The sequence below is a fragment of the Ipomoea triloba genome, chromosome 8, assembly GCF_003576645.1.
Source record: "Ipomoea triloba cultivar NCNSP0323 chromosome 8, ASM357664v1".
NCBI classification, from domain to species: domain Eukaryota; kingdom Viridiplantae; phylum Streptophyta; class Magnoliopsida; order Solanales; family Convolvulaceae; genus Ipomoea; species Ipomoea triloba.
The window spans coordinates 898,043-953,025 of NC_044923.1; the positions used below are offsets into that span (position 1 = coordinate 898,043).

At 36.7% G+C, this 54,983-nt stretch overlaps 5 protein-coding genes across 10 annotated transcripts; 1 reads left to right on the forward strand and 4 right to left on the reverse strand.

The window, feature by feature from the left end:
• The first annotated feature begins 586 nt into the window (after nucleotides 1-586).
• Nucleotides 587-4,886, forward strand: LOC116027284 (O-fucosyltransferase 29-like). The gene is made up of 9 exons (XM_031268809.1): nucleotides 587-1,154; nucleotides 1,953-2,043; nucleotides 2,424-2,500; nucleotides 2,647-2,735; nucleotides 2,820-3,009; nucleotides 3,078-3,259; nucleotides 3,535-3,637; nucleotides 3,733-4,061; nucleotides 4,158-4,886. The coding sequence occupies exons 1-9, from the start codon at nucleotides 918-920 to the stop codon at nucleotides 4,549-4,551; spliced, it is 1,692 nt and encodes a 563-aa protein (XP_031124669.1). The 5' UTR covers nucleotides 587-917; the 3' UTR covers nucleotides 4,552-4,886.
• An 864-nt stretch (nucleotides 4,887-5,750) lies between these two features.
• On the reverse strand, nucleotides 5,751-18,248 carry LOC116027232. Of its 6 annotated transcripts, XM_031268734.1 has the most exons (16): nucleotides 17,906-18,248; nucleotides 15,294-15,350; nucleotides 13,360-15,191; nucleotides 12,927-13,271; nucleotides 12,290-12,387; nucleotides 11,742-12,121; nucleotides 11,266-11,318; nucleotides 11,075-11,185; nucleotides 9,110-11,001; nucleotides 8,800-8,908; nucleotides 8,073-8,256; nucleotides 7,783-7,850; nucleotides 7,600-7,709; nucleotides 6,668-7,513; nucleotides 6,348-6,444; nucleotides 5,751-6,144 (listed from the first exon to the last, which is right to left on the reverse strand). In XM_031268734.1, coding segments are annotated over exons 2-16 (6,147 nt in total). In that variant the 5' UTR covers nucleotides 15,296-15,350; nucleotides 17,906-18,248; the 3' UTR covers nucleotides 5,751-6,124. The 6 variants fall into 6 exon arrangements, with proteins under 6 accessions (XP_031124594.1, XP_031124589.1, XP_031124591.1 ...); XM_031268729.1 differs by having other exon boundaries at nucleotides 11,742-12,387; nucleotides 17,933-18,248; XM_031268731.1 differs by having other exon boundaries at nucleotides 11,081-11,185; nucleotides 11,742-12,387.
• Nucleotides 18,249-23,364: 5,116 nt separating this feature from the next.
• Nucleotides 23,365-26,757, reverse strand: LOC116027118 (phosphatidylserine decarboxylase proenzyme 1, mitochondrial). The gene is made up of 12 exons (XM_031268549.1): nucleotides 26,592-26,757; nucleotides 26,286-26,374; nucleotides 26,054-26,107; nucleotides 25,877-25,942; nucleotides 25,738-25,798; nucleotides 25,505-25,614; nucleotides 25,145-25,398; nucleotides 24,822-24,928; nucleotides 24,608-24,675; nucleotides 24,248-24,325; nucleotides 24,008-24,130; nucleotides 23,365-23,740 (listed from the first exon to the last, which is right to left on the reverse strand). The coding sequence occupies exons 1-12, from the start codon at nucleotides 26,755-26,757 to the stop codon at nucleotides 23,600-23,602; spliced, it is 1,317 nt and encodes a 438-aa protein (XP_031124409.1). The 3' UTR covers nucleotides 23,365-23,599.
• Nucleotides 26,758-27,333: 576 nt separating this feature from the next.
• On the reverse strand, nucleotides 27,334-31,244 carry LOC116027517. The gene is made up of 5 exons (XM_031269220.1): nucleotides 30,825-31,244; nucleotides 29,342-30,540; nucleotides 28,484-28,630; nucleotides 28,279-28,395; nucleotides 27,334-28,186 (listed from the first exon to the last, which is right to left on the reverse strand). Exons 1-5 carry the CDS (start codon nucleotides 31,117-31,119, stop codon nucleotides 27,572-27,574), a joined length of 2,373 nt encoding a protein of 790 aa, XP_031125080.1. The 5' UTR covers nucleotides 31,120-31,244; the 3' UTR covers nucleotides 27,334-27,571.
• An 18,208-nt stretch (nucleotides 31,245-49,452) lies between these two features.
• On the reverse strand, nucleotides 49,453-50,527 carry LOC116027777 (ethylene-responsive transcription factor ERF038-like). Its single transcript, XM_031269523.1, has one exon. The coding sequence runs from the start codon at nucleotides 50,416-50,418 to the stop codon at nucleotides 49,726-49,728; it is 693 nt and encodes a 230-aa protein (XP_031125383.1). The 5' UTR covers nucleotides 50,419-50,527; the 3' UTR covers nucleotides 49,453-49,725.
• Nucleotides 50,528-54,983: the final 4,456 nt, after the last annotated feature.

Sequence of the window (54,983 nt, forward strand, 5' to 3'; positions counted from 1 at the left end):
TATTCAAAAAATATAAATAAATTTTTGATATTAAAAGGGTATACGTTCGATTTTAATCTACACTCTCTTGGCCTGGTTTGCAAGTTAGTATATTGTATATGAAGTGAGGAATATAAATTGATTGAGAGACTATTTGGACAACTCACAATTTAGCTCATCTAGCTATTATTGAGCAAGAGTTCTGGAAGCTTCCTGATTTTGTTGGGTTAGACCACAAAATGTCATGAGCAGACTCTAACTGTAGAAGACACTTAAAGTAATAAAGTCTGTACTATGTTCACACTTATCCCCGTTTACACAGGACTGACCCAATTAAGAGGAAAAATGGTGATCAGATTGATTTTTCAATATAAGAGGGTGTTAAAATTCCTGACCTCGCTTAAAAAATAAGAATGTATGACCGCTCAGGCCAAACAAGCTGGTTTCTAGAAGTTTACTGAGTAGTGTAAGATGGAAACTAAAGAGAGTAAAGGATTCCTAAAAACTATGCCTGTAAATTCCCATTGTAACCTTCAAAGTTCAGTGTATTTGCTTGAAGGTGACCAATAATACATAGCTACTGTAATGGTGTTGTCAGTTCACAGACTCCCTCACCGCAGGTTGCAATTTTCCAGAATTCTATCATCATCCATCACTGAAAATCTGCAATATCAAAAAATATTAATTAAAAAAGAAAACCCAACATTTAACAACCATGTTCACCTGAAATCTTGGCTTTTCTCTCTCTCTCTCTCTAAAAGAAAAAAAAAAATTCTCATTTTCACATATACCCATTCAGACTGTGAAAAAGCTCGCGCCTTTAAACTTCAATTCTCTCGTCTGGGTTCTTTTCAAACCTGCATTGCGTAGAGAAGTGAGGGGTGTGAGGTTTAATGGCGATATGAAAGCAGTGGGGACAGAGGGATTGAGAAGAAGAGATGGGCGTGGCTAAAGCTTGGAGGTATAGCGGCGGCGCGTTTGCTAACGTGGCGGTGGTGCAGCAGCGGCAGAAGCATTTCGTGGTGGTGGCGACGAAGAAGCCGATCTCGTGGATGGCTGTGTGTGGGTTGATACTGTTCGTGTTGGGTTTGATTTCGCTCTTTACTGGCCACCTGGTGTCTAACCTGGAATGGTACTCCCACAAGTTCATCAAACGCCCATGGTACTCCAAGCTGGTAATCTGCTCATCTTCCTCCATTATTTGTTCAATATCTGAGGATTTAGAAACCCCAAGGCCGGGAGGACGTAAATCGGTAATTTAGCTGAACAACAAAGCAAAACTTTTGCTTATTGCGCACAAGGAGCCCCTCACTTTGAAAGGTTGCTCTCACACTTTGGATGATAAGACTCGATCATGATCTCTCTTCTCAAATTTCACCCATATAACCAACTGAGCTGCTTATGATGCCGGTTAATTTGCTTTTTTTTTTTTTAGTGACTAGGGGAACCCGCCTTACCCCAACATAAATAGTTGTAGCCAATAGATTCAAACCAAGAAGGTCAGGTCCGGTAAATTAGTCTAGTCTAGGTTATCCTCTCAAAGTGATAGGCCGTTTCCGTTAGGAGTTGAACTTGTAGGCTTATAGTTAAAAGTCGATAGTTTGACCAACTTAGTTGGGTTGTCCCTGTAGTGTTCTTCTTTTTAAGTGAAGAAGTGTTGAATTTTACATGTCTTAAACGAAAATGCCAAAAAAAATTTGCCCCAGATGCTGCTGTGTCAAATTCTGTTTTAGTCTGTAAATAAGTAAAAATCTTGTCTTTATAAGTAGAAGTGGAAATTTGAGCTGAAATGTTGTGGTTATGATAATGTGGCTTGTGTCAATTTACTTTTACTACAAAGTTTATGCATAATCTTCTCTTGAATGGGGCTTATATAGTCTCTGCCTTGGGAGCTCAGTTTTATATATACCAACCTGGGAACATGTTGTTTGTCCTCAAACTGTAAACCGTCTTCTTCTGTTGATATCATGTAGGATAGGAGGACCACTGCATCAATTGATATTTGGAAATCGAAATACTCAAATTGCTACTATGGATGCAGTGAAAGAAGCCGTGACTTTGCTTGTAAGTTAGCCATATTTGCAATTTTGCCTTGTGTGATGACTCGATCATTGTTTTTCCTTTGTTTTTTTTTGGCACCATTTGTCCATTTCCATCTCTGTCTAGCTAAAAACTTTGTTTTTGGGGACTTCAAGAGCATATTTCACTAGATAATGCAAGGTCATAGTGTTGTGTATGACTCGTATATGCATATAAATATGCTTGTAACCCTGGTGGTCTACCATTACAATTAATTAAAGAACAGTTTTGCTCCCGTATTTTATGCTATTGTCTTTTATTCTTGTTCTTGTTTATCTCAATACATAATAGTTTGCCACTATTAGTTTACATTTTGGCCAGAAAAAATAAAGAAATCTTTTTTTTTCTAACATTGTTTACTGTAGCTGCTGTTAGTGAGCAATCATCAAATGGCTATTTACTAATTGCAACTAGTGGAGGTCTCAACCAACAAAGGACCGGAGTAAGTATAGTTTTGCTTCTTTTTTTTTTCCTTAATATCATACAGTTAATAGAATAATCGTGTACTATTACACTTAAAATACTTCGTTGCTGTTTTGCCTGCCTCGCTTGGTAACTTGAAATTTGTATGCATTTGCTACGTTTCAGATAACTGATGCAGTTGTGGTTGCTCGGATTCTGAATGCCACATTAGTTGTGCCCGAGTTGGATCACCATTCGTTCTGGAAGGACGATAGGTTGGTCCGGATTTTGTTGTTTACTTGGCAGCCCATAAAGCAAGTTTCAACCATTTCCTTATTTCTCGTCTTTCTGAAATGCAGTGATTTTCTCGACATATTTGATGTGAACTGGTTCATCCAGTATCTGGCAAAGGATGTCACGATTGTCAAAAGAGTCCCCGAGAAGGTCATGACATCGATGGAGAAACCGCCATACACAATGCGTGTTCCGAGGAAGTCAGAACCGGATTACTATTTGGACCAAGTACTGCCAGTACTCCAGCGAAGACGTGTAAGTAGGCGAGCTCGTTTCTGCTATTAGTCCTTTCCGATGCTCAAGAAAAATCTAAAAATTTGCAGGTTGTTCAGTTAACAAAGTTTGACTATCGGCTTGCAAATGATCTAGATGAAGACCTACAGAAGTTGCGTTGCAGAGTGAACTACCACGCTTTAAGATTCACGAAACCCATAAGGAGTATGGGCCAGAAACTCGTGATGCGTATGCGCAAGATGACTACACGTTTCATTGCAGTTCATTTGAGGTTTGCTCCTCACTGTTTTGAACTGTGTAAATACTTGCTAGCAATAAGTATCAGTTAGAAACTGTTACAATGCAGTATCTGTTTATAACTATTATTATTATTTTTGACTATTATTTGTTGCTGATAAAGCGAAGAATTTGGAACGATTCCATCACATTATGGAGTGTTAGATTACAATAAGGCTAGTTTTTAGAGTAGAATAGTTGGCACATATTATCTTTACGATGATCGAGTGATAGCCATGGACTTTGAACCTTGTATGTATTGTACCCCAGGTTTGAACCAGATATGCTGGCGTTTTCGGGATGCTACTATGGTGGGGGAGATAAAGAGAGATATGAACTGGGGGAGATAAGAAAACGATGGGAGACTCTACCTGTAAGATTATAGGCCTCGGTTAATCTTGGTTTAGTTCACTTGCCATATCCCTGTACTAAGTGATTTGGGAAATTTGTCCACTTTGTGATATGCAGGAGTTAAGCCCGGAAGAAGAGAGAGTGCGGGGGAAATGCCCTCTTACTCCCCACGAAGTTGGTTTGATGCTTCAAGCGCTTGGCTTCAAAAACGACACCTTTCTTTACGTTGCATCGGGGGAGATATATGGTGGAGACAAGACTTTGCAGCCCCTAAGAGACCTCTTTCCGAACTTTTATACCAAGGAGACGCTGGTTGGGGAAGATCTGAAACCTTTTCTCGCGTTTTCTTCTCGATTGGCTGCTATTGACTACATTGTGTGTGAGGAAAGCGATGTTTTTGTTACCAACAACAATGGAAACATGGCAAAGATCCTTGCTGGTAGAAGGTAACAAATTGCTTTTCTGTTTCCATGAATTTGATGATCTTGATCTGGTGTACTTAAATCTCTTGATCTTATTTTATTCCTCTCATTGTGCCAAAGGAGGTACATGGGGCACAAGAGGACAATCCGACCAAACGCCAAAAAGCTCAGCGCTCTATTCATGGCACGGGAGAAGATAGGGTGGCATGCATTCACCCGAAAGGTTAAATCGTGCCAGAGAGGCTTCCTGGGAGAGCCCGAAGAGACAAAACCCGGGCGTGCCGAGTTCCACGAGTACCCTGCATCCTGCATCTGCCGTAAACCATTTAGATACTCCAGCGTCGTAAAAAACCTCAACAGAAACCGCAACTCAGAAGGCGTTTCGTCCCTCCTGGTGGCAAAATCCAGGTACAGATACCAGCGTAGCGACAAACTCTCGCGGAAACTTGGTAATGTAACATCATCATCATCCTTACTAGTAGAGATTGAGCATGAAGATTCCCTGTCTGACTAAAGTGAGTGTAGAAAGGGATTGTTAGTTTCAGGGTATTTGTGTGTATTGTGTAATGTAATGGTGCTGAGAGTGCCAATTTTGGTTAGCAGGTGAGATTAGAGAGTAAGTGATAGCAGTTGGTTGTGTGATAGAGAATTTAGATGAATGCTGAATCTGTATATAGCTAAGCTTGTCACTTCCAGATAACTAGTTAATATTGTCCACACATCTATCTAAGATAGATTATGTACCACATGGATTTTATCTCAGTGTACTTTCATGTAATGGCTGCGAATTTTCTTGTAAATCAAAAACTCCGAGGGTATTGTTGTATAGTAGTTTGCAGGTTTTCTAAACTTACACACCTTAAGTTTTAAACTACGCAAATTAATCTTACGCAAAAAGACCATAATGCCATCATATATATATTTTTTAAATTGTCGTCATTCGCTATGATTTTTCTAATATATACCAATGTTGTAAAAATCTCGCCTAGGCACCGATTAATTGCCGCCTAGGCGTTCGGCGTTGACTAGCCGCCTAGCGTATTGCCATAATCGGTGGTCTAAGCAACTGGCCAGCTAAGCGGCCGACTAGGCGTTATTTCACTAAAAACGACATTGTTTTGAACAGAATAATCTTAAATTGTTCAAACTCTAGATGTTTTTTAAGTTAATATTTACTCCCTCCGTCCTTAATTGTTTGCATGGTTTTTAATACAACATAACAAATGATATTAACTTTTCAATTTTGCCCTTCAAAAGTAGGTGTTCTTTGTACAAAGTACAATTATATTTGCCTCATTAATGATCTAAAAAGTTAGAAAAGTCAAAAGGGTAATTTGAGAAATGTAAAATGATAGTTATGTTCAATTTTAGAAAGAGGACACTATTTTGGGACAAACTAAAAAGGAAAGTAAGACACATAAAATGGGACGGAGGGAGTAATATTTTAGTGTTAACCATTAAAGTATTAAATAGTTTATAATTATCAAGTCTTAAAAGTTAAAAAAGGTATATACAAACATTTAAAAAATAATAAGTAAAATAAAAAATGCAAGGGCATTTACGCGCCAATTAATCTCCGCCTAGGCACGCTTCCCGAGTGCCCGAGGAATGCCTAGTGATTTTTCAACCATGATACAAGCCTAAAAGAAGTGAGATATACAATAACACCTATATGAACACAAAAAACAAGAACTGAATAATGCACAGGTAGGGTAGGGTGCAAAATATGCAATAGTCAAATCGACATGTGAAATCAATCAGCTTCCAAAAGTAATAATAATGGATCACTTCAAAAAGCATTCCAGAAATTTTTGATCCAACTACATGAATTCCATATACAAACTATTGAGTAAGAACTAAGAAGCGCTGCCTCTGCTGCAACATCATCATGATTCTGTAAGGAACTAAATCATTATGGTAATCTACCACCCTAATTCTAACAGCTAATGCACCAAGAAGTGAAATTTCCCATTGCCATTTTCACCTCTTTAATATAAAAAATATACAACATTTACGCCGTCTTCATTGTTGTAGGCATTGGAGAATCTCTCTGGATTGCACCGCATTTATTCCAAAAGGGCCTATTATTAACCATGGCTGCTATTACCTGTTACAAATAACATTCTCAAATTAACTTGGGATTCAATCTTATTTTCACTACATTTAGATCTGAAAAAGTAAATGACAACCCATTTTAGGAGGGAAGGGATGGGATGTGGTATGAACCCAAGAAAAATGCTTTTTAATTTTTTTTTTTAATTTTTTGTTTACATTGCGTTGATAAAACACGAAGTTGCATCGAAGATTTACCTTTAGATGTGCCTCTATTGTGGCTTTTGTGACTTCTGTCATGTGAAACAGTTGGGAACTTTGAGATAATAAGTGAGCTCTGCAAGCCTTCCAATAACTGCAATCCACAAAAGTCATGTCATGAAGTCACGACAAGTCATGTCATAAGATTTACTATCCTGACTAATAGTGAAAATACATAATATTCTCCAACAAGCAATCAAGCACAAAAAGATATATAGCATGAAACAACTAATCAAATAAAGAAGAGCCTGTTTAAAAAAAAAAAAAAAAAAAAAAAAAAAAAAAGAACAAGAAGAAGAAGAGCCCAGGCTACTCACCCTTGATGTTGGCTGAATCCTACGATTTGACCTGCGCGGCTCACTGATTTCAGAATTTGACTTGTCATTCACCTCATCTTTTATTGACTTTCCGCTGGTAGCAGCACGGTTTATCTTGTTCAGCTGTTCAGATTTGTTCTTCAACTTTGAAGCCTTCTTAGTAGGTTCAGCAGGAAGAGCCTCTGAAGAAAAATGTATGGAATCTTCAGCTACACCATCAGCATTCGGACCAAACTTGACTGAATCTGATTGCCCTGATTCACTCTTTTCATGGGTGATAACGTCCTTTGCCACATGGTCAGTTGAGGTAGTAGCATCACCGGAAGTAGTCGAAGTTGATTTCAAAAAGTTATCTTTCAATATCTTACTTGAAGTGGGTGGTTTTCTAGATTTAAGAACTTTGGATCTTGAATCAGCCATAAGCTTCTCCTTTGGATCAGTTCTAGAAGTATTTTTACATCCCCCAACTCCTGATCCTGTTGGCATCCCATATTTTGCAAACTTGGCCGACTCATTTGCTGAACTGGTCTTAATGCCCCTGTTTGAATCATAATGCTTGCTTACTTCCATAAACTTCCTCTTCTTTCCAGGTTTAGGCACGCCAAAAACAACTTTTGGCCCTTCTTTTTGTAAACCAGATCTCATAGTTCTGAGTGTGTTGGGCTTATTCTCATCCATCTTGCTACCAACATTAAATATTTTTTCATCAGCAGCTAAAGGGAGCAACTTGGTTTCTTCATTTGTCCCTGATTCTGGCATATTGATATTTGTCTTGACCTTGGCCTTTTCCCTGGCCTCACTAGCAGGATTTCCTAACTTCATTCTCTTCTCCTTTGGAGTATCACCCTGCAAAGCATATCAACCAAGTAAAATAAACTGCAAAAGCCATTTTTGTTGCTAGAATATGTTACAATGCCCATCTGTATGCCAACCTGAAAAGAAGATTGCTCTTTTGAAGGGAACCACTCAATCCACTCTCCATCCCTCCAAACAAGTCTAGGACGGAGATGCCACACTCTCACAACTGCATTATCTCCTCGAGCTGCAAATAGGTCCCCATTTTTTGAGCAATCATTATTCGTTTATCAAGGAAAATGGAAAATATAATAACATACCTGGAAAATTGACAGTAAATGTAGTTTCATCCTTTTTGTTCTTTTCAATAATGACACCTTCCCTCCAGCTTAAAACATATATAGAAAGATTATAGGGTTATGTTTTGAAATTGAGCTCAAATTTGACAAAAACAAATATTAATCATAGGTATAATATATTTTTGAAGTCAAAAGTGACATAAAAAACGACAAGTCAGAATGGCTAGAGCCTGTGTTTAGGACAAGATGAAACAAAGAATAAATTTCAAAGCATTGAAAGTTGAATGAAGCATAAAGGTAAATATAATTACCAATCATGGATCCATGCATCTACTTGATCACCAACAGACCAAGAGTATTCCTTAACTGCTTCTCGTCTTCTCTTTCTGGCTCCGTCAGAAGAGATCAGAAGGGTCATAGGATGTGCAGCACGTATTCTAGGCACCCCATCACCATCTATACCTAAAGGTATCCACTCCTTTAGCTGTGCTGAACCTGGAAGGACAAGAACTGATAAAGTAACAATATCTAAAAGGGGCATCAATGCCAAAGTGTAAAGAAATCATTCAAGCTCAAAAATAGAGCTCATCCAAACTAAGAGCTGAAGAGTATAAAGGAAATGCATTAAAAAACTGCCAAGTGCATTCAAAAGGCTAGTTACAAGCATCGGTGTTTGAATTATATACCACAGGTATATTGCTGTGCATTATGCACAGGTAGTGAGTTCATATAGTGGGAACAGCTTCTTCAACATTTTCATAGTTTTAGAATCATTACATAACCTAAACCTAAATGTAATTCAATTCCAAACTAATTGATGATACACTATGAAATAGAATGAAAAGTCCATGACATGTCCCCAAAGATGTAAACATAATCAGAAAGCATACAATATGCAGTCCTGTTAGAAACCAACAATTAATCACATCTAATCCTTGTTCAAGAATTAAGAAAATTTTTGCCAGTTAGCTGCTGTAAAGCTTTAGTGCTATGCATCTTCAGCTTAGTGCAATATCATGCATAGACAATGCTCCTTACCTTTGTCAGATTGGAGTGTTGTGTAACAGACAAAAGCATTCCCATCCTTTAAACTTAATACTTTGGCCAAGAACCATGCATCATTAAAATCACCACTATCCCTAAAAACCTACAATCAGAGAAAGAAAAGAATTACAGAAGAAACAAATATTATACACCATCAGCACACTATTGCTAAGAAGTTTTAATAAATTATTATGGACATGTGGAATGAAGTAGAATCAAATCAAAGTTCATGTGGGAGTAGTTCAATGACAATAGGGAAGCATGATGTCAACTTGTAATTTATGATCAGTCTTAATGAACACACCTCAACATGACAACCCTCTTTTATATTGTTTTCTTCTGTTGAACTTGCATTGTTTCCATTCACCTCCTGAAAGGAAGTTGACCTTGAATCCATTTCGGGGTTGGTAGAAACGTCAGGGGTCTTGGTCAATTCTGATGTATTAGGACTAGGACCCTTGCTCCCTCTCTTATCCTTTTCAGCACATGCAATGGATGATGAGATGCCTTCTTCTTCTCTGACACTTCCTTCGATTGTATTAACAGATATCCCTTCTGGAAGAGGTGATGGACCCATTGTCAAGGCATGTAATGCCTTTTTAGATGGATCCTCAGATTTCTCCAGACAAACATCAGAAGCATTTTCAACACTGTTGAAATCAGATCTCCCCACATTCACATCATTTGATTTCACACCCAGCTCACAATGTGCTTCGGAAACTTTCCAGTAGCCGTCAGGTCCTGCTTCAACCAATTCACTCAAAGTCAAAGGATCCCCCATTGTAACAACTTTTCCAGCATGTGATACTGCTTCAGAAGCTAATTCTGCAGCCTTCACTATTGCAACTAAATTTTCAGCATGCCTTGCAGCAGCAGAAGCAGCCTCGACTCTTCTTCTAGCTGCCTCCCTGGCAGCAAAAATAATGGAACCAGAACCATTGGGCTCATCCCCACCCTTCAAAATGGATGCAGGAGTTGCACTTCCCAAGTTTCTTACAAATTCGGGAAGAGAATCAGTCCTGCTTTCCAAGGGAGCATTTGTGCTTGATACCAATGCCTCGTCAGCCATCTGTCTTGCCTGTGAAGCAGCACTTGATGCAATTTTGGCAGCTGCAGCTGCTGCTTTAGCAACTGAAGCAGCTGCTGCTATAGTAGCAGCAGCAGACGCCAGCTTAGTCTCAATGTCAGACATCAAGCCAGAGTTCTTTTGTTTATCCAACTGACTCCATACACCTTGGCAGTGACCAAGTGCAGCAGCTGCATGTTTAGCAGCCTCCTCCGCTTGTATCTTAGCCTCCTCAATTTTGTTCATATCGAGTGAAGTTAATTTCCTCTTCTCCAAATTGTCATCCACTCTTTTACAGTGATCAACAGGTATGGACAAAGCAACTGTGTTGGACTTGCATTTGGACACAATGTTAGGAGTGATGACAGCAACTGATGTAGATAAATGGCTGCTAACAATAGGAGTAGACAATGTTTCTGTCTGGCTTCTGGCTACCATTGAGACATGTCCAATATCCTCAGATGAAGGAGCTTTTTTTGACAAATGGCAATTGTTAGTAGGGGCAGACACTGGTTCAGCTGGAGCAGTTGGCAGGGAGATCTGTCCAGGACCCTCAGTACTGGATGTCTTTTTTCTCTTTCTAGTTTTTGTTAAAGAAGTAAATTCGGTTGGTGCTGTGCCCTTTTCACCATCAATAAGAGAAGTCTCTGCAAGAACACCAGAAAGCATACGAGGGGCCACAGGACTTGGTGGTGCATACTTTGCTCCAGTAGAAACAACACCAGTTGGTTCTTTAACAGGGGTCAAATTCACGGGCTCTGTAATAGGAAAAACTGGAATACGAGTGCTAATGTCAAAAGCAGAAGTTTGTGGATTAACCCAGGATGCAGTTAAAGGAGTCTGTGATAGCCAGGAAGTAGTCTGTCCAATGAAATTCCGCATGGGTGGAGTCTGGTAAGGATGCAAAGTGGAAACTGCTTGATACCCCATAACTGCTCCCTTTGCTGTACTGCTCGGTGGCAGACCATCACAAGATGGAGTAGCCATATTCCAAAGAGGAGATGAAAGAGGCATCATAGGAGTAATGACAGGTATAGAAGTACCCTTGCTACTTGGTCGAGCAGCTGATGAGGAAATAACTTTGCTTTGATGCAAATCCGGTTTGCTTGGTTGATCTGGTGTCTTTAAACCTACATTTCTCAATTTTAGAATATACTGGCAAAAGATTTAAAGCAAAGGCATTTCTGAAAAAGCATTGGCTACCTGAACCTGATTGTATTCCAGGCACTTCAGCACTGATAATGAGAGATTTCTGCCCATGAAGCCTTTCTACACAAGAACGCCATGCGGGCTCCCAAATGCTCCTCACTCCATCTGTAAGAAATGCATCAGACATTGACCACATTTCAAATTTATCTCAATAAATAAACTGAGAAGACAACCAATAGACTAACCAGAGGTCCCAAAGGCTGAAATCATACAAGCCTCATCAGGTGCTGCACCTTGACTGCAATAACCACCATTCAAACACTTCATTATTATAATAAACAAAACACCAAATGACAGACATGTGACAAATGCAGGTATACAATCATTAATCATCCCCAAAAAATCAGTCACATCATATTTCAAGGTTCCTATGGTCTCTACCATCAAAGAGTCAAAAGATAAATTCATCAAATTGCATATCACCTTCTGAAATGAAGAAAGTGATATATTAAGAAATCACCAATGAACATTTTTGAGCCATCTATTGCATGCAGAGCAATCAAAGTGAAAGTAAGACGTAGGCAGAAGGGTTTCCCACACAATAGGTTTAGGAGAAACATGCCAAACAATAGAAAGATGGGTTCAAGCGCTATTTGCATAAACATCTTTTGCATATTATCTGATATTATGTTATCACCAAATGCTACAATTAAGAACTCACATCAAAGATCCATAAACAAAGATCTGTGCTCGTAATTGCACTTGTTGTAAATCAGTAAAAGGCTGTTGAAATGATGCCGGAGGAGTGGAAGAGTTCAGATCCAGAAGATTGGATGTTGAATTAGAAACTATGTTCCCCATCTTTGTACCACTACGCTGGACATTTCCAACATCAAATTGCACCAATTGACCAGCACCAGAAGGGCCCAAATGCATACATGAATTGTCCACCCTGTCAGAGACTTTGACAGGAGTTCCCTTCACTTTCCCCTTCCTACTATTCTCTCTTCCTGACTTACCAGAGCGACGCCTTGTTTTATTCTCAGACCCACCTTTTGTGCTGCAAGGTGGTGTTGCCTTGTCAATTGGCTGAGGATTTTCCTGTACAACCTTAGTGTCAGTTGTGCTACAAGGAAATAATTGCATGTCAATGTGCGTCTCTTTCGTAGATAAATCTACAGCAGAATTCACGCACATTGACTGCACTTTACCACCGCCATCTGTATTCTGAGGAGGTGGAAGACTCTGAACTGCACCCTTATTGCCAACCTCATTCTTTTTACTCTCAGTTTGCAGACACTGAGTGGCTGTCCCATCAACAGCAGAACTCAAGTCAGGTGCACCTTGTTCCTCAGAATTTTCTTCCTCTGCAGGATGCAACTTAATTAATTCAGAAGAAAACAACAAACCATACACAACCCAAGTGAGACAAAAACAATACTAAACAGCAATAGGTACAAATTGAACCCAGTAATCAAGCACAATTAAAGGATTTAAAGGCACAAATAAAGCCTCAGTGAGTCAGCATACAGGCAATCTTTTAGTGCATAGAGTAAGAACCAAACAGGTGCAGAAAAAGAAAAATAAATGAATTACCTTTCTACCAGTCTAATATCGATCCTTTGTGAAGCCAATAACTTTATGTGTTCAAGACTTTTCAAGTTTTTTTATGAGTAATAGTGATGTTTATATAGTGTGTACCACTTAGGAGTCATCACTTCAGTTGTTTTCATACAATTAGAAATTGAATCAGCCATAAATCATTCAAGGAAGAAAGAAGAATCACTTTCAATCCACAGATTAAAAATAATTAAGCTGAGTTATTTACTTATTTATGATCACTAACTACCATTGCAAGAAGTATTGATAAAAAATAATGATAAACGAGGAAATAAGTCTCACACACCTCCAGCTTTTGATGATTTTTTCCCCTCATTATCTGTTTGCTTGCCAATGGTTACTTTTTCATCATTAGTGCCTTCTTCTGCTACAGAGTCATGCTGCTGACCTCCTATTTCTCTAACCAAAGAGCAGTCTTCATGAATTTCACCAGCAACATTGGCTTGGTCAGAAGCCTCCATCATAGTAATGGAATGATCAGTCAATGGTGTTGCCACAAATGTGTCTTTTTCAACATCAGAAACAGGACCTAGCTGGCTTTCCATCTGTGTATCACTTCTTTCAGAAAGTGGGACACTGTTCACTGTGTCATGTGAGGAGCGGTTTGCATCTTCGACCTCAGTATCAGAAGCTGCAGAGCAATAACCATAAAAACTGGTCAGAGATAAATAAATCTAGTAAAACATTTAATTCTCATTCCTAAAGCAGAAAAGGAGTACCTTGTTTATTCACCATTGAAATGGCAAACTCTGACCCATGAACACTCTCAGCATGTTCTCTACACTGTTCAACAAGAGAAGATCCAGCTCTCATGTGGTTATCAAGTGATTTATTAGTTTCCACATCACTAGCAACAACAGATGACACCGTTTCCCCCCTCTCAACAGAAGAAGCATTTTGACTGTTGTTGCAGGTATTAATAGGCTGCTTTGAGGACACATCTTCTCTGCATGGCTTCTCAGGTTCATCTAGGACATGGGATGAGACATGGTTTCCATCGCCCAAAACCACTTCACATTCCCTCAACTCATCATTCCCACCTGCCAAATCCTCACCTACAGGTGTCTCCTCATGAATTTCAGAAGAAGCAGATGCATCTCTTGGATTGCTAAGATCATCTCCTTGATCAAGACAGCTTTCATTAATAGCATCAGAATCCAAATTGCTTTTCTCAGTATTATGTTCTTGTTCAGTAAAACTACTTTGTTCATATGGTGTTTGTGTAGAAAAACCCTCCACCAGCTCAAGATTGGAGCCTTGATCATCAGTCTCTCTTACCTCTTTGCCATGTCCCTCTGATGCACAAGTGCTCTTAAAGGAAACAGATTGCTCCTCATGCTGCATACTATCACCTTCAGGTTGATGTTCACTTTCCATCACTTTGGAAGACACAACAACATGTGACTTGCTAACATGAGGAGATCCAGTAGATGGTGCATTTTTCTTGCATCCTTCAGCAGTGAGAAAGTTACACTCCTCATTTCCCAACAAAGTAGAAGATTCCTCCAAATTATTAAATGTATTTCTAACTCCAAGTTCTTTAACATCTTCTGCCTCTGAAGTAACATTACATATAGAATCCTTACTAACAAGATTATCACTTTCAAAACCAATCCCACTTAACTTTTTATCATCCATACTAATGTCTTTGTTCACTGTGATGTTGTCCTCCCCACCTTTACCAAAATCATCGGGTAAACCACTTGTAGTTTGATGAATATCATTTATTTTATCATGGACATCTGGATTCCCCAGAATTATAGTATCATTGTATGAAGAGCAATCTTTAATTTGAACTTGAATCCCAGAAACACATGGATCTCCTCCATTTTGGTTAACCAAAGTTTCATTGTGGGAAGCATTCACTTCTGCTTGATTTAAATCACTATTTTCCATTTCAGTCTGTAGGCTTTTATCAGTAGTTGTTTCAGCACTTGCACTGTTAGCAACATTTCCAGAAGATGTTCCTGTCACTTGTAATGTACATTTAAGACGGTCTATCTCTCCTTCTGTTGTCTCACTAGACCTAGAAAACTTCCCCAAAAACTGATCAGCTTGTACACCTATGATGGGATCTTCAACACCGTCCATCTTATCATCCTCCTGTAGCCTAGGTTCGGTTTCATGGGTCACATTACCCAACATATTGCCACCATCTGACTCCTGAACAATAACTTCTTCAGGAAGATTATGCTCTTGACCAACCGATTTTAACAGCATTTCAACAGATTCTGAAGAAGTTGCCTCAGACCAGACATTGTTGCGCCCAGGGATGGAGCAAGACTCGGTAGCACTTGAACTGAACTCTATTCCACTACTTCCCCGAGAAAAATCCTCAATCCACTGATTGTCTTCCTGACAAGGAATTCCAAGAAAAACTTCGTTTTCAACTAAACTGTCAAACCTTAAATGCCCCTGTAGACTGTCATCAAAATCAAATCTGGGAAGAGCAAAAGGGCGCAAAACAGAAGAGACTTTTGAGCTATCTTCACCAGCTAGGTGAAGATTCTTGCTTTGGTAATCATTGTCATTATAGTCCATCTGTTTACCCCTGCAAAATGAAAAGTATTATAAACATGTGTGTGTAACTGTGTATGTATGTATATATGTATGTATAACTGTATAAGAGGAAAATAGTGGCAAGAGTATTTACATGCGTTACATGGACTCTACCTTGAATCCTATGAATTAGGTTTTCTCATGAAACAATCTGCATGTAAAATATGTGGATATGAATGCACAAAATTTTATTTCTAAAACATATTATCCAATACCAGCAAATAGAGTTGCAATTCAGATCCAGGCTCAAATGTTCACGTTTCAGTTTAAAATTTTATTATGTAATAATTTGCACTAGAGTCCAAATGTTTGAGTCAAAATGCATTCTTTCTAGTCAATATGAATATTGAAGGTTTTTTTAATGGAAGAACAGCAAGAGGCTAAAAGATTGCATCGCTGGCATAAGGTATTGTATTAACACAAGTTATTGAGTTTAGGGAGACGAGACAGGGTTTATAAATCACTTTGAGAAAGACAGGTGTATGGTATTAACACAAGCTACTATCCAATTAAGTGATCAATGCCAGCATGTAACATTTCAGGTTTCCGCATTTAAGCTCTCATTTTCTAATAAAGAACTAGAGAATATTTCAAGTCATTGTTCAACTTTATCTGTAGCTAAACTGACACGAGTTCCATCGCAGTTCAAACTTAAATCTAGATTCAAGCAACTTAGTGGACATCAAATGATTTATTGTGCCTCTGAAATGGATGCAAGCATGCAACTTTTTTCAATTGAGAAGTATATTATCACTCTGAAATCAAAATAAGATTAATCAATAGAATCCTGTGCGATGCTCTAAAATGAATGCAATTGCCAATAAAAGAAAATTGAAAAGGAACTGAAGGCCATCAACTGCATCTTAGGCTCTCTTTGGAAACCCGGAAAATTACTTCTGGAAAATGACTTATTTTCCAGAAAATGAGTAGGAAAATGAATAAAGCCACAGATGCATGATGAATAAAATATTAGCAGATTTTCCCACACTCAATGACAATTCAATTGTTCACTACATTTCCAAAGTTCATAGAACTCTCATTTTATCATTTTCCTGTGCTTTAACTATTTCACAAGACATAAAATTCATCTCCCATGTTTCTTCAAGGATCAGCATTTCTTTATTCAATTTTATTTCTTGTCAATATTAATACACCTACCTCCAGTTTCTTTAGCTATTTCTCAGTTTCCATTCCACACCAATCAAACAAAGAATTCAACTCAAGCTTTTTAAACCATTATCTTCTACATTAAACCATAAGAATTCAAAAACAATTCGCAAACAAAATTGGGAAAAAATTCACAAACAAAAATCAATAATATTGCAAAAAGTTGTAGAAACCACTTGGCCAGATTGGTTTCACTTTGGAAACCAGTCTGGCCGACTGGTTTCCGAAGTGAAACCAGTCGACCAGGCTGGTTTCCAATGCGGAAACCAGTCGGCCAGCCTGGTTTTCCATAAGTTTCCGACCAGAAAACCATTTTAGATGTTAGATCTGGAGAAAAAATAGCCATAAAAAAATAATTTATGACTGAAAATAGAAAAAGGAAGAAGCATATGAAGAAGAAGATGTAGTTGGTGAGGTGAAAGGAGCAGGGGAGGAAGAGGAAGGCGTGACTGCGTGAGGAGGAAGAGGCAGGGCTGAGGCATGAAGACTGAAGAGGGCGGGTCACTATTTTCCTTTGACTAAAACATCATTTTCCATTGACCTCATTTTCCTCCCTCTTGCCAAACATTGAAAACTCGGAAAACATTTTCCAGAATTCATTTTCCGAGTTTCCAAATAGAGCCTTAGATCGCATGTCAAAGGAAACACCAAATGAAATCATACCAAGCAGCTAAAACAATAATCTACTGATCACATTAGTAATTGCATGCATAGCGCCAAGTAAAATTTAATGCACTAATAGTTCTGTTCTATATAATTTACAGTGTTAGGCAGCAGCCTAGGCGCCCGAAGGCCAAGCCGATTTCAGCCCTAGGCGGCTTTTAGTCGGCTGACCGACTAACGGGCTGAGTTGGCACTAAACTCGGGGACTCGGGGTGGTTTTTTTTGCCTGCTCGGCTACTCCTCTGCTATATTTCTCCAACCATGTACTCAACTAACCATCTAACATATGTAGTTGACTAGTTTGGAGAATTATAAAAGTCTAACAACTCCTAGACCTAAGTGGGAAATTTGGTGAAGATATACTCGGATTACTCGGCCGCCTAGGCAGCGGTGGCTGTGCCTAGGCGCTCGGCACCCGAATAGCACATAGTGCCTTCTTCAACATTGATAATTTATAAAGTGCCATTCAACTTACCCTAGGTATCACATCTCTGGAACCACCAAAACTCACAAGCAAAACCATAATCCACCAAAAACAAAGAAAAGAATAATATAAACATAATCTAACAAAGCCCTAACTCTTCAAAAGACTTCACACCCTGGCCAATATAACCTAAAAAATGGATATTTCTCCAAAGCCATCATCATTAAGCATGAAATCTACAAAAACAGTGACAGTTCGAATCCTATTCCCTTCATTTCTACCACGAAACCTAACAAGCAGAGCATTTATCAAAGCGAAACCATCATTTCAGCATACCATATGCATCAACCCTATGAATGCTTCGAGATATGACTAAAATTCAGAGTCATTAACATCCAAGACACTGAATTTAAGCATCAGCTCAATCGAAAAAAGGAGGAAATGAACAGTACCAGAAGAAGTAAGTCTAGAGACGCTACCTCCCTCCATTCGAAGACGAAATCCCGACAGTTGATCAACTCACCCCGACGGTACGGCAACTTGATGCTTCATAACAGCACCAACTAGGGTTTTTACGAAATGGTTGGCAAACCCTAGCTCAACTCGCACCTCGACAATTTAAGCTGCTTCGTTTCAACGAATCTCCGGAGGCTTAAGCACCAAAGCGAAGGAGATAAACAGAGCGAAACTGAGTGCAGGCCGGGCTATAGATACAGGTGTCCTGTGCATATATAGAGAGAGAAAGCCAGCGACTGGGTATGGGAGGAGTGCAAGTTCTGTATCAGTAGCGTACTTGGGCTGTGTTTGGAGAGAGAAAGTCCTATGACTTTCATAAACCCAAAATGAATATAATTTTTTTAATAATAAACATTTTTTTTTGAATATTTCCTCTTCTACTAGATCTACAAGTTATTGCACGTGATTACAATTTATTCAATACACATCGTCAAATAATGACTACAAATTTTCGTTATCACAAAAAGATTTACTCTTTGCATTATATATATCTATCTATACATTATGCACCCAGAGTGCACATATAATGCACAACACCGACACATATGTTGCATACTCAGTTACTCACATTGATAGTTTTTTTTTAAGTTTTTACATATTTTGGTCCCTTGACTATTATATTTTCTCAAATTTACATTTTGACTTTTAATTTCACCTAATGTGGTCTATTGACTTTCAAAAACTCCCCTATTTTGGTCATTTGTTAGGGTGGTCGTGAAGCCATCGTTAAAAGTGAGGGTATTGTCGTCCTTTCACTTGTTTGGGGCCTTTTAATTTCCCCGCAAAGCACAAGCTCAACAGCTCCACTGACCAACTGCCCGGGATTAGCAATGTGCTCGAACAATTGTTGTCCGGTTACCGCCCGCACGGCGGCCGGAGGTGCACCGAAGGGCCCAGTCGAAGAAGGTAGCGAGTTGGATGAAGAGGAGCGATAGTAATGATGAATGGAAAGCGGCGAATGAGAAAGCAAAGGTGGAGAATAAGATCTTGGCCCTCCAAAGGATAGTCCCAGCGCGGGGAGTCTCTAGGAGTTAACAAATTGTTTGAAGAGACGACCGGTTACATGCTGGCATTGCAGTTCTAAGTGAAGGCGTTGAGATCAGTTACGAGCTTCGTTGAAGGGTTGGAAAAGGAAAAGAGAAAAGTCGGTGGCTGAAAATTTTAAATATCAAAATTTCTGGATTTCTTTTTGAATGATCTACGATCCCACGTATGGAATCGGTCCATCCAATAATTTTCTTTCGATTTTTGATATATCGTGTTTTTTTCTTCTTCTTCTTCATTAATTACATACCATTTTTTTTAAAAAAAAATTGAATTTATATTTTCTTGTTTATTCATTAGTGAATGTGAATACAGAGTTCATCGAAGATGAGAATATTTTCTTGTTAGACCAAGTGTCTTAGGCCTTCTGGGATGGGATGTACAGCAAAGCTTGTATGGACACTGGTGAAAGGTGAAAGGACAACAATACCTTCACTTTTAACGCTGGTTTCACGACCAACCTAACGGAGGACCAAAATATGGGAACTTTTGAAAGTCAAGGGACCACATTAGGTGAAATTAAAAGTCAAAATGTAAAATTGAGAAAATGCAATAGTCAAGGGACCAAAATGGGCAAAAACTTCTTTCTCTTTTTTTTTGTTTTTGTTTTTTAAATGAATATAGATTAAAGTAGTACACTTTAGATACGCCTATTGAGCACGTGCAACGTGCCACGCCTATCAAGGACATCTGTACAATACATTCACATTACTAACTTAAAACAAATGCTCGTTACTTTTTATGCAAATAAAATAGATTTTTATTGTTTAATATAGTAATTATATTGACGCATATTGACTAACATGTTTCACACGTGTAATGTAAAGTATACGTCAGCAGATTTAGCGAGGGGTTAAAACTATCGCTCTATGACAAAATTAAAATATTAATAATAGTCACGTCAACATAAAATTGAATGTTTTAGAATTGTAAATTACATTGTTATCGTATATTAACTAATATGTTATGTCAACGTAGACTTTAGTATATTTTGTTACTGAGGGGTTAAAACTATCACGTATGAAAATTTTAAAATATGAATAATATTCACGTCAACATAAAATGGAATGGTTTAGAAATGTAAATTACAATTTTGTCGTATATTGACTAACATGTTCCATACATGAACATATAATGTAAAAGTAGACTTTAGCATATTTTGTTAGCGAGTGGTCAAAATTATCGTTGTATGGAAAAAAATTAAAATATTAATAATATTCATGTCAACATAAAATTGAATGTTTTAGAATTGTAAATTACAATTTGGTCGTATATTTACTAACATATTCCACCTTTACCAAATTTTGTTAGCGATGGGTTAAAACTATTAGTGAATGAAAACAATTAAAATGTTAATAATATTCACGTCAACATAAAGTTAAATGGGTTATGATAGGGAATATTTCCTGACTACGTATCTCCACCGACCACACACGTGCTCGATACTTGCATGCGCCGATCAGGTGAACCTTTTCTAAGATAAACCAACCAAAAAATCGACCCTCCCAGTCAGTTGAGGCGTGGCGGCCGGTTTGAACCGAGCCTTCAGTCGGTTTCGACCTTCTCGAACATATTCCCTTAAATTGATAAAGCTGCCCAACGTGACAACCCGTTAGAAATCTTGTGGCACGTGGCCAGCATGACGCCATTCTCAAAGCACCCTCCATGCATGTGCAACACGTGTGCACCATGCCGCCCCTTGGCATGTATCTCATTCCTCCCTTTATAAATACCGCATTTATGATAGTGGAGGGGATTTTTAGATCTTTGTACCTACCACATACTAGCTCGGGATTGCCCGGTCATTAAGCAATATCTCGAGCTCATACACTCGAACCAACGAGTCGAGTAGATAGGGATCACATTATGATCCAACCTAAGCACTTGTACATATTTGTAGGAGTCAGCGTATTTACTACATCATTTTAGAATTGTAAATTTATATATTGACTAATATTTTCCACACATGTAACATAAAAATAGACTTTAGCAGATTTTGTTAGTGAGGGGTCAAAACTATCACTATATGAAAAAATGTAAATTATTAATAATTAAATGGGTTGAAATCGTTATTTTGTATGAATTTAAATACATGAAATACTTGCAAATTTATATATTTTTCTACAAATGTAAGTTGAACCAAACAAACCCCAAGCTTTTGATGAAAGTCAAGCCCAAATGTAAAACCAAAGCATGGCCCAATAAGGCCCGGATCGTGCTGCGGGCCTGCGGTTTTCATTTTACTTTATGAAAAATAAATTGTATTTATTATCGAAACGAAAATAAAATCGTTGTTCCTTCTTCTCCGGTCAATCTCCGTAGAATCTGTAGTTCCGATTCGGTAGCTGATCTCAGTGTTAGCTGCTGCAAATGCCACTACCTGTAAGTATACGATAACACAACTTCTGGATCAGAATTCTAGGGCTATGTATGTATATATGTATGTATCGTGAAGTTTTTGCTGTAATTTAGTTGATATGTAGGCGTGATTTGATGAAATGTGTGTGGCGATGAATTCCAGATGGTGACAGTGTTGGAGGTGGAGCCCCCGAGCCCGTTGAGGTACGTGATTGGAGCCGCCATCATGATGGCCGGCGTCGTTTTGCCTCTCGGCTACATGATGTTCCGCAACAAGCGTGTGCCTTCCTCTTCTTACTCCAAACAGACGTAGGTGTGCCTTTCTCATATTTTTACTTTCGATTTGTCGTCGTTGTAGCCAGATTTCGATGCTGAATGAGATCACAGGCTTAGAAAATAATTTGGAAATGTGAAATGTCACTGAGCTTATTTAGTAATTTTGATCCAGATAAGGTATCAGGTATGTGCCAATTTAGATTATTTAGTTTGTTTATGGTGATAAGATTGCTGAATGTGGATCAGATCAAGTTTGTATGGTTCTTTTTTTGGGTGATGAGGAAAACCTGTCGCCATTGCCCGGTGGTGTGCACGGGTAAACTCATCCTTGTTATTACCCTAGCCAACAAAGGACCACAAGGAGGTAAACCAACTTAGATTGCTTATAGCTAACCAGCATAAACTAAGAAGGCCAATAGGTTGCTCCAGTTGGGAGTTTAATTTTTAGCCTTGTGGTTACCAAGTGGGCCGACAAAGGACCACAAGGAAATAAACCAACTTAGGTTGCTCATAGCTAACCAGCTTAAACTAAGAAGGCCAATAGGTTGCTCCAGTTGGGAGTTGAACTTTTAGCCTTGTGGTTACCAAGTGAACAACCTGACCAACTTGGCTGGAGATTTCCATTTTGACCTATTACCAAGTTTGTATGATGGTTTTTGTGTAGAGTATGGTGTGTGAATTTTTATACACCCAGGTGCCTAAAGTCTGATTACATGTTCCTGATGTGGCTTTGGTGTTGCAGGAACAAGGTTTTGATATAGAGGTGTGCAAGAGGAAACTCAGGAAAGTGTCAAAAGCTTCTTTTTATGCTTTGAGGGGGCGGTAGCAAAGAGGTGGGAGGAGAGCTCTGCTGCATATTCTTGTAAATGCATTAAAATCCATACTGTAGTGTGTTCAATTGATTAGACATTTCAATGGATATGGGTGTTGATTCCTAGAGTTTTAGTTTGGTTCTGTTTTCATGACTGGGGTCACACGATGGCTCTTACTGCTACTGATCAAAATAAAAAGGAAAGAAATTATTGATGTTTAACCGTGAATTATTACCTTGTCTGTCTCTGCTCATATTTGCAATTCCTTGATGATGGAAACAGCTTCTGTTTCATGAACTTGTTCTTTTCCTTGGCAATGTACATGTATGTGTTTGCAGGTTTCCTTGCATCAATGATATTTCTGAATCTTAAACAACTCTGATGTGGGTTCTATTCATGTAGAATTTATCTATAGATAGATTATTGTTTTTGTTTCCTTTGGAAATGGAAGGTTTATTTTTTAGGGAAAAAAAGTTAATTTTGAACACCTTCACCCCCGCACTGTTTAACAGTTCCCTGTGATCTTGAATGGATTGTATGAAGTCCAAAAACTTTACTAATAGGACTCTATAATATCGTGTATGAAAGTTCCTGCATCTTATTGGCTCTGCTTAATGAATATTATTGCAGTCTTGCTCTTTCTTGTCATTTTCTTCTAACATTAGGGTGATCTGCACTTCTCGATTGTGAGAAGTTGCTCTATGTGAAGTGCATTGTTTTCGTTTTTAGGAGTTCTATTGCTGGGGCCTTGAATTGGTTCTTTTAACTTACACATTTATCTTTTCTGGGTTCATTCTGATCTGATTGAAGTTTCTTAGGCCCAAACTTAAATTTTTGTACAAAGGGCTGTTGGGGCCTTGCCAAGTTGCCATTCAATTTCCTTGCTATTGCATTCTTGGCTATGATTTGGCATATATAAATTTACTTCTTGCATTATAGCCAAAAGAGTACATTGGGTTTAAAGAACATGTTGGAAGATGACAAGCAGCTACAATACATGAAAGACTTAAACCCGCCAATTAACTGATCTATGTCGTTTTGCTGCCATGTATCTTTGCAAAAACTCAGTTCGTTAAACAACCTGACATAAAACTAATGGTTCCCACAAGAATTGGCAGTTGCTTATTCTGATATTGGCTGCTAAGAGTCGTGCCACCTTCCAAGTGCTTCTCCCATTCGTATTCTTTCCCCTTTTTTGATGCAAAACCTGAAGTCAGATGGTGATGATATAGGCGCTTGGAACACCAGAACCACTGTCGAGCCCATATTAAAGGCAGCTAGCTGCAAGGTTGTCAAGGGCAAATGTGAGTTTGAAGAGATCACTACTGAAACATAGAAGGATAAATCTCGACCCTATTTCCAACAGCCTAGAATGTTTCAAACTTCTTAGCTAGTGTGATTGTTTGTATGATGAATTGTCTGTCCACACACTGATTTTCAAGAAATATGGTGTACTAATTTATAACGCGATGTTCTTCCAGTGCTACTTTACCAAGTTCAGTATGAAGTTATATGCTTTGAAAGTGGCTTAATTTTACAAGGTTGTACCTCATCTCCTTTCTTCATCCTGATACCAGTGCCATCAGGTTCATACACCCTTTCTTCAGGAGGCTCTAAATGCAGTATGTTCTTCTGGGGCTTATTTGTCCGGAGTGTTGGTTCAATGAAAAGCTGTAACAGAATTGTAACGAAGAAAAAAGTTTATTATGAGTTCAAAACATAGCCAACATATTGCCATGTAGAAGATTGATTAAACACACACTGAAAACAGGTTTAAGGCTTCCTAACCTCAATTGAACCGATATTTGTAGCACCAATTGCCGCCATTGCCATAAAACCTTCTTGCCATCGACCTTCTAACACCACCTGATCATTTGATTGGGAAAACAAGAGAAGAGAGAATATTATACTAGAAGAGTATGAATGCAGTAATTAGCTAGCATATTGCACTAAAGCCTACCCTTTATTCATTAATATATCAAGTAGATAAAAAACCTACCCTTTATTCATTAATATATCAAGTAGAATATAAATAAATAAATAAATAGATGAATATGTATGTGTATAAAATTAAGAAAAACATCAGAAGAGGAATAGAAGACTCAAAGTATGAACCAAGTGCATCAAGGAGAAGGGGAGAAGGGATACCCTTTCATTTTCAACATAAAGATTTCTGATAGTTCTTGTAGCGCGTTCATTCAGGGGAAAGAGACGACCTACAAAGCAAACGAGAAAGACTAAAGACATTGCAAAGACAAAATCTAAAGCCAGCATATCAGATCTTATCCTCAAGGGCAACATATCAAATACTTCATAGAGGCTTCAAGGAACCTTTTCCTCCATGTTTTTTTCCTGTACATACCTGAGAAATGTCGACGAAGGAGTACATTCCAATCAACTGGTGAGTGTATGCGATGATAATCACCAGGCTTCAAGTAAATTACACAGTAAAAGAGACCCTTCATTGGGCTGCATGACAAATTTGAAAAAAAATCAAAGTTAGCACGCTGCATTGTGCTGGCAAGAAATGAACCCCTACGGTTGGTTTTCTCATTCGGAATGAGAAAAGAATAGCAATTATTGATAAAACCACAAAATTTAGACTACTATATAACATATTCACATGTCAGCAACTGCTAAGCAGACAGTGTCTCAGGGAATACCAACACATTTGAATGTGGTTACCATGCTGGTGCAGGATCTCTGACTTTCGGAGAAGCCAGTGAAACTCTCCACCATGACTTTTTATTTGCATCCATGTCAGAGCTTTCTTTCTCATTGTTTTTTTGTTCAGTATCATCTTCAGCAGTCATGGAAAGGAAGGAGGTTGCACCAAGAAGTTTAGGAACGGAGTAAGAAAACCCTTTAACTTGCTCAATCATACCCCCTGCTTCTTTCAACTCCCCAAATCTTAGAATGGTACCATCTACTGGGCTAACCTATAATGACATAATACAGAGTAAATATTAAGGAGATCTTAGGAATCATTACAGTTGGTGGACAGAAATTGAACAACTAAAACCCAAAAAACTGGTTACCAGTTACCAGACAACACGGGTCCGAATCAACAGGCCGGGAACCCTCTTTCAAAGTGCGGACAAAGAAATCCCTCAAAGATACGTATTCTTCTAAAGGTAAAGCTGCTTCTTCTAAGTCTGAAATCAACCAACAAGTATTGCCTTACACAGCTTATCTTAGTGAAACAATCAATTGACAGCAACAACTCAGAACCGTATAAATAACTCAATAAGCACTTAGGAGTTGGGTATACAGCATACTTGAGTGAAAAGCCCGAGCCCACGCTCTGTATACATATGGACGCAGCCAAATTGGAAATTCCTGTTTGAAGATTGTTTAGAAACCAAGTGAGTAATGTATGCCAACTTTTTATGCTCACTCAAATATACAATTACTCACCACACCGGTCAAGAAACCCCAGAACCTGGAAATGGAGCGCAACGGTAGCATTCCCATAAATGATGCCTGCCACTAAGAGACTCAGTATTCCATAGAAACCAAGAACAGGAAAACAAAGAATGAACTCTCTAATTGAAACAAACAGTTCAAAAATGTTCAAAGTTATGTGTAGTTTACTTTCACATCAGAGTGGAATTCCATCTCAATTCCTTTCTCTCTAGCTCCTTCAATCTGCAATCCAGATATGGGAGATTCAACAGGCAATCAAAACACCATAATTTTGCCAGATTTGAAATAAAATTCATGCAGTAGTATTAACCAGAGACCTAATAAGTATACAATTTTATAAATATGATGTGAAATTGTGAATAGTTTCACTAGCTCCATGGGGCAAAAAACAAAGAGAAACCTTGTTATCATCATAGAGACGGCGAGCATGAAGAGCGCCTAGCATTACTATGGTTGCCACGGTCGCACCAGGCAAAAAGAAACTTTTACCTGCACACGGATTGAGTTCAAAATCAGCTCTTACGCCGGGAATAGAAAGTAAATTCTCGTAAAATTTCACATCTATGCATTTTTTTGGTCATTTCTGAAAGTTTTGTAATTAAGAAGCTATCAAATTCAAGACAGGCAGCAATATTCTGATAGGATTTCATTTCGCTATCAATGTTTCTCAACAGCAAAGCTTAAGCAATCGAATGGACGGTTGTACCGTGAGAGCTGCTTCCGCTACTCCCGCCATTGGAGGAAGCTCGAGCTTCGGAGGATTGAATCTTCCGAAGGAAGCTTGTGAAGTGGAGACGATGTTGTTGGGAGAAATGACTGAAGGGCGTGCTGCGAGTGAAGAGAGGAACCCTGTGAGTGGCCCTAAACTTCATCTTCTTCTTACGTACTGCAAATTATGTGTTTATGTGTTTATTTGTGAAATTTGTTTATGTTACCATTCAAAGGCGCGATATTATATTCAAAGATAGATATAGGGTTTAGCATTGGTTGGAAGAGAATCGGGCTTTCCCGACGAACACAAAACTTTGACCCATTTTTATACATTTTCTCACCACATGAGCTCCATGGGTCATAGCAAGTGAGCTCAAGTGGCAAGGAGTTCGATTTCCCAGCTCCTATGCCTCCCATAGCAAGTGAGCTCAAGTGGCAAGGAGTTCGATTTCCCAGCTCCTATGCCTCCCGAAGCGAGCAAGGATTAATCTGGTGAACTCGAACGGTAACATAAAAAATGTTAGTTGCAAATTAAAATTCAATTGAATTAGTTTTATTTTATTGCTAATCATGTTAGTAAATTTACATACTGAATTTTCACAATTTATTCAATTTACATACTGAATGTTCATAATTTAAAAAATTATGAATATTCATTATGTAAATGGATACAGGTTCACCTTGTAAGGTGGTCCAGGTCTATAATATAACCATTGGCTTATTTTAGGCACAAGTAATTGAGTTAGCTTCACCATCAAACATGTTGCCTCTATAACTCTATTGATGATAAAAAACAAACGGTCCATTACAAAATTCCCTTGGCTGCTTAGCTTAACACACTCAACTCACAATTCAAAGAAAACTGCCACAAAATAAAATGACATGGAGAAAGCTAGCAGGGCGGTGAAGAAGGTAAGGGGTCTGTACAAGCTGCACAAGATCTTTACAAAACCTTTCTTCAGTCAGTCGTGGTTCTCAGGCTTGTATATGTACTCTGGTTGATGCTGCAAAGGCCCTTTTCAGTGCACAAAGCCCGGCAACGATAAGCATCATCATTACTACCTTTTTCGACGCGAGCATCCTAAGGTTAACCCGGAGGCCGTGCTTTTGCATGAATTTTACCCCTGCCCAACACAGAGTACCGAGCCAAGATAGGAGAGAACATAGCACCACTTTCGTTGTTTCTGCAAGTCCATACACATTTCCTGGATCGCTTGACAATTCAACGTAAGCAGGGCTCTCGTGGCTGCTGTCGACTGTGTTTAGCCCAAGACTCTCGTTGATCCAGCCTGATAGCTTCACGAGCAGCTTTGCAAGCCATGCGATTTCATCACTGGAGATAGGCCGCTTCATCCAGTCACCCCTGTACTTGATATCTGGGACTGTTTGGTTTCCGAAACTTCTGGGCTTGAAAATCTCATCCCGTGAGTGCTCAGACATCTTTGTCTCTGGCCTGCTAATGGACTTCAAAATAGGGCAACCACACAAGACTCCTAGCTGGGATTTTAGTGTGTTCAAACATTCTAAGTTCCGTGCAAGATTGTCACCACCCACGGCCTGCAGCTCAGATTCTGCTCGCAACACAAAGAGCTGAAAACGAGATATTACATATTAGTAATTATGACACAAAAGGAACCTGAAAGATTGCAGAATAGCAAATTCTAGTTCAGCTAGCTAATAACCTGAAGCAACTCCAGTCCACCGTCTTCATTGTCACTGAAAAGTCTTAAATCTTTGTTCCAGTTTTCATGCATAAACGACCCATCAGCATCACTCTCACATAGGCCATCCTCCCAGTCCTGAGAAACAGAAGCACCTTGATTAACACATATGTAGTATATATGCATAAGTTTGTTAAAGGAACCTAAGACAGAAAACGCAAGGTACCTGTAATTGTTCACGAATTGCAGGTACAAACCTATGTAAGGTATTAAGCAATGATTTGGAAGATCCATAAGGTTTGGAATGGAAAACAATGTCCACATTTTTAATGAGGTCCATGAGTTCTGCAGAGGAGGTTAATATGTTTATCACCTGCACAAATGAATACAACATTCTTAATGACAAAGTTCAAAATATAAACAAGTTACGTTTAGCAATAATAGACAATAGGTTCTTGCATGTATGAATAAGTCCTCTACAAGAATTGAATCAAATTTCAGAACATAGTTTTGAACATGACATTTACATAGTATCCATCAGTTTACACCTACAGAAGTGAAGAGGAAAAAACTTCACTTTAAATCCCTGGTAACTATAGCCGATTTAAGATACACATAACCAAAGACATCATATTGTAACCATTGGAATCGATATTATGGTATGTTGATGAAACAAGCATTAATGGCCATACCAATTACTCAGAAACACTGAACGGAAAATGAGTAATGCACAAAAATAATGAGCTAATCTTCTCTCAACCAATATGTTGATGTCTAATCTAACCCAAAAATGGAAATTATGGTGTACAACTAGATCATTGAACTCAGAATTTAAAGTATATCCTCGTATTGAAATCCAACCATCTCCATTGGAAACATAATGCTTTCTCCCCATAATGCTTTTGTTCCAGCACTTCTAAGCCTGTAAATGATTTTTTTATTTTTTATTTTTATATTTCCCCAAACCAAGTACCTTCTCTTGAATGTTAATTAAAGAAAGTCCATAAATGCTAAAACCACTAAAGAAAAGAAAGGTATCACAAAGTAAAAACTACAAGGAGGACTAGTAATCAAAAGAATAAACCTTTGAAACCATTTGAACAGTTAACTCTGGATCTGTGTGTAGAAACTTGTGTGCAAAACCAATGAAATGCATAACCAGAGAGCTGTAGAACAAATAGTTAGCCAAAACAAAACCCCGCCAAGCAGAGGAATATTTGCTCTGAGTGTCCTCCTTTTGCATAATTTTAGTGGGCAGGCCCAAAGATGTATCAAGCTCAGCAAACTGTTCCAAACTAATTGTCCAAGGTTCCAGGTAATTAACCCAAAGAGTGAATACTTGAGATACATTTTTTACAGAGCACTCCACAGGGCAATACAGAAATGTCCTCAATATAAATCTGTATAATGGCCTCTGAATCCATGAGTCCCAAGAACTAACAGTTTGAACCCTGAAAGCAGCATCCCTTGATTTAGCAGTACCAACTGAACCAGAAAGTCTCTGTCTAGGACTCTCAACATAATCAACCTGACCATTCTCATCGGTGAGCTTGAGTGAATTCAAATTTAGATACTTTACAAACACATTTACCACCTCACCTAAGCCAGAAGTTGGGGGAGTCTCACCCAAAAATGACCGAAAAGGGAGTGACACACCAAATGATTTGCACATAGTCACAGGCAACGGTGAGAAATCATTGTCCACTAGCCAAAAATGTATCATTGTATTGATCAAAAACTCTGCTCGTTCAACAGTATAGACATCATATGCTGAAGAGTAATGGAGAAGTGAACTACGATATGGTTGGTGGGTATTCAAATCATGCATTGGCACATACACCCGAAGATAAGCATATAATAGACGCATATAGAGATTCCCTTCATTTTTCTTCTCTGTTGTGTGTTTCGTGCTCAACAAACCTGGAATTGAATAAGCCCAATTCTCCAGCCTAAATCTTTTGCTTCTCCTAACTCCAACAGTTTGAGGCCCCTCACTATTGCCCCTGCAAACAGGGTAATACGCAAACCAGAACATGTAATACTCAAAAATATTCAACTGAACCTGGAACGATGAACCCTTGACTGAATCCTCCTTCAACCTATTCTTGAACAATGGGCACAAGTCAGCCAAAATCCCAGCATCTCTCTCACTTTGGAGCAGATAGCGAGCCCATTCCGGCAACCTCTCAACAGGAAACACATATTTAACCAAAGACAAAGCATCAGCATCCGCAATTGATGATAGCAACACCCCATTTGGAGATAGTAAACTGAAAATCCTGCCTGTAACCAAGCATATAGATAGAAATAAACATCAACAAGCATCAAAATAGCAAAAAACGGCAGAAAATCACAGAAATGTCCTAATCAACAATCACGAAACATTTAACTCGCATTCCAGTAACTGTCTCGTGCAGAATTCAAAGTCATGCATACGCATAGAATATATAAACTAAATAGTAAATACTCTAGCAATTTAGTAAAAAATTCAAACAATAATATGGTCAGAACCAAACACTCTAGAAATTCAGGAGAAAATTCAAACAATAAGATGCTCAGAACCATGCCTGCAAGCTCGGAATCGTTCGATAGAGACGCAATATCGATCCATCCGGACGGAGAAACAGGCTTCTGAGCTGCTGCTGCCTGCGGAGCGTCGTCGAAGCCGAAGATCTTGCAAATTAGGGTTGGAAAAGTGATGGAGAAGAACCAGCGGGTCTGGTCCGCAGTGTACTTGTGGAGGAACGCCTCCACCTCCGCACACGCCGTCGCGATCTGCGGCGGGGACGCCGCGCCGGCGACGACGCTCGCCAAGTCGGCGGACTTCGTCTGTGTGTCCGTAGCATACGAGCGAGAAAACATCTCTCTCTCTCTCTCTACGTTTACGTATACGCCGTATACGCGCTCCGTACGTATGTATACCGCCGGTATATGAAGTGCGTATTTTCACTGTTTTGTACTGTGAGTTAGTGAGGGTTTTAGCAGAGATTTTAAATGGGAGAGACGAAAGAGGAAAATGGCGCCTTTATATATACTCTGAAAAGAAGGTGAAAACGCAGTAGCATCTGGAAGCCGGAGGAGTGGTGACGTGGCCGTAGGGGGCGTAATTAGCGGTTTTATATTTAATTTAATAAAAATATATTAAATGTAGAATATTATTATGTCTGATATTGTATAATTTTTTTAATAGTTTTTTTTTTGAAAACTTTTTTTTAATAGTTTTATTCATATATGATTTCAATTCTCTGAAAATGTAATCGTAAGAAATTTAAATATCAATAAATATGCCAAGCACAGGATGACATGTAGTAATTATCCTATATGGAAGGTTATGAAATCGAGTTTCAGTGAATGTGGTATTAATTGTATAACTTGCGTTTACATATGTAGCTCAGTTGGTCATTTCGGTGAAGTTTGGAAAGAAAGACCAGCGATCGAGTCTCACCATCGACAGTGTGGAGGGAACTCGTTGTGCTCAGTAAACAAATGTCTAACTTCTGTGTTCAGCTGAGTTACCATGATTTACATCCTCTCAAATACTTTCGAGTTAAATCTCCAACTCTAAGAGCCTCCATGCTCTGGCCCAAAAGTGTTGTTAAATCTCCAACTCCAAAAGCCTCCATGCTGGAGTTATTGATTGTATCGGCATGATCTTATTACAGTCCTACAACAAAGCTAAATTGGGAAATTATGTCCATTTTATAGGTCAAATGTTGAATGTTGAAACATATGGGTTAGATTTTCAAGGGAGGTAAATATATATATATTTGCTTTGATGTCTTTTTCGTCGGATTGGTAGACGCGTTGATTTTGCCGTCCATTTTCATTACTTGTTGTCTTAACTCTTATGATAAGTATGGCAAATACTAATACAACTACAAGTCTACAACATAGTTAATTATTTAATTTAAAGTGTACCAAAAAAATTAATTAAGAGAAACCATAATATTACTCGAGAGAGTGAACATGCGTTCAGTAAATTTTGTTATTATGTAATAATTCACAAATCACATAAAATGTAACTTGCAATAGAAGAATCTTATGTGACGGGTTTAACTGATAAGTTAAGGTGTTTGTGCGAAAGACATGACTCTGTGCGATGATTCGACCGAGATGATACTTGTGTCCTTATGTGACGGGTTCGACTAAAATGGTACATATGTGGAAGACTTTGTGCAATGAACTTGTCTGAGATGATATTGGCAATAATCAAACTCGTGATGTTTCCAAAAATTCTTTCAAATATACCAAACATGTATTTGTGTTGGTTGGTTTAATTAGGTGGGTGATAATCATGTAACTTAACACATGGTGTTTTATTTTGAATGCAACAAAACTAGTAAAATTACACATTGCCATCATTGTTAATCACCATTATATGTGACCATCCTCAACCACTATTAATCTAATATCAACAACTATTAACAATGATTTGAGTGATTAACAAAAGTTGTAGAAAGTGGTGTTTAGTAGCAGATCATAGGGATATATTGCAACGAGACTATTAATATACTAATGATTGCATATTTGTTACAAAAAATCTAGCTAAACCATATGTTCAATAGGCCTAATCCAAAACATACCAAATTCACACCATAATGAAGTTTTGCACAACATTACAACTTCTTGGCTAGTAAATGGATCACTTGTGCCATTTGATATGAACATTTGGCCCAATATTGGAAACATTTGTAGTATAGATTTTGCCTTCATTTTTTGGCTTTAAAAACAACATTGGGCCAACATCAAACTTTCATCCCAAATCAAACTAGCCTAAGAGTTTGGGCAAATTATGATATGGACACAGGCTCACCTTCCAAAGTGGACACCAAATTCATTTTCACAATTTTAAAACTCTATATTCACAAGTTTAGAACTTTATGTTCAAAATATTAGAACTCTATATTTATAATTTTTGAAATGGACCCGGGCCACCTTGCAAGGTGGACACCAAATCCATGTTAACAATTTTACAACTCTATATTCACAATTTTAGAACTTTATATTCAAAATATTAGAACTCTATATTCACAGACTCAAATCCATAATCTCCTATTTGGGAGAATCACTTTGTGCCGCTAGACTACAAGATTATTTGATATCCACACTATTATGAGAATAATCTTTATTCAGTCCGGATCATACCCATAAAATACTCTTATTAAAAAGAAATAGCCTCTCTAATCTTCAGGTTATAATATTGTGTATATTTACGTTGCTTGGCTTTCTATAGGAATCTAACTTTCTTGCCAACTAACGTTCACTTCTTCCCTTTTCTTTTTGGTCATGAGCATGCCAATAACATGTGCAAATAGTTGGGGGAGCAAGATGGGAAACACTTTTTTGTCGCATGCAAATGGAGAAGGGAGTCATGGGACTACTAGTTCGAGGAAAACAACAAAACGATCAAAACACGTTTTTAAATTGCATCTCTTGATGTTTTCACATTACCAGTCTAGATCAGTTCTCAGTTCTTTCTTGAGCATTCGTTCTCACAGAAGTGTGTATACAGTTAAGGAACACTTAGTCCAAGTCCCCTCCATCGAGTCCATTCACTTGATTCCTTAGTTTTGCTTACTTGCTTTCCTTACATTTGCTTGTTACTTTGATAATGCTTTCTTGCACTAGTACAAAATAATCCATGCGCTACACTTGTAAAAGTGTTTTCGCTACACCTCTACAGGTGTAGCGTATGGCAGTGTCGCTGAAAGTGTAGACTTTCCGCGGCACCCGTAACGGGTGCCGCGGAAACATTTTTATTTTTTTAATATATTATTTCCGCGGCACCCGCTCCATTGCAGGTGCCGCGGAAACATTTTATTTTTTTTAATATATTATTTCGCGGCACCCGCACCATTGCAGGTGCGGCGAAATCATTTTATTTTTTTTTGATATATTATTTCCGCGGCACCCGCCGCCGCGGAATCCATTTTAATTTTTTTTTATTAAAATATTTCCGTGGGACCGTGGCTCACTAATAGAACCTAAAGTTCAAATTTTAGCATTGCTAATTGTTAGGGACAATATTCTAAAACTTTAAAAAAGAAAACAAACAATTTGCCAAAGCAAAATAGGAGAAATAAGAACAAGAACTATGACAAACAATCTCCAGTTCCTAAAATTATGTACACAACAGGAAAGTTAGCTAAGTAAAATAATTTGATAAGCTAATACAGTAATGAAAAATCCTTCACCATTTCAAGTAGACAAGTTAATTTACGGTCGAACCTCTCACTCGATCTCATTATGTTAAACTGTTTGTCTTAGAATTGTTATATCGATCATTGGGTCAAATCTAGTAAGGTGGAACATAATCTCTAACTTTGATAATTTAATGCTGTATATGAGAAAAATCTGAAATTTTAGGCAAACATAATTTTTGGCCTTTGTTGTATTTATATCATGTATAGCTAGCAGAATGACACGAATAATGTTTATGTTAAATTGTTTGTTGGTTGTTGGTGTTGTTGTTATATTTATGTTAAACTATTTGTCTCATGACTGTTATATCTATCATTGAGTCAAATCTAGTAAGATGGAACATAATAATCTCCAACTTTGGTAATGTTACGTTATATATGAGAAAAACCTAAAATAGTTACCACAAGGGTAGCTAAAAGTTCAGCAACATAATATTGTTGGTTGTTGTATTAATTATATCATGTATAACTAGTAGAATGACAAAGATGTTTTTTTTTTTTTTTTTTTTAAGATGACGAGCGAAACTCACATTCATTACTTTAAAATGCATGCTAAATAAACTCTACTTCTGTTTAATAGTGATGTGACAAAATTAAAAACAATTGCTTTCTTGACATATGCCAACTTACTAACATAGTACACTATACACCAAGATGGTCCAAAGTCATTAAAGCCCATCTTGATTAATTGACGACTCACTCTCAATAATTTCATTCTTTCAAATGTTATAACTCGATCACATGCACATGCATGCATGTACATATATATAGAAAAAATATCATTTTTAGCCTCCCATTTATACTCGTAAGGTCGAATTAGTTTTTTAATTTTCATCGAAGTGGCGTTTATTAAGTGGTTGTAGTACGTGCAAGTGAATGATTAAGTAGTCAATAAGTAATTTGGTCAGCTAAGTGATTTATTGATTTATTAGGATATTCAGTTTGATTTTAACTAAATATCGTCCTATAATGATGACACGTAGACTTCTAAACAAAAGAGTCATCTCACAGCTCCTCGTATTCAGAATACTACACACTATCTAGTATTCATGAAAGAAGTTGTAGATAGACAAAAACACTAACGTTATTCTGCAGGTTTATCATCTCAAAGAAAATCCCTTTAACTATGACGAGAGATATTCGTGTGATCGATCCTAAAGCCTTCGCTATTATCAGATCAGATTCCTCGTGCTTAAAATGGATTGATATATTCTCACTTTTTAACTACGAATAAAGTGAGTCATCAAATCACTCCACGAGAGGACAGAGAGTATATATACAAATGGCCAAATAACTTTGTCAAATTAGGGTTTAATCAATGAACAAATTTCGATAAACATAACTAAAAATGCCATTTAAATATGGAGTGAAATTTAGAAAGTAATTTTAAACCTAAAAAGTATTTTGTACATCAAAACTCATGCATGCAAGTATTGGGGGCCTGGGGGGACATGCAATAAAGAGAGCGATGACATATGTACACATCACTCCAGTGGTGCTCTTGTGTACGTGTCTATCTCTCCTCACATCGTACTCATTCTAGGTGGCCCTCTATCCACATCGTATCTTATGGTCGAATCTAGCTTGTCTACTTTTGTTTTATGTGGTTCACTATTTTCTTTTTTTCTTTTTCTGATTATTTGATTATTACATCTCATTATTTGATTATATGGTTCACTATAACAATGTCCTCAAGCATCTTCAATTCACTCGATCTATATCAAAACACTAAATTTCTTCACCACATATCACATCAAAAGCATAATTACAGTAAACACTAGACGCTAGTCAGACGGTAGAGTAATGTTTATATAGTGTCTAGGCGGCTAACTATAAAAAAAAATAGTTTATGTGTGTAGGTGTGTGTGTGTGTGTGTAGTTAGAAGACCGACTTGGCCGAGTTCGTCGCCAACTTGGCCAATTTGGATGCCTTGGGGGTAATTTGCCTTGGCCTAGTGGTGCCTAGGCAGCTGCCTAGACCGATTTTTGCAACAGTGATCAAAATGAATATTTTTAGGTTAATTTTTTATTCATCTCCAACCTATTATACAAACACACCAAATATTATTCTACACAAACATAATTTTGATTTTCAATGAAATGAACTCTCTGACACCAATAGGGTTTTATGAGATTATAGCAAAAGCAATTTGTATTAAATTTTAAAATTATTATGAACTATCTTGTAAATTAAACCGTGGTAAAATAAATTGAAAGATATATTTTATTTTAATCACAATTAAAAGTTTAAGGGGTTCAGTATCAAGCTACAAATAATGACTGTGAACTTTAATTTTGATAGATTGAGCTCTCGATCAAATTAAATACCAATAGAATTTAATGAGATTATAGCGAACCTTAGTAAAGCAAATTGAAGGATGGAGGATTCTGAGCAATACATATGGCATTTCACATGCTTAATAATTAGACTATACATTTAATTATAAACTTTTGAGTGACAACCAAAACAATATGCAGTGGCATATAATTGCCTAATATGGAGACATAATTTGTTTGCCTAAAAATGATGAAAAAGACAAAAAAAAAAAAATTTTCTAGTTGTTAATAGAAAAAAATGTCAACATCGTCACGATGTTTAGGACTTCAATATTATTACTTTATTATCATTTTCTTAATTTTATTTCAGATACTTTGAAAAGAAAAATATCAAACTATTTATATAAATCGTGCGAGTCAAGTTACACCCACACAATTTACAGAGAATTACAATGTCAAATCATTTGGAAGATATACAACTCTAAAAGCAAAATTCTAACTCTCGAAACCATCGAATACAATCATCATCAAAATGAATAGGTTGATGATGATTGTCTAATAGTGTCTATGAACACAAGACAAACTTGTGCCGGAGGAATTGCATATTGAAATATAAATGTAGATTTGGCAATTTCCTTTATATACTTTGATTTGCTGAAGGGGTATTTTGGGTGGAGTTAATATTGTGATCCTAGTGAGTAAAAGATCATAAAGAGGTAAATTAACATAGATTGTTGAAAAAAAAAATATAAAATGACTTTTTAAGTGAATATTTTATGGTCTAGTGACACCCGGTGTCCCGGTTTACACTTCCACATGGATGATGGGAGTGGGTTCGACCCTCAGTGGAGGCAACTGTTGACTCTTTGTGCTTCATTAGGCAAGTCAAATGGATTTGGGTTCTTCGGATTGAGACGAATAAATCGATATATTGTATACTCAAAACAGATAATGGGTGAATGAGAAAATGACTTTCAAAGTAGACTCATTGCTTTGGAAGAAGCCTTTGTCACACATTAGAATGGGGAGTGGGTTTGTACTAAAAAGACTAAATTAAATTGGCACAGAACAAAGGCTAAAATCAAATTAAATCTCAAAATGAATTTGAAAAGGCAAAATTGGCAATTAACGTTCTAAAACGTGTAATTCTTATCCTAAAGAATTATAATTAATGTTTGTAATCGCCATGTAAAATTTCATCCTCTCTTATATCTAGATTAAATATGTATGTTATGAAGGTTACAAAATTGATTTTTGTTATTTAACAATCATCTCCGGTATATATCTTGGATGAGTAGATGGATTAAAAAAAAAAAAAAAAAATAACTTAGGAACCCACATTTTTCCTCTCTAGTAAAACCTCTGCTTTTCTTTTTCTAAAATCTTTGTGTTCTACCAGTGTTCTCGATCGTTGAATTTATTGTTTGAGTGCTCAAACTTTAAATCGAAGTTCGTTTTATCATGAGAAACATAGGCATGCTACAATGCTCCTAACACCTAAAGGATATAGCAAATAAGATTTTAAGAAAATTGTGAGTGTCACACGACTCAAACTTATAAACCCACAATCCTTCCGGTTTTATGCTTGTTTTTACAATTTTTTCCTAATATTTCAACATAGGTTACCCAAATCAACTCAAACCAAGAAGATCAATACCCGGCTCCTAATCTCCTGTAAAGTGTCAAGCTTAGAAATTTAATTATAGTTACAAAAATAATTGTCTAACCAACTTAATTAATTAATGTTTTCTCACTAGTCACTACCTAGCCTATACATACTGAGAGTACAAGAATGTTCTTTGGTTATATTCTGCGTTTAATACGGAAAGAAAATTTAGTGGTTTTGGCTTTGGCTTAGCAGTACGTATATATACGTGTGTCGGCAAAGGTGAGGCTGTGTGTCATAGAAAAGTGGAGGAATTAAAGATTCACCATCAAAGTAAATTAACAGGGTTTTTTTTTTTTTTTTTTTTTTTTTTTTTTGGTTAAAGTATATTAACAGGTGGCCATACAGGCATACAGGCTGGACCCTGCCAAAAGAACCATGGTAATAAATTAATAATCTAAAGGACATCGTTATTGATAATTTTATTTTAAGATATCAATCATTCTAAAGTTTGCAATCAAGGCCGGAGGGTGTGTAGGGATAAACGACGGACTCAATTGAGAAAGTGTTTACAAGAATCAAATTTGTGAGTAGTGACTTTATGTTACGAGAATTATTCTCTACTCACTCGGTCACCCCTTTCGGGTCAAACTCTATTACTATTACATATTTACATAACCTCCGTAAACATAATATAATATAATATGACTTTATTTGATCTTCTTTTAAATATATAGGAAAATGGCAAGACCTTGTGGTCTAGTGGCACCCGCTTGCACTCCCATATGGAAGGGGTGGGTTCGAGTCTTAATGGAGACGATATTGACTCTTTGTGCTTCAATAGGTTGAGAAACTAGTTATGAACAGATACTGACAGGTGACTAAAGCATGTTTAATATTACTCTTATATATATGTGTGTGTGTTGAACATATGTAAAAATATCTCTATATATGAGTGTAGTCTAATGTGCACATGCATAAAGCCCCATTTGCAGGCTTTGGATATTAAAGAATCTATGACAAGTTGCCAACCTCAGCTCTGCTGTTTTTAAACCAGTAATAGAATACAACACATGAGATGTACGTAATTGGTGTCGTCAAGGATTCATATGACATTAATTAGTCCTTAGTGTTGATTAAGATTATATTTTATATAGCTATTTGTAGTAGCTACTTTCACTTAATTTAATAATCTTACCTCTTTTGTTGCTTAATGCGTGGAACTATAAATCTAGATAGTATTAAAAGCTAAGGTTTGCAAATGGCAAAAGATAAGGGTGTACGTAGCCACATGGTGGAAAGTAACTCTCTTATACATATCTAAAAATATAATAAGTCTTAATAAAAGTTATATTCCTAATTTCTGTCCATATTTTTAGTGCTAATCATTTTGTACATTGTGTTTTTAGAGTCCACACTATACAATTTTTTGATAAAAATACCCTTGCGGTTATAACTTCCGTTATCTTTCCCATTAATTTTTCCATGAACATGTATTCTCCATTTCTTTTCTTATATTCTTTAATGATAATAATATTTGTAGACATTATATATTGGATAAATATAATAAATATTTTTTTCATTATTTTAATTAGTAAGAATTTGTTATATATACACACACAGGAGAGCCTTTATTCAATTTTCTGACCATCGATGGGTAGGCCGGAGATATGACAACGTGAAAAGGCTGCATATGCATATATATGTTTAAGTTTTACCTCAAATGTTCTTTGTCTCTTTATATTGTGTATATTGTCTCATATTTTATTGGGAGATGACAGGTGTTGGAGCGAAGCAAAATGTGTGTACTGTGGAGGAGTGTCTCTGGGGTTTGAATTTGAATTGGATGGGGTCAATGGGTGAGTGGGTGTGCGAAGGCAGCCCATACATAGATAATAATAATTTTGTAAATATTGTAAATGTATTATTAGGGTTATGTCAAGCGCTTATAGTACTGAATATGTACTTATCGCAATTAATAAAAGAATTCTTTCTCTTTCGTGTACCTATACAAGTCGCTAAACCACGTAAATTTGATATTCTTCTTTCCTTTTTTTGTTCGTTTTTGATTTGTTGGTGTTGTTTTCATTCCTCAATGCTTTAATCTAAAAAAAATCATGGTACCATGAATGTTATAACATTACATAAACGTTTATATAGCGACTACCCATTCCAATTAATTAATATGGCCATCTTCCAGCTCTTCAAGATTGAAAAAGAAAGACAAACCATATTGAATTGGATTCTAACTTGTCACACAAGTATTTGGCCATTGAATTGACCTTAAATATGCATCTTTTATCTCCTTTAATTCCCTCTTCACTTTTCACTTTTGTCATTAATTTTTTAATTAATAATATTATTTCACTTTTCTTTAATTTAATTTGCTTTTAAAACTTTGTGTTCCTTTGATTCCCATATGGGGAATGTTTAATAAGAATTGAACATGCAGAGTTATGGAGTGCCATGCATGTCATGGATCTAATAAGTTTTGATGCTCTTAATCTTTTTGAACATGTCTTTTAAAGTGAGTGTGTGTGTGTGTGTATATATATATCTTTTATTGCATTTTTGCTTTATTCCCTCTAGCTAGCTTTTCTCTTTTTATTTTCATATTTTTTGTCTTCCAAAATATAGATGTTCCTCACTTCCTCCCATTTACAAAATCTTGCAAAAGATGGTTGTAGTTTAAGAATATTTCTATGTTTTGACTATAAACTACTTATGTGAATATATAAATACTTTTGTTGCATGTTATATATCCATCTATCTCTTTTACTTGAAAAAAATGGCGTATTTAATTTGACGATTTGATCCCTGCGTTACATCTTAGGTAAAGATTTAATCCATAAGTTATATATTGTTCTATCTATTTTTGATTCCTTAGTTATTCTCGAAGTGCCAAGCAATTTTGGTTCGATCCTTTCATTAACATTTCATTAGATTTAGATGAAAAGTTAATTAACAAGCTTAAATGACAAGAATGAATATGAAATTTTGATTTTATCTTATCTTCTTCTCCTTTTATGAGACATGAGTGACCAATGTTCTAGTTAGTTAATATGACAAATATCAAGGTCAAATTCGGTGGTAAGCAAAGGTAATTAGAGCCTCATATAAGAACTCGAAGTTTGTTAAATAAATTTACAGGACCATTGAGAACGTCTCTAATATAAGAAGAAAAGAAAATCAAATTTTTATGTTTACCTTCCACTTTTTCATCCGAGTCTAATATAATATTAACAAAAATAGATAAAAATCCCTTCTTTGAAAATAAATGAGAGATCGAGTTATACTTCAAGGACCAAATATACTATTTTTCCTTCTTACTTTATATTTATATTTTTAGGTAGAGTATGCAGACATAAAAAGTTTATATATATATATATATATATATATATATATATAGAGGGCCATATAGGGGCATGCAACTTTAATTTAACATAGGCTTGACATGAAAGGAAGGTGAAACTTAGCTATATGTGGAATGGGCAATAATTACATTGTAATTGTCATTATCCCACTAACTAATTATATTTTAGCTAGCTAACACACATCAGCACTCAGAAAGGGATAGAAGTGGCAAACAAAAAGGAAAGTGCAGTAGAATGTAGGAAGAGATATGATCCAAGGTTCATCATTAGGGTTTGGAGCCCCAACTTATAATAATTATGACTTTTTTGACTAACAAGACTATCTCTTAACTAATTCTTAATGCTGATTGCTTGTTCTTAACCATAATGACAAGAAAAGGGATAGACCTTAGGGCCATATATGTCAAATTAAGAATGTTGGACCAATGGTGTTGGTTTGGTGAGTGCCCATGATGATGACTTTGGGGATTTTGATTGTATTGTTTATATATGGACCAATTTAATTTGTTCATGTTGTTAGGTGTTGGAATAATTGGTATTCTTGGGTGACGATGGAAATTCACAGTTATTATTTGATAGTGTGCACTGAATAAATTCTGTTTCTGTCAAATAGTACGAGTATGTAAATTAATTACACTGTACCGTGAAAAAGTATGGGTAAAAAGATACGAGGGAAAGTCACAATTATTACTTGAGAGCGTGCACTGAATAAATTCTGTTTCTGTCAAATAGTATATAAATTAATTACACTGCACTAGGAAAAAGTAGGGGTAAAAAGATATGAGTAAATGAAAGAATATATAGTTCAAATCACTTGGAATAGTTATTGTTATTAGTGCGTGCATGTAAGGATATTAATAGTAATTAATTGCATATGTTTACTTTTATATATATATTATCATATTGTTAACTCAGCTCCAATAACATCTTCATCAAGTTGGCATGTTAACTTTTAGGTGTTATTGTTATTAAAATTAAACCTTAATACAATTAATTATGTATTAATTAGACCTTCAAATTTATTAACATTATTGAAAGAATTTACTTGGGTGCAAAATTCACCAAACTCAATAATACAATATAATTATTGACTAGTGAGACCGTACTCACACAAAAAATATGATTGTAATGTCAAAACTTAACCTAAAGTCACCAACACTACACTTAAACTCAATAATACAATCAATATCAACTAGCTAGACTCTCTCTCTCTCTCACACACACGAAACATAAAAATAAGGTCAAACCTAAAGTTCTCACACACACGAAACATAAAAATAAGGTCAAACCTAAAGTTACTCAAAGGCACGCTTAAACTCAATAGGTCAAACCTAAAGTTACTCAAAGGCACGCTTAAACTCAATAATACAATCAACATTGACTAGCTAGCTAGGCTCACACAAAGGACATGATAATAATGCCTCACACACACGAAACATAAAAATAAGGTCAAACCTAAAGTTCTCACACACACGAAACATAAAAATAAGGTCAAACCTAAAGTTACTCAAAGGCACGCTTAAACTCAATAGGTCAAACCTAAAGTTACTCAAAGGCACGCTTAAACTCAATAATACAATCAACATTGACTAGCTAGCTAGGCTCACACAAAGGACATGATAATAATGTCAAACTTAAAGTTACTCAAAAGCACGCTTAAACTCAATATCAACTAGCTAGCTAGATTCACACAAAAAACATGAGAATAGTATCAAACCTAAAGTTACTATACCCGAAGGCACGCTTAAACACAATAATACATTCAATATCGAATAGCTAAACTCACACACACAATATAAAAAAAACATGATAATAACAAGGTCAAACCTAAAGGCCTTGTAATCCTAACCGACAAAAGACCTCAAGGATGTAATTACATAGGCTGCTCATATATAGTTGACTGACTCAAATAAAAAAGATCTCTCATAGCGAGTAGAATTTGAAACCTTAGGGAGTTATGGTTATCAAATATAATAAGGAAAAGGAATAAATATACTAATAATAAGTGACATGATCTTACATCAGCATTACTACATGCTTGACCAATCATCAAATTCACATTTTTGTGGGGGGCAATATTGTCCTTATCAATCATCAAATCAGTCCAATACTCATTTTTCACACACATTAAAATGAAAATGAAAAGGGCCGAAAAGAAAGCTGGAAGAACTAATAAGAGAGCAGAGTAAAAGGGAGGGGGCAATTGCATGAAAAGGATAACATAAGAGGATCTCAATCATTAAACAAAAAGCATTATATTACATGCATATATTTACACATATATATGTTTCCAACTAAGAGAAAGGACAGGGATGACACCATGGCTAAGAATTGAATAAACAGATGACTTGTCCGAGAAGAGTAGTGAAGTGAATGGAGTAAAATAATGTAATTTTCATTCTTGCCAACACCTTCTTGATCGAACGAACGCTTTGTATAAAATATTCCTAATATAATTTATCTCTCATCTTCTTGTGAGAAACCTAGATTAACCAATGTCTTACCTTTTGGTAAGGTTTAAATCGAACAATTTAGGTTGATTTTGCTTAAAACGATATCGTTTTGAGTGAAATAACTGATTTGAAAAAAGAAGGGAACAATAGCTAATCGGCCGACTAGGCGACTTAGTCAGTGCCTAGCTAGGCGCCCTAGTCGGTACCTAGGAGGCCTAGGCAGTGCGTAAGCGGCCTAGTCGGTGGCATAGCCGGCCAGCCGCCTAGATCACCGATTATGGTGATACTCTAGGCGGCCAGTCTGGGTCTAGAACCTAGGCAAATTTTTACAACACTAATGAAAACTCATATCCCGGATCACCAAATACATCCGTCAGAACTCTATCTGCTATAATTCTGTCTGATTAATAAGGATGTCAATTTCACTCAAAATTAATGAATTTGTCTAAAAGTAGTATAAAAAAAATTAGTGGATTATAGCCAAATAATTAAACTCAATAAGCCAAAGACTTTGGGTCGAGTGACACCCGATTTACACTCCAACATGGAGAGAAGTGGGTTCGAGCCTCAGTGGAGGCAACTGTTGACTCTTTGTGCTTCATTATGTTGAGAAAGTAGCTATGAACAGATACTACATTGTAATCTGTTGACTCTTTGTGCTTCATTAGGTTGAGAAAGTAGCTATGAACAGATACTACATTGTAATAGAGTCAGTAGTACTCAATAAGAAAATCAGTTTAATATATGCTTGATTCTATAAGTGTAATGGTCCAAGCGATATACACGTAACTTAGTATGTTAACCTCTCATGGTACCATCAACCTTAATTGTGATAGCTGACTCCCAGAGTCGTCCCAAGACAACCCCAGGTGACAATTATTTTGTATTCAAGGTTTTGCCTAAAGGTCCCCAAAACACCTTGACACTCCATCGATTGATTTCAAAGGAAAACGAAAAGTGTAATTTCATAGAGTAAAATTAAACTTCCCTTACATAGTTACATATTTCAATTTTAACAGCGAAAGAAAATGTGATGAATAAAAAGCTTAATTCATTTTTTTTTAAATCAATCAGAAAAATCTCACAATAGAGAGTAAAAAAGAATAATACACGTTAGGTCACTCTGCCTCAAATGTCCACATTTGCATTAATTCCCATGGCACGGATAGTTAGAATGTTATGAAAAAGTAATTTATCAATGTCTGTCACAGAGATTAACTACGTAATAGAATTCTTTACGTAATTAATTAGGACTATTTCTTGTACAGGTTACAGTTGTAATAGGTACATAGTACACTATTGTATCGTACTTAAGTACTTATACATTTGTCCTTCCCAAAAAAACATAAAAGAGAAAAACTCAACGAGTAGTTTAAGTATTTGATCAATCAACGTTTAGTAATACTTTTAATAAGAAGATGGGGTCATAGATTTGAGAAACGTCGATCAATCAGTGGTTGTACAAATATTTCATGTGCAAAAGTGTGCAAGGGACAAAGAACTTGGAATCATTTAGATAACTCGAGATTTGTCACTACTTTTATAGGCCTTAGAGCAAGTAAGGTCTATGATATAGTCTGACCAAGTCGAGAAATATGAATTATAAAAAAAATGAATCTTTAATCACAACCTCTACTCAAATGTATGCTCGCTCTCGGTGAAATCCGTCTTATAACTCTAACCGATGAAGAAATATAATAAGATAAAATCAATTTAAGTTTCTCATAGTTAATTGGATCACATAGACTCCCGTAAAAAAATAAAAATAATAAAAATCTTTATCTACTACTCCGTATGGGTAGTTATAACACTAAAAACAATTGACAGCCGTCACTCTGTCCGTCTTCGTATAATTGCTTCATTGTCCTGCAACATAATAATGTCGTTCAACTTTTTGTCAAATACGACAAAATAATGTCCTTTCAACAATTTTTTTTTTGAACAAATCCTTTCAACAATTTAAATCATAATTTTATTAAAAACAAATTGATACGGAGTATATAACACTTGTATAAGACCGTTTTACAAGTCTCAATCTGTGAAATAGGTCAGAATCTTTAATTAATGAAGTAAAAAATTCCAATTCAGATATCAAAGATCCGACCCATCACACAGATTGAGACTCGTCTCATTTTATACAAGTGTTACCCTTCTTAAAATATACCGTGACAATTCTCCGTCTCATAAAATTCTCCTAAGTCTAAGGCTCAATCTCATGATCTCCCATATGAGAGAGTCAGTACATGCAATCTGAGCACAATATAATATACTTTGTAGATAGTATTAACTCTTATTAATATTATAATTTCAAAACGTACAATTAAATAAAATTTTGACTACGTACAATTAAATAAAATTTTGACTTTTGACATTTTTCTAGTATCTCACCATCTCCCTCCACGGCTCCACCATACTTGGGTCTACTTCGAGGTGAAGTATCTCTCACATTACCTCAACACATATCAATGAATGATAGGTCATAAATCTCCTAGCCTTAGGGAATCCAACAATCAAGTAGCTTACTAAGTATTATATTATACAGATATACCCTTCTACTCTATTAAAAAAAAAATCAAATTATTATTTTTTTGGTAAATTCACGGGGTGTTCCGGGTTTTTCTCCTTCAGTTTAACGGTTCAGGTCTACCCGACTAATTCTCATTCCGGGAGGCACGAGAGCTGGCAAAGAATCAAATTAATGCAAAAGAGGAATATTGTGTTTGGTGTGTATGTATATTGTGTATCTAGGGTAGGGAGATATTGCCAAGAACCAATAATAGAATGAGTTTCCACTGGCCATAAGTTTGCTTTGATGAAATGTGATCACAGGCCACAATCTGCCGAGACGTACTAAGATGTCGTGTGCTTAAATATTATTCCTACGTCTCTTTCCTTTTTGAAAGCTAGCATTCTAATTTCTACTCTTACCAATATTTTACAATCATCTTAGTAACCTAATGAGAAAGTTGAGATTATAAAAAAAAAACAACTTATTGATAAAAACGATATAAAGAACAGAAAATAAAGATGTGGTTCGGCCGAAAGTAATGACGAAGCTATGTGTTTATTATTGGTGATTAATTTGATGGAACATCTTCAGTCGATTTAGTTATAAATACAAAGTTCTAAGTCTAACGTCTTGTAAAAGTTGCATGTTGGCATATTGACCATCTCAATTTGAGCTAATAAGTTATAGTAATTTAGGCTGATTAATTTACTTCTTTGTGGCCCTTTGTCTGAGACGATCACAAGGCCCACACACCCAAATTGGTTAATAACTTCAAGCTAAGGGTCATCACGTGAAATCTAACCACGAGTCCTTTGGATTTGTTGCCTTAGTCTTGGGACATGATTTCCAACATCACTTTTTAATTTTATCGATAACGTAGTATATATATTGCACCTGAGTCAAATGAAAATTCTTAATTTTATGCCGAACAAAATATAGTATTAAGTTTTCGTAATCGATTACTAATAATTACACAGGTGAGACTATAAGGTTTAAATCCGTGACATGTGATTAAGTAATAAGAGAAATTATGAAGTACTCCGTATTAATTAAAATAGATACAGTTTGTGTCGTCTTGACGTGAATGAAAGAGACAGTGATTGAAGGTAGGCAGCTGGCATCAACACCTACTTCCCAGCATCCAGGGCTGGACTTTCATCACTTCAGTACACCATGAAACAATCAAATTTCACATTCTTTTTTTGAGAAAACCAAATTTCACATTCTATGCTCTGACCAACATCAAAATTCTGCCCACAACTGTCAAAACATGCCAAGTTTTCCAAAGTGGATAAAAAAAATTACTTCCCCCCGCTAAAGTTTTAATTTAGGGAAGGAAGTAAATCATGCACGAGTTGTCATCACAGTAATTTATGAATTTTTTAAAATCATTGTATACTGTTGTGTATGTCTCATATACAAGAAACATATGACAAATGATCGAGCCTAACGGAATGCAGGAAAATAAATTTCAGTAATGTATATATACTTTAAAACGGTCAGCATAGTAAAGTTATTAATTTATTTGAATTGATCTACCAATTGAGTTGTACTTCAAAGTTCAATATGTGCATGCATGGATGGAGTCTATAGATCAAGCTTGAGTTGAGTCAAACTCAATTTCAAGAAAATCATAACTTAGTAAAACTCAAGTTTCAATTTTTTGAATCTAGCTAGATTGATCAAGTTTCAAGTTTATCGTATAGTAACAGTACTAGGCCAAGAAGTAATTGTAAATAGTAACTTAAGTACGAAAAAACACACTTTCGAATAGCATTTCTCTTCAAGTATGCTATACATAAAATTTTCCAAGGAACATGGGCTTATTAGCAAGTAGATCCCCATTCCCCACCCAAAAGGAGAAGGAATATAACAAGAAAAAAGGGGAAAAAATCACAGGCAAAAGAATTGAACCACCCCCACCACGGGGATTGGGCTTCAGCTCTTTTCGAGCTGTTTTAGGTGCAGAGGAACCTTCTTTCCCACATGCTTTCTTTTCCATAGATATCTGCAGCTTCATCTCTACGACAACCTTAACCCCACAAACTATACTATGATTAAGGTTATAATTATGATAATAAATCCGAATTCAATTAAATTCCATTTTAATATTAATCTTCCAAATATGCAACTTTAGTAAAAGAAAATTGAGAGACACTAAAATCTAGGTAATTAACAGTAACAGCACATACATATCTGAATTTTCATACGTCTCAATTGACTTAAACGTAGAATTTCGCTCATTATTTCACACTTGTTACCTAATGCAACAAAGTAATAAGTATTGGTGAAATCATCTTTAAAAGGTCGTACTATACGTTGTACTATGCTGCCTTTAATTTTGTATAGTAGAGAGTTGGAGAAAAAGATAGAATAAATCTAACATCGTTCTGAATTGACTTCACCAATTAATTTGTCATGTGATAGACCGAATTATAAAGTGAGTTGTACTATATAGACTTTCAAATTTTATTTTCTATGTGACGGACCCTAATAAGCTACTTTTTTTGTCATGTGAGTCCTAATATAAATGTTTACATCAAAATTTTATGTATAAGAGTAAAAAATGACACGCACATAGTATTTTCCTTGTGGAGTGTACTTTAATTTACTAACCACATAGATAACATTTGGAATAGATTGATTAAAATATGGATGTAAGGATATGGTGCATGCTAGCTTTCATATAATCCACATCCATTCTTGAATGTTCTTGGACTGTTTGGCCAGTGGATTCCTCATTATAAAATTTTAAAAAGAAAAAAGGAAAAAGTGGTTTAACGCGTTAATAAAAATAAATTCAATCCAAACAGAGCCTAAGAGAATGTTTTATTCCGCTTTAATAATTTACATTAAAATTTTCGTTCTTGTCATTTACCTCGGATAACTTTTTTTCCACAGGTAAATCCAAAGATTTATGAAAGAAAACTTAATATTTTACTGCGATTAATTACAGTAACAATATTAATTAATCACTCTTTAAGCCATGCAGATTTACCAGTGGAGAATCACCAGCTTGAGCTAGCTGTGCTAAAAAGGCGGCTGCTTTTTAGCTGTAATCCCACAGAAAATTCTCTTCTGACCAAATATCAGTGTGAAACGGCTCGAATCCAGCCAGCTGGTGCCACGGCGAAGAAGCGTAGCCGAACTCGGGGGCGGCGGCTTGGTGGGCCGGGTTGAAGAGAAGATCCGGAAGGCCGAGAAACGGGTCCTCGTTGAAGCTCGACGGAGAATCCGACGAGGATTCGGAAGTTGCGGTTTCCTCGGGGGAGAATGGCTCGGGTTCGGCTCGGCTGGGCGGGTCCGGCGGGTAGTCGAGGGATGCGGCTTTCGCGGCGGCGGCTTGGACGTCCTTGGCCGACTTGGAAGCCGGGCGGGGGAGCTTGGCGGCTAACTCGGGGAAATTGAGGACAGCCGAGGAGCCCTTGATGGCTATGGCGGCTACGTCGTGAGCCCGAGCCGCCATTTCCGCCGTGGCGAATGTCCCGAGCCAGATTCTCGACTTCTTCCTCGGCTCGCGAATTTCCGATACCCATCTCCCCCAGCTCCGCTTCCGCACGCCGCGGAAGATTGGGTGTTTCCCGTCGTCATTCTTCTTCGGCTTCTTAGCCGCCGGCGCCGGCGCCGCCGTCTGCTTTTTCCGGCTGTCAGCCGATTCTTTGGCGGCTTCGTTTGATGAAGTCGACGGCGGCGAGACGGCGGCTTGATATTTATTTGTGGGAATGTGGTCGTCCGCTTCCATGGAAGACAAAAGTGTGAAGGGAGAAGAAGTAGGAGAGCATGTGGGGGGACACTTAGCCTAAGCTTCTCTTATAGTGTAATGCTCTTTAAATCTTTTTGAGGTGAGATGGAATAAAATAAAGTTACTTCTAATAATAAAAAGAAAAAGAACCCCAAAAAATTAAAAATAAAATCTTATGGTAATAGGATATTTATAATAAAGTTCATAACTATTACTTAAAGATGTGCTCTGGGTGATGTCAGTCTTATGACATTAACCGAAAAAATATTTAAAAAAAGATAAAATAGCATAGGTTGTCCATAGTTGATCAACTTAAACTAAGAAAGCCAATAAGCCCTAATAGGGATTATCTCCCGGGAATTATGCTGGTACGATGATTGATATCGGACCCTTGGTATGCGTCATGAATGGTCCGGCCGTCTCCAACTTGGTTGGCTATCCTTCCTGACTATATGTACCCCTAGGCCAGGCTTCCTGCTTAGCCTACCGTGGGCGCGATCGTCATCCCTGACTAACCTCATCTATTTTGATCGGGACCGAACAGGGATTGGGTTCCGTGTTATTAGGAACATTTGGAGCACGTGTACGACACCACTTCCAATCCTTTGCGCGCTTATGCATGGGCTCCACATGCCTATCATGTCGGAAGGGCGGAACTTGTATTCTAGATTGTCCCAACTATAAATACCACATTAATTGCGGAGAGATTGACTTTTTGGCTATTTTCCTCTTTATAGCTAGTAGCCCGGGAACCTGAGACCTACTATCACATTGATCGAGCTACCTTCATCGAATCTATCGACACTTCCGACCCTTAGATTAGACCGGACCGATCTAGGTTCGTCTGCTGTGTAATCGGTAGCTGTTGAATTTATTATATTATTAATAACACAATCGTATTTCACCATTTTCGTGGTATTTACACTATTACCTAGAAATTATGAAACTTAGTCTGCAAAATTGATTAGGAGGAGCCAAATATTTTGAGGAGGGAAGACACAAAAAATAAGTATTATTACACTATTAAAAAATTTGAAGCCCGGGGGGAGCTCCGCCCCTGGCTACATACACTTAGTGTCGGTTAGTCAATGTAACTGTTGCTAAAAATTAATCTCGTGACTATATTGTAAATGAAAAAGCTTTAGAATAATATAATTAGTTCACATAATATGTTAAAAATATGATTAGTTCGCTGAATAAGTTAGAAATGAAATATCATCGTGAATTATTATATCGCTTTCTAATTTACAATTGAGAAGAAAAATTAAGTGCACATTTTTGGCGTTGCATGGTTGAGTTTGTCGCGTTTCCTGGCTCATTAATTAGCTGGGTAGTGAACGATGGATATTGTTTTTGAAATTACCATGTGCACATAAGGCATGGGATTGGTGCACATGTCATATATAACGTAAGACGAGACATGGACGGGCCACTTCCAACGTAGGCCACATAACCATAACATAAATCAATTATCAAAGAGAGGGTATTTGAAAGTGCATGGTGCCTCTCTCTTGGATTCCAACTTAGTCATTACACATGTACTTTAACCTAAATGATTAACCTTTTTAACTTAATCAATTGGTAGTGTTTATCCAATGTAAATATTTTAGTTTTAACATAAAACTTTTTGAAATATTGAAATAATTTACATTTACCATATAGTTTTCTCACAAGCATGGAGAAGAGAAGATTGATATAAAGATGACAAATTTTCTTTCCGACTTCGTATGTAGGGCTTCTCGTTCCCTACTCTAACGGGGACCGAGATACCACCCTATTTCTGTCCAATTCCCAGTACATTAGTTAAAAGGATTTTTTTTTAATTAATTGTGATGATAATATATCCAAGGTTATAGGTATTATTATATTTATTTATAGATTTATAGATAGTCATACTATACATTTATAAAATTACACATATACCCACTCGGAGTATAAGAGATACACAAGATCTCTCTCTCACACACATAAATATTCAAAATCAACATGTTCTATCTTACATTCTTACTACATCAATCTTAATTCACAATATAAATTTCGATAGATTTGTACTTAGACCCTTGCTTTTTGGGCCAAGCACATAACTCTTTACACAACTATAGCATCCCTAGCCCTACTTGCATCTTGTGTTGCCCCATAACTTAGGTTGAGACCCATGTTCCAACAACCACATTTTAGAAGTTGACTTGCTTGGCAAATTATACCATAAACCAGGCCTACATTACTTTGTAGACTCTGGTCTAAAAATAACTTTCAAATTCTGTATTTGTAGTTGACGTATTCTGTACATGCAGTTGAAAGTTTATGTACATGTAGCTATCATATTATGTGCCAGCAATTATCAAGTTATTTGTTTACATGTACAGAAAATGTTGATCATAAATACATTAACTGAAGGTACAATATTTTTATATCAGGCCTCACAATAGAATATGAATTATGGTCTATGTTATAACAACTGGACTTGCTCTCACAAAGACTTAGACTCCTCTCTTTCACATATTTATTAGGGCACGTGGTGAGACACATTCTATACGCTACAAATTAACATTTGGCATCATTTGCTTTGCTCTACAACTCTACTGGTTTATTACGTACAATATAATAATGTTTTAGATCTACCACCTATGGCAAAAGATTAGATTAATTGTTTCCGATCATATTGTCTCCAAACTACCCATACCACTTACATTTACTTAGTAGTTATAAGTTTTTTCATCACACTACCGGCTAATAAAAAACCACATTCAGAAAAGGGTCAAATAAACATTTGAACTTTATATGAAAAAACAGTTAGATCATGAATTTTTAAAAGTTACAATTAAACAAATCAACATATCATTTTTATGCATTTGGACCAAATAATCGATTATTCACGGACAATAACTGATAATTTGGGTTCAAGCAGCTGAAATTGATAATTGCCGATTGTTGATTGCCTTTGTCATTGAAGAAGGCGATCGACAACCGATAATGCAAGAATTCTTACATGTGCTCACCGTAACCCGCGGCCTTCCCACAGACTTTCCCACATGCAACAATTGTTCAAAATCTTGCATTCACAGAAATCCCGCAACTGCTACTTGAAGGTGCATTTTGGATGAAACACGTCCACCTTGTAACCCTACTCGGCAAAAGATTACAATAAGGTAAACTAGTTTAGATTGTCTAGTTGATCAGGTCAAACGGATATGACCAATAAACAACTCATACAATGAGTCAAACTTGAAATTAAACCTTGTGAATTTGTAATTACTAAGCTAACTACCTGACCCAATTTAGTCGGGATTGCCTTCTTGATTGTGCCAATGTACGGGAGCATAGAAATTGGTTGAGTAGTTGCACTCTAAGCAATGTGAGCCTATTAAGTAGACAAGATATTACATGTAGTGTTCTGCTACACTATATATTGACGTGCAAAACCGACCACATATAATAAATGGCTCTGTCCGTGACACCAAAATGGAAAGTTATGCTAGAATGAGATCATCTTTTTGTTATTAATGGGTGCATTACATTATTGGTCTCCAGTTGTGTAAGGAAAATGATTGGTGTACTATATATTTAGGGTATAAGTCCTGCTAGGTGTCTTTGTTTTATTGGAGCAAAACATGAGTAAAAAACTATAGCCTATTTTTATTTTTAGATGAATTGGTGTGTGCCAAGTCAGTTGGGAGTAGAAATAGATAAAAAGTTAAAAGTATGTGTACGTAATATTCTTTGTGTAATTATATACATGTTGGTGATAACCATTTCCTTCAAAAGGTGATTCAAACCTCAATCTTTTATTTGCATGATTCTCGTGCTAAACGATCGTGAGTTTGATTTTTGTCAATACATTCGTAGTCGAACTGTCTATAGAATTTTCTTAGTATGGTTTATCTCTCTTATAATCAAGGGTATGTGGCATTCCAAAACTTATATTCCCTAAATAATTAACATCCTGTGAATCAAACAACCCATATCTTCACACTTGAACTGCCCCTTATCCTTAGCAAACCCAAAATCTTTAGCTCCCATCACCAATCAGGACAACCTTCCAATCATCTTATGGCCAAACATAAGCGGCTTGTAGTGAACTGAAATGTCTTGTCTGAATTCTGGCTTCCAGTATCCTCTCAAGAACCATAGTTTTTTTTTTCTTTTTTTTTTTTTGACTTTGCTAAACTATATCTTGAATCCACGTAAACCCGCCTCAAGATCCATGAAGAAGTTAATCCCGAAATATTTAAATAATTCTAAGTTTCCCAGTTTCACCACTATATTTTGGACCCCCATGGACCCGCTTCAAAGCTATGAAGGAGGCAAATCCCGAATAGCCCAAACAATTCCAAGTTGTCCGCCGCCTATACACTTCTGGACAAGAAAGATCTTCATAACCACAAATCGGTCAAGTTAGAACCCTAACCCTGCCATTGTATGCAAAACTAAATGTTGATTGGTCGACCACTTGAGCTATTCTGCTGAAGCGTATTGTTCATCTTTCTTCTATAGTTGTTACATGTACCCCCCCCCCCGGCCCTAACCCATCAATAGCAGTATTGTTGTTCCTGATAAATTTGAAT

Excerpts from the sequence above, each read along its gene's own strand:
- LOC116027284 (XM_031268809.1), top strand. The coding sequence starts at position 918 with ATGGGCGTGGCTAAAGCTTGGAGGTATAGCGGCGGCGCGTTTGCTAAC. Across the intron at positions 2,501-2,646 it reads TCAACCAACAAAGGACCGGA|ATAACTGATGCAGTTGTGGT; the intron begins GTAAGTATAGTT and ends GCTACGTTTCAG. Across the intron at positions 3,260-3,534 it reads TTCATTGCAGTTCATTTGAG|GTTTGAACCAGATATGCTGG; the intron begins GTTTGCTCCTCA and ends ATTGTACCCCAG.
- LOC116027232 (XM_031268729.1), bottom strand. Across the intron at positions 11,319-11,741 it reads TTTGTTTATGGATCTTTGAT|TCAAGGTGCAGCACCTGATG; the intron begins GTGAGTTCTTAA and ends TGGTTATTGCAG. Across the intron at positions 7,514-7,599 it reads AAGAGCAATCTTCTTTTCAG|GGTGATACTCCAAAGGAGAA; the intron begins GTTGGCATACAG and ends TATGCTTTGCAG.
- LOC116027118 (XM_031268549.1), bottom strand. The coding sequence starts at position 26,757 with ATGAAGTTTAGGGCCACTCACAGGGTTCCTCTCTTCACTCGCAGCACG. Across the intron at positions 25,615-25,737 it reads GGCTCGGGCTTTTCACTCAA|ACTTAGAAGAAGCAGCTTTA; the intron begins GTATGCTGTATA and ends GGTTGATTTCAG. Across the intron at positions 24,131-24,247 it reads CAAATATCGGTTCAATTGAG|CTTTTCATTGAACCAACACT; the intron begins GTTAGGAAGCCT and ends ATTCTGTTACAG.
- LOC116027517 (XM_031269220.1), bottom strand. The coding sequence starts at position 31,119 with ATGTTTTCTCGCTCGTATGCTACGGACACACAGACGAAGTCCGCCGAC. Across the intron at positions 28,631-29,341 it reads CTGTTCAAATGGTTTCAAAG|GTGATAAACATATTAACCTC; the intron begins GTTTATTCTTTT and ends TCATTTGTGCAG. Across the intron at positions 28,396-28,483 it reads CAATTCGTGAACAATTACAG|GACTGGGAGGATGGCCTATG; the intron begins GTACCTTGCGTT and ends TCTGTTTCTCAG.
- LOC116027777 (XM_031269523.1), bottom strand. The coding sequence starts at position 50,418 with ATGGAAGCGGACGACCACATTCCCACAAATAAATATCAAGCCGCCGTC.